The sequence below is a fragment of the Blennius ocellaris genome (assembly GCF_963422515.1).
Source record: "Blennius ocellaris genome assembly, contig: SCAFFOLD_25, whole genome shotgun sequence".
NCBI lineage: Eukaryota > Metazoa > Chordata > Actinopteri > Blenniiformes > Blenniidae > Blennius > Blennius ocellaris.
Genome location: NW_027661976.1, coordinates 779891 through 844243, shown reverse-complemented (window position 1 = coordinate 844243; position 64353 = coordinate 779891).

Sequence of the window (64353 nt, the reverse complement as noted above, 5' to 3'; positions counted from 1 at the left end):
AAGGCTCAAGAAGTTGAGGAGCTGAAGGCTCAAGAAGCTGAGGAGCTGAAGGCTCAAGAAGGTGAGGAGCTGAAGGCTCAAGAAGGTGAGGAGCTGAAGGCTAAAAAGGTGAGGAGATGAAGGCTCGAGAAGGTGAGGAGCTGAAGGCTCAAGAAGGTGAGGAGCTGAAGGCTAAAAAGGTGAGGAGCTGAAGGCTCAAGAAGGTGAGGAGCTGAAGGCTCAAGAAGGTGAGGAACTGAAGGCTGAAAAGGTGAGGAGCTGAAAGCTCAAGAAGGTGAGGAGTTGAAGGCTCAAGAAGGTGAGGAGCTGAAGGCTCAAGAAGGTGAGGAGCTGATGGGTCAAGAAGGTGATGAGCTGAAGGCTCAAGAAGGTGAGGAGCTGAAGGCTCAAGAAGGTGAGGAGCTGAAGGCTAACAAGGTGAGGAGCTGAAGGCTATCAAGGTGAGGAGCTGAAGGCTAAAAAGGTGAGGAGCTGAAGGCTCAAGAAGGTGAGGAGCTGAAGGCTCAAGAAGGTGAGGAGCTGAAGGCTCAAGAAGGTGAGGAACTGAAGGCTCAAGAAGGTGAGGAGCTGAAGGGTCAAGAAGGTGAGGAGCTGAAGTGTAAAAAGGTGAGGAGCTGAAGGGTCAAGAAGGTGAGGAGCTGAAGGGTCAAGAAGGTGAGGAGCTGAAGGCTCAAGAAGGTGAGGAGCTGAAGGCTCAAGAAGGTGAGGAGCTGAAGGGTCAAGAAGGTGAGGAGCTGATGGTTGAAGAAGGTGAGGAGCTGAAGGATAAAAAGGTGAGGAGCTGAAGGGTCAAGAAAGTGAGGAGTTGAAGGCTCAAGAAGGTGAGGAGCTGAAGGGTCAAGATGGTGAGGAGCTGAAGGGTCAAGAAGGTGAGGAGCTGAAGGCTAAAAAGGTGAGGAGCTGAAGGGTCAAGAAGGTGACGAGCTGAAGAGTCAAGAAGGCTAGGAGCTGAAGGGTCAAGAAGGTGAGGAGCTGAAGGCTCAAGAAGGTGAGGAGCTGAAGGCTAAAAAGGTGAGGAGCTAAAGTCTCAGAAGGTGAGGAATTGAAGGCTCAAGAAGGTGAGGAGCTGAAGGCTAAAAAGGTGAGGAGCTAAAGTCTCAGAAGGTGAGGAATTGAAGGCTAAAAAGGTGAGGAGCTGAAGGCTCAAGAAGGTGGGGAGCTGAAGGTGCAAGAAGGTGAGGAGCTGAAGGCTCAAGAAGGTGAGGAGCTGAAGGCTCAAAAAGGTAAGGAGCTGAAGGCTCAAGAAGGTGAGGAACTGAAGGCTAAAAAGGTGAGGAGCTGAAGGCTCAAGAAGGTGAGGAGCTGAAGGCTCAAGAAGGTGAGGAGCTGAAGGCTCAAAAAGGTAAGGAGCTGAAGGCTCAAGAAGGTGAGGAACTGAAAGCTAAAAAGGTGAGGAGCTGAAGGCTCAAGAAGGTGGGGAGCTTGAAGGCGCAAGAAGGTGAGGAGCTGAAGGCTCAAGAAGGTGAGGAGCTGAAAGCTCAAGAAGGTGAGGAACTGAAGGCTAAAAAGGTGAGGAGCTGAAGGCTCAAGAAGGTGAGGAGCTGAAGGCTAAAAAGGTGAGGAGCTGAAGGCTCAAGAAGGTGAGGAGCTAAAGGCTCAAGAAGGTGAGGAGCTGAAGGCTCAAGAAGGTGAGGAGCTGAAGGCTAAAAAGGTGAGGAGCTGAAGGCTCAAGAAGGTGGGGAGCTGAAGGCTCAAGAAGGTGAGAAGCTGAAGGGTCAAGAAGGTGAGGAGTAGAAGGCTAAAAAGGTGAGGAGCTGAAGGCTAAAAAGGTGAGGAGCTAAAGGCTCAAGAAGGTGAGGAGCTGAAGGCTCAAGAAGGTGAGGAGTAGAAGGCTAAAAAGGTGAGGAGCTGAAGGCTAAAAAGGTGAGGAGCTAAAGGCTCAAGAAGGTGAGGAGCTGAAGGGTCAAGAAGGTGAGGAGCTGAAGGCTCAAGAAGGTAAGGAGCTGAAGGCTCAAGAAGGTGAGGAACTGAAGGCTAAAAAGGTGAGGAGCTGAAGGCTCAAGAAGGTGAGGAGCTAAAGGCTCAAGAAGGTGAGGAGCTGAAGGCTCAAGAAGGTGAGGAACTGAAGGGTCAAGAAGGTGAGGAGCTGAAGGCTCAAGAAGGTGAGGAGCTGAAGGCTCAAGAAGGTGAGGAGCTGAAGGCTAAAAAGGTGAGGAGCTGAAGGCTAAAAAGGTGAGGAGCTGAAGGCTCAAGAAGGTGAGAAGCTGAAGGGTCAAGAAGGTGAGGAGCTGAAGGCTCAAGAAGGTGAGGAGCTGAAGGCTCCAGAAGGTGAGGAGCTGAAGGCTAAAATGGTGAGGAGCTGAAGGCGCAAGAAGGTGAGGAGCTGAAGGCTAAAAAGGTGAGGAGCTGAAGGCTAAAATGGTGAGGAGCTGAAGGTGCAAGAAGGTGGGGAGCTGATGGCTCAAGAAGGTGAGGAGCTGAAGGCTAAAATGGTGAGGAGCTGAAGGCGCAAGAAGGTGAGGAGCTGAAGGCTCAAGAAGGTGAGGAGCTGAAGGCTAAAGAAGGATAGGAGCTGAAGGCTAAAAAGGTGAGGAGCTGAAGGTTCAAGAAGGTGAGGAGCTGAAGGCTAAAAAGGTGAGGAGCTGAAGGCGCAAGAAGGTGAGGAACTGAAGGCTAAAAATGTGAGGAGCTGAAGGCTCAAGAAGGTGAGGAGCTGAAGGCTCAAGAAGGTGAGGAGCTGAAGGCTCAAGAAGGTGAGGAGCTGAAGGCTCAAGAAGGTGAGGAGCTGTAGGGTCAAGAAGGTGAGGAGCTGAAGGTGAGGAGCTGAAGGCTCAAGAAGGTGAGGAGCTGAAGGCTCAAGAAGGTGAGGAGCTGAAGGCTAAAAAAGGTGAGGAGCTGAAGGCGCAAGAAGGTGAGGAGCTGAAGGCTAAAAAGGTGAGGAGCTGAAGGCTCAAGAAGTTGAGGAGCTGAAGGCTAAAAAGGTGAGGAGCTGAAGGCTCAAGAAGGTGAGGAGCTGAAGGCTAAAAAGGTGAGGAGCTGAAGGCGCAAGAAGGTGAGGAACTGAAGGCTAAAAATGTGAGGAGCTGAAGGCTCAAGAAGGTGAGGAGCTGAAGGCTCAAGAAGGTGAGGAGCTGAAGGTGAGGAGCTGAAGGTGAGGAGCTGAAGGCTCAAGAAGGTGAGGAGCTGAAGGCTCAAGAAGGTGAGGAGCTGATGGGTCAAGAAGGTGAGGAGCTGAAGGCTCAAGAAGGTGAGGAGCTGAAGGGTCAAGAAGGTGAGGAGCTGAAGGCTAAAAAGGTGAGGAGCTGAAGGCTAAAATGGTGAGGAGCTGAAGGTGCAAGAAGGTGGGGAGCTGAAGGCTCAAGAAGGTGAGGAGCTGAAGGGTCAAGAAGGTGAGGAGCTGAAGGGTCAAGAAGGTGAGGAGCTGAAGGGTCAAGAAGGTGAGGAGCTGAAGGCTAAAGAAGGTGAGGAGCTGATGGGTCAAGAAGGTGAGGAGCTGAAGGCTCAAGAAGGTGAGGAGCTGTAGGGTCAAGAAGGTGAGGAGCTGAAGGCTCAAGAAGGTGAGGAGCTGTAGGGTCAAGAAGGTGAGGAGCTGAAGGTGAGGAGCTGAAGGCTCAAAAAGGTGAGGAGCTGAAGGCTAAAAAGGTGAGGAGCTGAAGGCTCAAGAAGGTGAGGAGCTGAAGGCTCAAGAAGGTGAGGAGCTGAAGGTTAGGAGCTGAAGGCTCAAGAAGGTGAGGAGCTGAAGACTCAAGAAGGTGAGGAGCTGAAGGCTCAAGAAGGTGAGGAACTGAAGGCTAAAAACGTGAGGAGCTGAAGGCTCAAGAAGGTAAGGAGCTGAAGGCTCAAGAAGGTGAGGAGCTGAAGGCTCAAGAAGGTGAGGAGCTGATGGGTCAAGAAGGTGAGGAGCTGAAGGCTCAAGAAGGTGAGGAGCTGAAGGCTCAAGAAGGTGAGGAGCTGAAGGTGAGGAGTAGAACGCTAAAAAGGTGAGGAGCTGAAGGCTAAAAAGGTGAGGAGCTAAAGGCTCAAGAAGGTGAGGAGCTGAAGGCTAAAAAGGTGAGGAGCTGAAGGCTCAAGAAGGTGAGGAGCTGAAGGCTAAAAAGGTGAGGAGCTGAAGGCTAAAAAGGTGAGGAGCTGAAGGCTCAAGAAGGTGAGGAGCTGAAGGCTAAAAAGGTGAGGAGCTGAAGGCTCAAGAAGTTGAGGAGCTGAAGGCTAAAAAGGTGAGGAGCTGAAGGCTCAAGAAGGTGAGGAGCTGAAGGCTAAAAAGGTGAGGAGCTGAAGGCGCAAGAAGGTGAGGAACTGAAGGCTAAAAATGTGAGGAGCTGAAGGCTCAAGAAGGTGAGGAGCTGAAGGCTCAAGAAGGTGAGGAGCTGAAGGTGAGGAGCTGAAGGTGAGGAGCTGAAGGCTCAAGAAGGTGAGGAGCTGAAGGCTCAAGAAGGTGAGGAGCTGATGGGTCAAGAAGGTGAGGAGCTGAAGGCTCAAGAAGGTGAGGAGCTGAAGGGTCAAGAAGGTGAGGAGCTGAAGGCTAAAAAGGTGAGGAGCTGAAGGCTAAAATGGTGAGGAGCTGAAGGTGCAAGAAGGTGGGGAGCTGAAGGCTCAAGAAGGTGAGGAGCTGAAGGGTCAAGAAGGTGAGGAGCTGAAGGGTCAAGAAGGTGAGGAGCTGAAGGGTCAAGAAGGTGAGGAGCTGAAGGCTAAAGAAGGTGAGGAGCTGATGGGTCAAGAAGGTGAGGAGCTGAAGGCTCAAGAAGGTGAGGAGCTGTAGGGTCAAGAAGGTGAGGAGCTGAAGGCTCAAGAAGGTGAGGAGCTGTAGGGTCAAGAAGGTGAGGAGCTGAAGGTGAGGAGCTGAAGGCTCAAAAAGGTGAGGAGCTGAAGGCTAAAAAGGTGAGGAGCTGAAGGCTCAAGAAGGTGAGGAGCTGAAGGCTCAAGAAGGTGAGGAGCTGAAGACTCAAGAAGGTGAGGAGCTGAAGGCTCAAGAAGGTGAGGAACTGAAGGCTAAAAAGGTGAGGAGCTGAAGGCTAAAAAGGTGAGGAGCTGAAGGCTCAAGAAGGTGAGGAGCTGAAGACTCAAGAAGGTGAGGAGCTGAAGGCTCAAGAAGGTGAGGAACTGAAGGCTAAAAACGTGAGGAGCTGAAGGCTCAAGAAGGTAAGGAGCTGAAGGCTCAAGAAGGTGAGGAGCTGAAGGCTCAAGAAGGTGAGGAGCTGATGGGTCAAGAAGGTGAGGAGCTGAAGGCTCAAGAAGGTGAGGAGCTGAAGGCTCAAGAAGGTGAGGAGCTGAAGGTGAGGAGTAGAACGCTAAAAAGGTGAGGAGCTGAAGGCTAAAAAGGTGAGGAGCTAAAGGCTCAAGAAGGTGAGGAACTGAAGGCTAAAAAGGTGAGGAGCTGAAGGCTCAAGAAGGTGAGGAGCTAAAGGCTCAAGAAGGTGAGGAGCTGAAGGCTCAAGAAGGTGAGGAGCTGAAGGCTAAAAAGGTGAGGAGCTGAAGGCTCAAGAAGGTGAGGAGCTGAAGGCTAAAAAGGTGAGGAGCTGAAGGCGCAAGAAGGTGAGGAACTGAAGGCTAAAAATGTGAGGAGCTGAAGGCTCAAGAAGGTGAGGAGCTGAAGGCTCAAGAAGGTGAGGAGCTGAAGGTGAGGAGCTGAAGGTGAGGAGCTGAAGGCTCAAGAAGGTGAGGAGCTGAAGGCTCAAGAAGGTGAGGAGCTGATGGGTCAAGAAGGTGAGGAGCTGAAGGCTCAAGAAGGTGAGGAGCTGAAGGGTCAAGAAGGTGAGGAGCTGAAGGCTAAAAAGGTGAGGAGCTGAAGGCTAAAATGGTGAGGAGCTGAAGGTGCAAGAAGGTGGGGAGCTGAAGGCTCAAGAAGGTGAGGAGCTGAAGGGTCAAGAAGGTGAGGAGCTGAAGGGTCAAGAAGGTGAGGAGCTGAAGGGTCAAGAAGGTGAGGAGTTGAAGGGTCAAGAAGGTGAGGAGCTGAAGGCTAAAGAAGGTGAGGAGCTGATGGGTCAAGAAGGTGAGGAGCTGAAGGCTCAAGAAGGTGAGGAGCTGTAGGGTCAAGAAGGTGAGGAGCTGAAGGCTCAAGAAGGTGAGGAGCTGTAGGGTCAAGAAGGTGAGGAGCTGAAGGTGAGGAGCTGAAGGCTCAAAAAGGTGAGGAGCTGAAGGCTAAAAAGGTGAGGAGCTGAAGGCTCAAGAAGGTGAGGAGCTGAAGGCTCAAGAAGGTGAGGAGCTGAAGGTTAGGAGCTGAAGGCTCAAGAAGGTGAGGAGCTGATGGGTCAAGAAGGTGAGGAGCTGAAGGGTCAAGAAGTTGAGGAGCTGAAGACTCAAGAAGGTGAGGAGCTGAAGGCTCAAGAAGGTGAGGAACTGAAGGCTAAAAACGTGAGGAGCTGAAGGCTCAAGAAGGTAAGGAGCTGAAGGCTCAAGAAGGTGAGGAGCTGAAGGCTCAAGAAGGTGAGGAGCTGATGGGTCAAGAAGGTGAGGAGCTGAAGGCTCAAGAAGGTGAGGAGCTGAAGGCTCAAGAAGGTGAGGAGCTGAAGGTGAGGAGTAGAACGCTAAAAAGGTGAGGAGCTGAAGGCTAAAAAGGTGAGGAGCTAAAGGCTCAAGAAGGTGAGGAGCTGAAGGCTAAAAAGGTGAGGAGCTGAAGGCTCAAGAAGGTGAGGAGCTGAAGGCTAAAAAGGTGAGGAGCTGAAGGCTAAAAAGGTGAGGAGCTGAAGGCTCAAGAAGGTGGGGAGCTGAAGGCTAAAAAGGTGAGGAGCTGAAGGCTCAAGAAGGTGAGGAGCTGAAGGCTAAAAAGGTGAGGAGCTGAAGGCTAAAAAGGTGAGGAGCTGAAGGCTCAAGAAGGTGGGGAGCTGAAGGTGCAAGAAGGTGAGGAGCTGAAGGCTCAAGAAGGTGAGGAGCTGAAGGCTCAAAAAGGTAAGGAGCTGAAGGCTCAAGAAGGTGAGGAACTGAAGGCTAAAAAGGTGAGGAGCTGAAGGCTCAAGAAGGTGAGGAGCTAAAGGCTCAAGAAGGTGAGGAGCTGAAGGCTCAAGAAGGTGAGGAACTGAAGGGTCAAGAAGGTGAGGAGCTGAAGGCTCAAGAAGGTGAGGAGCTGAAGGCTCAAGAAGGTGAGGAGCTGAAGGCTCAAGAAGGTGAGGAGCTGAAGGCTAAAAAGGTGAGGAGCTGAAGGCTAAAAAGATGAGGAGCTGAAGGCTCAAGAAGGTGAGAAGCTGAAGGGTCAAGAAGGTGAGGAGCTGAAGGCTCAAGAAGGTGAGGAACTGAAGGCTAAAAAGGTGAGGAGCTGAAGGCTCAAGAAGGTGAGGAGCTGAAGGCTCAAGAAGGTGAGGAGCTGAAGGCTCAAGAAGGTGAGGAGCTGAAGGCTCAAGAAGGTGGGGAGCTGAAGGCTAAAATGGTGAGGAGCTGAAGGCGCAAGAAGGTGAGGAGCTGTAGACTAAAAAGGTGAGGAGCTGAAGGCTAAAATGGTGAGGAGCTGAAGGCTCAAGAAGTTGAGGAGCTGAAGGCTCAAGAAGCTGAGGAGCTGAAGGCTCAAGAAGGTGAGGAGCTGAAGGCTCAAGAAGGTGAGGAGCTGAAGGCTAAAAAGGTGAGGAGCTGAAGGCTCAAGAAGGTGAGGAGCTGAAGGCTCAAGAAGGTGAGGAGCTGAAGGCTAAAAAGGTGAGGAGCTGAAGGCTCAAGAAGGTGAGGAGCTGAAGGCTCAAGAAGGTGAGGAGCTGATGGGTCAAGAAGGTGAGGAGCTGAAGGCTCAAGAAGGTGAGGAGCTGAAGGCTCAAGAAGGTGAGGAGCTGAAGGTGAGGAGTAGAACGCTAAAAAGGTGAGGAGCTGAAGGCTAAAAAGGTGAGGAGCTAAAGGCTCAAGAAGGTGAGGAGCTGAAGGCTAAAAAGGTGAGGAGCTGAAGGCTCAAGAAGGTGAGGAGCTGAAGGCTAAAAAGGTGAGGAGCTGAAGGCTAAAAAGGTGAGGAGCTGAAGGCTCAAGAAGGTGGGGAGCTGAAGGTGCAAGAAGGTGAGGAGCTGAAGGCTCAAGAAGGTGAGGAGCTGAAGGCTCAAAAAGGTAAGGAGCTGAAGGCTCAAGAAGGTGAGGAACTGAAGGCTAAAAAGGTGAGGAGCTGAAGGCTCAAGAAGGTGAGGAGCTAAAGGCTCAAGAAGGTGAGGAGCTGAAGGCTCAAGAAGGTGAGGAACTGAAGGGTCAAGAAGGTGAGGAGCTGAAGGCTCAAGAAGGTGAGGAGCTGAAGGCTCAAGAAGGTGAGGAGCTGAAGGCTCAAGAAGGTGAGGAGCTGAAGGCTAAAAAGGTGAGGAGCTGAAGGCTAAAAAGATGAGGAGCTGAAGGCTCAAGAAGGTGAGAAGCTGAAGGGTCAAGAAGGTGAGGAGCTGAAGGCTCAAGAAGGTGAGGAACTGAAGGCTAAAAAGGTGAGGAGCTGAAGGCTCAAGAAGGTGAGGAGCTGAAGGCTCAAGAAGGTGAGGAGCTGAAGGCTCAAGAAGGTGGGGAGCTGAAGGCTAAAATGGTGAGGAGCTGAAGGCGCAAGAAGGTGAGGAGCTGTAGACTAAAAAGGTGAGGAGCTGAAGGCTAAAATGGTGAGGAGCTGAAGGCTCAAGAAGTTGAGGAGCTGAAGGCTCAAGAAGCTGAGGAGCTGAAGGCTCAAGAAGGTGAGGAGCTGAAGGCTCAAGAAGGTGAGGAGCTGAAGGCTAAAAAGGTGAGGAGCTGAAGGCTCAAGAAGGTGAGGAGCTGAAGGCTCAAGAAGGTGAGGAGCTGAAGGCTAAAAAGGTGAGGAGCTGAAGGCTCAAGAAGGTGAGGAGCTGAAGGCTCAAGAAGGTGAGGAACTGAAGGCTGAAAAGGTGAGGAGCTGAAAGCTCAAGAAGGTGAGGAGTTGAAGGCTCAAGAAGGTGAGGAGCTGAAGGCTCAAGAAGGTGAGGAGCTTATGGGTCAAGAAGGTGAGGAGCTGAAGGCTCAAGAAGGTGAGGAGCTGAAGGCTCAAGAAGGTGAGGAGCTGAAGGCTAACAAGGTGAGGAGCTGAAGGCTAACAAGGTGAGGAGCTGAAGGCTATCAAGGTGAGGAGCTGAAGGCTAAAAAGGTGAGGAGCTGAAGGCTCAAGAAGGTGAGGAGCTGAAGGCTCAAGAAGGTGAGGAGCTGAAGGCTCAAGAAGGTGAGGAACTGAAGGCTCAAGAAGGTGAGGAGCTGAAGGGTCAAGAAGGTGAGGAGCTGAAGTGTAAAAAGGTGAGGAGCTGAAGGGTCAAGAAGGTGAGGAGCTGAAGGGTCAAGAAGGTGAGGAGCTGAAGGCTCAAGAAGGTGAGGAGCTGAAGGCTCAAGAAGGTGAGGAGCTGAAGGGTCAAGAAGGTGAGGAGCTGATGGCTGAAGAAGGTGAGGAGCTGAAGGATAAAAAGGTGAGGAGCTGAAGGGTCAAGAAAGTGAGGAGTTGAAGGCTCAAGAAGGTGAGGAGCTGAAGGGTCAAGATGGTGAGGAGCTGAAGGGTCAAGAAGGTGAGGAGCTGAAGGCTAAAAAGGTGAGGAGCTGAAGGGTCAAGAAGGTGACGAGCTGAAGAGTCAAGAAGGCTAGGAGCTGAAGGGTCAAGAAGGTGAGGAGCTGAAGGCTCAAGAAGGTGAGGAGCTGAAGGCTAAAAAGGTGAGGAGCTAAAGTCTCAGAAGGTGAGGAATTGAAGGCTCAAGAAGGTGAGGAGCTGAAGGCTAAAAAGGTGAGGAGCTGAAGGCTAAAAAGGTGAGGAGCTGAAGGCTAAAAAGGTGAGTAGCTGAAGGCTCAAGAAGGTGAGGAGCTGAAGGCTCAAGAAGGTGAGGAGCTGAAGGCTCAAGAAGGTGAGGAGCTGAAGGCTAAAAAGGTGAGGAGCTGAAGGGTCAAGAAAGTGAGGAGTTGAAGGCTCAAGAAGGTGAGGAGCTGAAGGCTCAAGAAGGTGAGGAGCAGAAGGCTAAAAAGGTGAGGAGCTGAAGGGTCAAGAAGGTGAGGTGCTGAAGGGTCAAGAAGGTGAGGAGCTGAAGGCTAAAAAGGTGAGGAGCTGAAGGCTAAAAAGATGAGGAGCTGAAGGCTCAAGAAGGTGAGAAGCTGAAGGGTCAAGAAGGTGAGGAGCTGAAGGCTCAAGAAGGTGAGGAACTGAAGGCTAAAAAGGTGAGGAGCTGAAGGCTCAAGAAGGTGAGGAGCTGAAGGCTCAAGAAGGTGAGGAGCTGAAGGCTCAAGAAGGTGAGGAGCTGAAGGCTCAAGAAGGTGGGGAGCTGAAGGCTAAAATGGTGAGGAGCTGAAGGCGCAAGAAGGTGAGGAGCTGTAGACTAAAAAGGTGAGGAGCTGAAGGCTAAAATGGTGAGGAGCTGAAGGCTCAAGAAGTTGAGGAGCTGAAGGCTCAAGAAGCTGAGGAGCTGAAGGCTCAAGAAGGTGAGGAGCTGAAGGCTCAAGAAGGTGAGGAGCTGAAGGCTAAAAAGGTGAGGAGCTGAAGGCTCAAGAAGGTGAGGAGCTGAAGGCTCAAGAAGGTGAGGAGCTGAAGGCTAAAAAGGTGAGGAGCTGAAGGCTCAAGAAGGTGAGGAGCTGAAGGCTCAAGAAGGTGAGGAGCTGATGGGTCAAGAAGGTGAGGAGCTGAAGGCTCAAGAAGGTGAGGAGCTGAAGGCTCAAGAAGGTGAGGAGCTGAAGGTGAGGAGTAGAACGCTAAAAAGGTGAGGAGCTGAAGGCTAAAAAGGTGAGGAGCTAAAGGCTCAAGAAGGTGAGGAGCTGAAGGCTAAAAAGGTGAGGAGCTGAAGGCTCAAGAAGGTGAGGAGCTGAAGGCTAAAAAGGTGAGGAGCTGAAGGCTAAAAAGGTGAGGAGCTGAAGGCTCAAGAAGGTGGGGAGCTGAAGGTGCAAGAAGGTGAGGAGCTGAAGGCTCAAGAAGGTGAGGAGCTGAAGGCTCAAAAAGGTAAGGAGCTGAAGGCTCAAGAAGGTGAGGAACTGAAGGCTAAAAAGGTGAGGAGCTGAAGGCTCAAGAAGGTGAGGAGCTAAAGGCTCAAGAAGGTGAGGAGCTGAAGGCTCAAGAAGGTGAGGAACTGAAGGGTCAAGAAGGTGAGGAGCTGAAGGCTCAAGAAGGTGAGGAGCTGAAGGCTCAAGAAGGTGAGGAGCTGAAGGCTCAAGAAGGTGAGGAGCTGAAGGCTAAAAAGGTGAGGAGCTGAAGGCTAAAAAGATGAGGAGCTGAAGGCTCAAGAAGGTGAGAAGCTGAAGGCTCAAGAAGGTGAGGAGCTGAAGGCTCAAGAAGGTGAGGAGTTGAAGGCTCAAGAAGGTGAGGAGCTGAAGGCTCAAGAAGGTGAGGAGCTTATGGGTCAAGAAGGTGAGGAGCTGAAGGCTCAAGAAGGTGAGGAGCTGAAGGCTCAAGAAGGTGAGGAGCTGAAGGCTAACAAGGTGAGGAGCTGAAGGCTAACAAGGTGAGGAGCTGAAGGCTATCAAGGTGAGGAGCTGAAGGCTAAAAAGGTGAGGAGCTGAAGGCTCAAGAAGGTGAGGAGCTGAAGGCTCAAGAAGGTGAGGAGCTGAAGGCTCAAGAAGCTGAGGAGCTGAAGGCTCAAGAAGGTGAGGAGCTGAAGGGTCAAGAAGGTGAGGAGCTGAAGTGTAAAAAGGTGAGGAGCTGAAGGGTCAAGAAGGTGAGGAGCTGAAGGGTCAAGAAGGTGAGGAGCTGAAGGCTCAAGAAGGTGAGGAGCTGAAGGCTCAAGAAGGTGAGGAGCTGAAGGGTCAAGAAGGTGAGGAGCTGATGGCTGAAGAAGGTGAGGAGCTGAAGGATAAAAAGGTGAGGAGCTGAAGGGTCAAGAAAGTGAGGAGTTGAAGGCTCAAGAAGGTGAGGAGCTGAAGGGTCAAGATGGTGAGGAGCTGAAGGGTCAAGAAGGTGAGGAGCTGAAGGCTAAAAAGGTGAGGAGCTGAAGGGTCAAGAAGGTGACGAGCTGAAGAGTCAAGAAGGCTAGGAGCTGAAGGGTCAAGAAGGTGAGGAGCTGAAGGCTCAAGAAGGTGAGGAGCTGAAGGCTAAAAAGGTGAGGAGCTAAAGTCTCAGAAGGTGAGGAATTGAAGGCTCAAGAAGGTGAGGAGCTGAAGGCTAAAAAGGTGAGGAGCTGAAGGCTAAAAAGGTGAGGAGCTGAAGGCTAAAAAGGTGAGTAGCTGAAGGCTCAAGAAGGTGAGGAGCTGAAGGCTCAAGAAGGTGAGGAGCTGAAGGCTCAAGAAGGTGAGGAGCTGAAGGCTAAAAAGGTGAGGAGCTGAAGGGTCAAGAAAGTGAGGAGTTGAAGGCTCAAGAAGGTGAGGAGCTGAAGGCTCAAGAAGGTGAGGAGCAGAAGGCTAAAAAGGTGAGGAGCTGAAGGGTCAAGAAGGTGAGGTGCTGAAGGGTCAAGAAGGTGAGGAGCTGAAGGCTAAAAAGGTGAGGAGCTGAAGGCTAAAAAGATGAGGAGCTGAAGGCTCAAGAAGGTGAGAAGCTGAAGGGTCAAGAAGGTGAGGAGCTGAAGGCTCAAGAAGGTGAGGAACTGAAGGCTAAAAAGGTGAGGAGCTGAAGGCTCAAGAAGGTGAGGAGCTGAAGGCTCAAGAAGGTGAGGAGCTGAAGGCTCAAGAAGGTGAGGAGCTGAAGGCTCAAGAAGGTGGGGAGCTGAAGGCTAAAATGGTGAGGAGCTGAAGGCGCAAGAAGGTGAGGAGCTGTAGACTAAAAAGGTGAGGAGCTGAAGGCTAAAATGGTGAGGAGCTGAAGGCTCAAGAAGTTGAGGAGCTGAAGGCTCAAGAAGCTGAGGAGCTGAAGGCTCAAGAAGGTGAGGAGCTGAAGGCTCAAGAAGGTGAGGAGCTGAAGGCTAAAAAGGTGAGGAGCTGAAGGCTCAAGAAGGTGAGGAGCTGAAGGCTCAAGAAGGTGAGGAGCTGAAGGCTAAAAAGGTGAGGAGCTGAAGGCTCAAGAAGGTGAGGAGCTGAAGGCTCAAGAAGGTGAGGAGCTGATGGGTCAAGAAGGTGAGGAGCTGAAGGCTCAAGAAGGTGAGGAGCTGAAGGCTCAAGAAGGTGAGGAGCTGAAGGTGAGGAGTAGAACGCTAAAAAGGTGAGGAGCTGAAGGCTAAAAAGGTGAGGAGCTAAAGGCTCAAGAAGGTGAGGAGCTGAAGGCTAAAAAGGTGAGGAGCTGAAGGCTCAAGAAGGTGAGGAGCTGAAGGCTAAAAAGGTGAGGAGCTGAAGGCTAAAAAGGTGAGGAGCTGAAGGCTCAAGAAGGTGGGGAGCTGAAGGTGCAAGAAGGTGAGGAGCTGAAGGCTCAAGAAGGTGAGGAGCTGAAGGCTCAAAAAGGTAAGGAGCTGAAGGCTCAAGAAGGTGAGGAACTGAAGGCTAAAAAGGTGAGGAGCTGAAGGCTCAAGAAGGTGAGGAGCTAAAGGCTCAAGAAGGTGAGGAGCTGAAGGCTCAAGAAGGTGAGGAACTGAAGGGTCAAGAAGGTGAGGAGCTGAAGGCTCAAGAAGGTGAGGAGCTGAAGGCTCAAGAAGGTGAGGAGCTGAAGGCTCAAGAAGGTGAGGAGCTGAAGGCTAAAAAGGTGAGGAGCTGAAGGCTAAAAAGATGAGGAGCTGAAGGCTCAAGAAGGTGAGAAGCTGAAGGGTCAAGAAGGTGAGGAGCTGAAGGCTCAAGAAGGTGAGGAACTGAAGGCTAAAAAGGTGAGGAGCTGAAGGCTCAAGAAGGTGAGGAGCTGAAGGCTCAAGAAGGTGAGGAGCTGAAGGCTCAAGAAGGTGGGGAGCTGAAGGCTAAAATGGTGAGGAGCTGAAGGCGCAAGAAGGTGAGGAGCTGTAGACTAAAAAGGTGAGGAGCTGAAGGCTAAAATGGTGAGGAGCTGAAGGCTCAAGAAGTTGAGGAGCTGAAGGCTCAAGAAGCTGAGGAGCTGAAGGCTCAAGAAGGTGAGGAGCTGAAGGCTCAAGAAGGTGAGGAGCTGAAGGCTAAAAAGGTGAGGAGCTGAAGGCTCAAGAAGGTGAGGAGCTGAAGGCTCAAGAAGGTGAGGAGCTGAAGGCTAAAAAGGTGAGGAGCTGAAGGCTCAAGAAGGTGAGGAGCTGAAGGCTCAAGAAGGTGAGGAACTGAAGGCTGAAAAGGTGAGGAGCTGAAAGCTCAAGAAGGTGAGGAGTTGAAGGCTCAAGAAGGTGAGGAGCTGAAGGCTCAAGAAGGTGAGGAGCTTATGGGTCAAGAAGGTGAGGAGCTGAAGGCTCAAGAAGGTGAGGAGCTGAAGGCTCAAGAAGGTGAGGAGCTGAAGGCTAACAAGGTGAGGAGCTGAAGGCTAACAAGGTGAGGAGCTGAAGGCTATCAAGGTGAGGAGCTGAAGGCTAAAAAGGTGAGGAGCTGAAGGCTCAAGAAGGTGAGGAGCTGAAGGCTCAAGAAGGTGAGGAGCTGAAGGCTCAAGAAGGTGAGGAACTGAAGGCTCAAGAAGGTGAGGAGCTGAAGGGTCAAGAAGGTGAGGAGCTGAAGTGTAAAAAGGTGAGGAGCTGAAGGGTCAAGAAGGTGAGGAGCTGAAGGGTCAAGAAGGTGAGGAGCTGAAGGCTCAAGAAGGTGAGGAGCTGAAGGCTCAAGAAGGTGAGGAGCTGAAGGGTCAAGAAGGTGAGGAGCTGATGGCTGAAGAAGGTGAGGAGCTGAAGGATAAAAAGGTGAGGAGCTGAAGGGTCAAGAAAGTGAGGAGTTGAAGGCTCAAGAAGGTGAGGAGCTGAAGGGTCAAGATGGTGAGGAGCTGAAGGGTCAAGAAGGTGAGGAGCTGAAGGCTAAAAAGGTGAGGAGCTGAAGGGTCAAGAAGGTGACGAGCTGAAGAGTCAAGAAGGCTAGGAGCTGAAGGGTCAAGAAGGTGAGGAGCTGAAGGCTCAAGAAGGTGAGGAGCTGAAGGCTAAAAAGGTGAGGAGCTAAAGTCTCAGAAGGTGAGGAATTGAAGGCTCAAGAAGGTGAGGAGCTGAAGGCTAAAAAGGTGAGGAGCTGAAGGCTAAAAAGGTGAGGAGCTGAAGGCTAAAAAGGTGAGTAGCTGAAGGCTCAAGAAGGTGAGGAGCTGAAGGCTCAAGAAGGTGAGGAGCTGAAGGCTCAAGAAGGTGAGGAGCTGAAGGCTAAAAAGGTGAGGAGCTGAAGGGTCAAGAAAGTGAGGAGTTGAAGGCTCAAGAAGGTGAGGAGCTGAAGGCTCAAGAAGGTGAGGAGCAGAAGGCTAAAAAGGTGAGGAGCTGAAGGGTCAAGAAGGTGAGGTGCTGAAGGGTCAAGAAGGTGAGGAGCTGAAGGGTAAAAAGGTGAGGAGCTTTAGTCTAAAGAAGGTGAGGAGCTGAAGGCTAAAAAGGTGAGGAGCTGAAGGCGCAAGAAGGTGAGGAGCTGAAGGCGCAAGAAGGTGAGAAGCTGAAGGCTCAAGAAGGTGGGGAGCTGAAGGGTCAAGAAGGTGAGGAGCTGAAGGCTCAAGAAGGTGAGGAGCTGAAGGCTCAAGAAGGTGAGGAGCTGAAGGGTCAAGAAGGTGAGGAGCTGAAGGGTCAAGAAGGTGAGGAGCTGAAGGCTCAAGAAGGTGAGGAGCTGAAGGCTAAAATGGTGAGGAGCTGAAGGCGCAAGAAGGTGAGGAGCTGAAGGCTCAAGAAGGTGAGGAGCTGAAGGCTAAAATGGTGAGGAGCTGAAGGCGCAAGAAGGTGAGGAGCTGATGGGTCAAGAAGGTGAGGAGCTGAAGGGTCAAGAAGGTGAGGAGCTGAAGGCTAAAATGGTGAGGAGCTGAAGGCTCAAGAAGGTGAGGAGCTGATGGGTCAAGAAGGTGAGGAACTGAAGGCGCAATAAGGTGAGGAGCTGAAGGCTCAAGAAGGTGATGAGCTGAAGGCTAAAGAAGGTGAGGAGCTGAAGGCTCAAGAAGGTGAGGAGCTGATGGGTCAAGAAGGTGAGGAACTGAAGGCGCAAGAAGGTGAGGAGCTGAAGGCTCAAGAAGGTGAGGAGCTGAAGGCTCAAGAAGGTGAGGAGCTGAAGGCTCAAGAAGGTGAGGAGCTGAAGGCTCAAGAAGGTGAGGAGCTGATGGGTCAAGAAGGTGAGGAACTGAAGGCGCAAAAAGGTGAGGAGCTGAAGGTGCAAGAAGGTGAGGAGGTGAGGAGCTGAAGGCTAAAGAAGGTGAGGAGCTGAAGGCTCAAGAAGGTGAGGAGCTGAAGGCTCAAAAAGGTGAGGAGCTGAAGGCTCAAGAAGGTGAGGAGCTGAAGGCTCAAGAAGGTGAGGAGCTGATGGGTCAAGAAGGTGAGGAACTGAAGGCGCAAAAAGGTGAGGAGCTGAAGGTGCAAGAAGGTGAGGAGGTGAGGAGCTGAAGGCTAAAGAAGGTGAGGAGCTGAAGGCTCAAGAAGGTGAGGAGCTGAAGGCTCAAGAAGGTGAGGAACTGAAGGCTAAAAGGGTGAGGAGCTGAAGGTGCAAGAAGGTGAGGAGCTGAAGGCTAAAAAGGTGAGGAGCTGAAGGTGCAAGAAGGTGAGGAGCTGAAGGCTAAAAAGGTAAGGAGCTGAAGGCTCAAGAAGGTGAGGAGCTGAAGGGTCAAGAAGGTGAGGAGCTGAAGGCTCAAGAAGGTGAGGAGCTGATGGGTCAAGAAGGTGAGGCGCTGATGGGTCAAGAAGGTGAGGAGCTGATGGGTAAAGAAGGTGAGGAATTGAAGGCTCAAGAAGGTGAGGAGCTGAAGGCTCAAGAAGGTGAGGAGCAGAAGGCTAAAAAGGTGAGGAGCTGAAGGGTCAAGAAGGTGAGGTGCTGAAGGGTCAAGAAGGTGAGGAGCTGAAGGGTAAAAAGGTGAGGAGCTTTAGTCTAAAGAAGGTGAGGAGCTGAAGGCTAAAAAGGTGAGGAGCTGAAGGCTAAAAAGGTGAGGAGCTGAAGGATAAAAAGGTGAGGAGCTGAAGGGTCAAGAAGGTGAGGAGTTGAAGGCTAAAAAGGTGAGGAGCTGAAGGATCAAGAAGTTGAGGAGCTGAAGGCTAAAAAGGTGAGGAGCTGAAGGCTCAAGAAGGTGAGGAGCTGAAGGGTCAAGAAGGTGAGGAGCTGAAGGCTCAAGAAGGTGAGGAGCTGAAGGGTCAAGAAGGTGAGGAGCTGAAGGCTCAAGAAGGTGAGGAGCTGAAGGCTAAAATGGTGAGGAGCTGAAGGCGCAAGAAGGTGAGGAGCTGAAGGCTCAAGAAGGTGAGGAACTGAAGGCTCAAGAAGGTGAGGAGCTGAAGGCTCAAGAAGGTGAGGAGCTGAAGGCTCAAGAAGGTTAGGAGCTGAAGGCTAAAAAGGTGAGGAGCTGAAGGCTAAAATGGTGAGGAGCTGAAGGTGCAAGAAGGTGAGGAGCTGAAGGCTAAAAAGGTGAGGAGCTGAAGGTGCAAGAAGGTGAGGAGCTGAAGGCTAAAAAGGTAAGGAGCTGAAGGCTCAAGAAGGTGAGGAGCTGAAGGGTCAAGAAGGTGAGGAGCTGAAGGCTCAAGAAGGTGAGGAGCTGATGGGTCAAGAAGGTGAGGCGCTGATGGGTCAAGAAGGTGAGGAGCTGATGGGTAAAGAAGGTGAGGAGCTGAAGGCTCAAGAAGGTGAGGAGCTAAAGTCTCAGAAGGTGAGGAATTGAAGGCTCAAGAAGGTGAGGAGCTGAAGGCTAAAAAGGTGAGGAGCTGAAGGCTCAAGAAGGTGAGGAGCTGAAGGCTCAAGAAGTTGAGGAGCTGAAGGCTATAAAGGTGAGGAGCTGAAGGGTCAAGAAGGTGAGGAGTTGAAGAGTCAAGAAGGTGAGGAGCTGAAGGCTCAAGAAGGTGAGGAGCTGAAGGCTCAAGAAGGTGAGGAGCTGAAGGCTCAAGAAGGTGAGGAGCTGAAGGCTCAAGAAGGTGAGGAGCTGAAGGCTATAAAGGTGAGGAGCTGAAGGGTCAAGAAGGTGAGGAGTTGAAGAGTCAAGAAGGTGAGGAGCTGAAGGGTCAAGAAGGTGAGGAGCTGAAGGCTAAAAAGGTGAGGAGCTGAAGGGTCAAGAAAGTGAGGAGTTGAAGGCTCAAGAAGGTGAGGAGCTGAAGGCTCAAGAAGGTGAGGAGCTGAAGGCTCAAGAAGGTGAGGAGCAGAAGGCTAAAAAGGTGAGGAGCTGAAGGGTCAAGAAGGTGAGGTGCTGAAGGGTCAAGAAGGTGAGGAGCTGAAGGGTAAAAAGGTGAGGAGCTTTAGTCTAAAGAAGGTGAGGAGCTGAAGGCTAAAAAGGTGAGGAGCTGAAGGCTAAAAAGGTGAGGAGCTGAAGGATAAAAAGGTGAGGAGCTGAAGGGTCAAGAAGGTGAGGAGTTGAAGGCTAAAAAGGTGAGGAGCTGAAGGATCAAGAAGTTGAGGAGCTGAAGGCTAAAAAGGTGAGGAGCTGAAGGCTCAAGAAGGTGAGAAGCTGAAGGCTCAAGAAGGTGAGGAGCTGAAGGGTCAAGAAGGTGAGGAGCTGAAGGCTCAAGAAGGTGAGGAGCTGAAGGGTCAAGAAGGTGAGGAACTGAAGGGTCAAGAAGGTGAGGAGCTGAAGGCTCAAGAAGGTGAGGAGCTGAAGGCTAAAATGGTGAGGAGCTGAAGGCGCAAGAAGGTGAGGAGCTGATGGGTCAAGAAGGTGAGGAGCTGAAGGGTCAAGAAGGTGAGGAGCTGAAGGCTAAAATGGTGAGGAGCTGAAGGCTCAAGAAGGTGAGGAGCTGATGGGTCAAGAAGGTGAGGAACTGAAGGCGCAATAAGGTGAGGAGCTGAAAGCTCAAGAAGGTGAGGAGCTGAAGGCTAAAGAAGGTGAGGAGCTGAAGGCTCAAGAAGGTGAGGAGCTGATGGGTCAAGAAGGTGAGGAACTGAAGGCGCAAAAAGGTGAGGAGCTGAAGGTGCAAGAAGGTGAGGAGGTGAGGAGCTGAAGGCTAAAGAAGGTGAGGAGCTGAAGGCTCAAGAAGGTGAGGAGCTGAAGGCTCAAGAAGGTGAGGAACTGAAGGCTAAAAGGGTGAGGAGGTGAAGGCTCAAGAAGGTGAGGAGCTGAAGGCTCAAGAAGGTGAGGAGCTGAAGGCTCAAGAAGGTGAGGAGCTGAAGGCTCAAGAAGGTGAGGAGCTGATGGGTCAAGAAGGTGAGGAACTGAAGGCGCAAAAAGGTGAGGAGCTGAAGGTGCAAGAAGGTGAGGAGGTGAGGAGCTGAAGGCTAAAGAAGGTGAGGAGCTGAAGGCTCAAGAAGGTGAGGAGCTGAAGGCTCAAGAAGGTGAGGAACTGAAGGCTAAAAGGGTGAGGAGGTGAAGGCTCAAGAAGGTGAGGAGCTGAAGGCTCAAGAAGGTGAGGAGCTGAAGGCTCAAGAAGGTGAGGAGCTGAAGGCTCAAGAAGGTGAGGAGCTGAAGGCTAAAAAGGTAAGGAGCTGAAGGCTCAAGAAGGTGAGGAGCTGAAGGCTCAAGAAGGTGAGGAGCTGAAGGCTCAAAAAGGTGAGGAGCTGAAGGGTCAAGAAGGTGAGGAGCTGAAGGCTCAAGAAGGTGAGGAGCTGATGGCTCAAGAAGGTGAGGAGCTGAAGGCTAAAATGGTGAGGAGCTGAAGGCGCAAGAAGGTGAGGAGCTGAAGGCTCAAGAAGGTGAGGAGCTGATGGGTCAAGAAGGTGAGGCGCTGAAGGCTCAAGAAGGTGAGGAGCTGATGGGTAAAGAAGGTGAGGAGGTGAAGGCTCAAGAAGGTGAGGAGCTGAAGGCTAAAATGGTGAGGAGCTGAAGGCGCAAGAAGGTGAGGAGCTGAAGGCTCAAGAAGGTGGGGAGCTGAAGGCTCAAGAAGGTGAGGAGCTGAAGGGTCAAGAAGGTGAGGAGCTGAAGGGTCAAGAAGGTGAGGAGCTGAAGGCTCAAGAAGGTGAGGAGCTGAAGGCTCAAGAAGGTGGGGAGCTGAAGGCTCAAGGAGGTGAGGAGCTGAAGGGTCAAGAAGTTGAGGAGCTGAAGGGTCAAGAAGGTGAGGAGCTGAAGGCTAAAGAAGGTGAGGAGCTGATGGGTCAAGAAGGTGAGGAGCTGAAGGCTCAAGAAGGTGAGGAGCTGTAGGGTCAAGAAGGTGAGGAGCTGAAGGTGAGGAGCTGAAGGCTCAAAAAGGTGAGGAGCTGAAGGCTCAAAAAGGTGAGGAGCTGAAGGCACAAGAAGGTGAGGAGCTGAAGGCTAAAAAGGTGAGGAGCTGAAGGATCAAGAAGTTGAGGAGCTGAAGGCTAAAAAGGTGAGGAGCTTAAGGCGCAAGAAGGTGTGGAGCTGAAGGCTCAAGAAGGTGAGGAGCTGAAGGCTCAAGAAGGTGAGGAACTAAAGGCCAAAATGGTGAGGAGCTGAAGGCGCAAGAAGGTGAGGAGCTGAAGGCTAAAAAGGTGAGGAGCTGAAGGCTCAAGAAGGTGAGGAGCTGAAGGCTCAAGAAGGTGAGGAGCTGAAGGGTCAAGAAGGTGAGGAGCTGAAGGCTAAAAAGGTAAGGAGCTGATGGGTCAAGAAGGTGAGGAGCTGAAGGCTCAAGAAGGTGAGGAGCTGAAGGCTCAAGAAGGTGAGGAGCTGAAGGCTAAAGAAGGTGAGGAGCTGATGGCTCAAGAAGGTGAGGAGCTGAAGGGTCAAGAAGGTGGAGAGCTGATGGGTCAAGAAGGTGAGGAGCTGATGGGTCAAGAAGTTGAGGAGCTGAAGGCTCAAGATGGTGAGGAGCTGTAGGGTCAAGAAGGTGAGGAGCTGAAGGTGAGGAGCTGAAGGCTCAAGAAGGTGAGGAGCTGATGGGTCAAGAAGGTGAGGAGCTGAAGGCTAAAATGGTGAGGAGCTGAAGGCGCAAGAAGGTGAGGAGCTGAAGGCTCAAGAAGGTGAGGAGCTGAAGGCTCAAGAAGGTGAGGAGCTGAAGGCTCAAGAAGGTGAGGAGCTGATGGGTCAAGAAGGTGAGGAGCTGAAGGCTCAAGAAGGTGAGGAGCTGTAGGGTCAAGAAGGTGAGGAGCTGAAGGTGAGGAGCTGAAGGCTCAAGAAGGTGAGGAGTAGAAGGCTAAAAAGGTGAGGAGCTGAAGGCTAAAAAGGTGAGGAGCTGAAGGCTAAAAAGGTGAGGAGCTAAAGGCTCAAGAAGGTGAGGAGCTGAAGGCTAAAAAGGTGAGGAGCTGAAGGCTCAAGAAGGTGAGGAGCTGAAGGCTAAAAAGGTGAGGAGCTGAAGGCTAAAAAGGTGAGGAGCTAAAGGCTCAAGAAGGTGAGGAGCTGAAGGCTAAAAAGGTGAGGAGCTGAAGGCTCAAGAAGGTGGGGAGCTGAAGGCGCAAGAAGGTGAGGAGCTGAAGGCTCAAAAAGGTAAGGAGCTGAAGGCTCAAGAAGGTGAGGAACTGAAGGCTAAAAAGGTGAGGAGCTGAAGGCTCAAGAAGGTGAGGAGCTAAAGGCTCAAAAAGGTAAGGAGCTGAAGGCTCAAGAAGGTGAGGAACTGAAGGCTAAAAAGGTGAGGAGCTGAAGGCTCAAGAAGGTGAGGAGCTAAAGGCTCAAGAAGGTGAGGAGCTGAATGCTAAAAAGGTGAGGAGCATAAGGCTCAAGAAGGTGGGGAGCTGAAGGCTCAAGAAGGTGAGAAGCTGAAGGGTCAAGAAGGTGAGGAGCTGAAGGCTCAAGAAGGTGAGGAGTAGAAGGCTAAAAAGGTGAGGAGCTGAAGGCTAAAAAGATGAGGAGCTAAAGGCTCAAGAAGGTGAGGAGCTGAAGGCTAAAAAGGTGAGGAGCTGAAGGCTCAAGAAGGTGAGGAGCTGAAGGCTAAAAAGGTGAGGAGCTGAAGGCTAAAAAGGTGAGGAGCTAAAGGCTCAAGAAGGTGAGGAGCTGAAGGCTAAAAAGGTGAGGAGCTGAAGGCTCAAGAAGGTGGGGAGCTGAAGGTGCAAGAAGGTGAGGAGCTGAAGGCTCAAGAAGGTGAGGAGCTGAAGGCTCAAAAAGGTGAGGAGCTGAAGGCTCAAAAAGGTAAGGAGCTGAAGGCTCAAGAAGGTGAGGAACTGAAGGCTAAAAAGGTGAGGAGCTGAAGGCTCAAGAAGGTGAGGAGCTAAATGCTCAAGAAGGTGAGGAGCTGAAGGCTAAAAAGGTGAGGAGCTGAAGGCTCAAGAAGGTGAGAAGCTGAAGGGTGAAGAAGGTGAGGAGCTGAAGGCTCAAGAAGGTGAGGAGCTGAAGGCTCAAGAAGGTGAGGAGCTGAAGGCTAAAATGGTGAGGAGCTGAAGGCGCAAGAAGGTGAGGAGCTGAAGGCTAAAAAGGTGAGGAGCTGAAGGCTAAAATGGTGAGGAGCTGAAGGCTCAAGAAGGTGAGGAGCTGAAGGGTCAAGAAGGTGAGGAGCTGAAGGCTAAAAAGGTGAGGAGCTGAAGGCTCAAGAAGGTGAGGAGCTGAAGGCTAAAGAAGGTGAGGAGCTGAATGCTAAAATGGTGAGGAGCTGAAGGCGCAAGAAGGTGAGGAGCTGAAGGCTCAAGAAGGTGAGGAGCTGAAGGCTAAAGAAGGTGAGGAGCTGAATGCTCAAGAAGGTGAGGAGCTGATGGGTCAAGAAGGTGAGGAGCTGAAGGCTCAAGAAGGTGAGGAGCTGAAGGCTCAAGAAGGTGAGGAGCTGAAGGCTCAAGAAGGTGAGGAGCTGTAGGGTCAAGAAGGTGAGGAGCTGAAGGTGAGGAGCTGAAGGCTCAAGAAGGTGAGGAGCTGAAGGCTCAAGAAGGTGAGGAGCTGAAGGCTAAAAAAGTGAGGAGCTGAAGGCTCAAGAAGTTGAGGAGCTGAAGGCTAAAAAGGTGAGGAGCTGAAGGCTCAAGAAGGTGAGGAGCTGAAGGCTCAAGAAGGTGAGGAGCTGAAGGTGAGGAGCTGAAGGTGAGGAGCTGAAGGTTAGGAGCTGAAGGCTCAAGAAGGTGAGGAGCTGAAGGCTCAAGAAGGTGAGGAGCTGATGGGTCAAGAAGGTGAGGAGCTGAAGGCTCAAGAAGGTGAGGAGCTGAAGGGTCAAGAAGGTGAGGAGCTGAAGGCTAAAAAGGTGAGGAGCTGAAGGCTAAAATGGTGAGGAGCTGAAGGTGCAAGAAGGTGAGGAGCTGAAGGCTAAATAGGTGAGGAGCTGAAGGCTCAAGAAGGTGGGGAGCTGAAGGCTCAAGAAGGTGAGGAGCTGAAGGGTCAAGAAGGTGAGGAGCTGAAGGGTCAAGAAGGTGAGGAGCTGAAGGCTAAAGAAGGTGAGGAGCTGATGGGTCAAGAAGGTGAGGAGCTGAAGGCTCAAGAAGGTGAGGAGCTGTAGGGTCAAGAAGGTGAGGAGCTGAAGGTGAGGAGCTGAAGGCTCAAAAAGGTGAGGAGCTGAAGGCTAAAAAGGTGAGGAGCTGAAGGCGCAAGAAGGTGTGGAGCTGAAGGCTCAAGAAGGTGAGGAGCTGAAGGCTCAAAAAGGTAAGGAGCTGAAGGCTCAAGAAGGTGAGGAGCTGAAGGCTCAAGAAGGTGAGGAGCTGAAGGCTCAAGAAGGTGGGGAGCTGAAGGGTCAAGAAGGTGAGGAGCTGAAGGGTCAAGAAGGTGAGGAGCTGAAGGCTCAAGAAGGTGAGGAGCTGAAGGCTCAAGAAGGTGAGGAGCTGAAGGTGAGGAGCTGAAGGCGCAAGAAGGTGTGGAGCTGAAGGCTCAAGAAGGTGAGGAGCTGAAGGCTCAAAAAGGTAAGGAGCTGAAGGCTCAAGAAGGTGAGGAGCTGAAGGCTCAAGAAGGTGAGGAGCTGAAGGCTCAAGAAGGTGAGGAGCTAATGGGTCAAGAAGGTGAGGAGCTGAAGGCTCAAGAAGGTGAGGAGCTGAAGGCTAAAAAGGTGAGGAGCTGAAGGCTCAAGAAGGTGAGGAGCTGAAGGCTCAAGAAGGTGAGGAGCTGAAGGTGAGGAGCTGAAGGTGAGGAGCTGAAGGCTCAAGAAGGTGAGGAGCTGAAGGCTCAAGAAGGTGAGGAGCTAATGGGTCAAGAAGGTGAGGAGCTGAAGGCTCAAGAAGGTGAGGAGCTGAAGGCTAAAAAGGTGAGGAGCTGAAGGCTCAAGAAGGTGAGGAGCTGAAGGCTCAAGAAGGTGAGGAGCTGAAGGTGAGGAGCTGAAGGTGAGGAGCTGAAGGCTCAAGAAGTTGAGGAGCTGAAGGCTCAAGAAGGTGAGGAACTGAAGGCTAAAAAGGTGAGGAGCTGAAGGCTCAATAAGGTGAGGAGCTGAAGGCTCAAGAAGGTGAGGAGCTGAAGGCTCAAGAAGGTGAGGAGCTGATGGGTCAAGAAGGTGAGGAGCTGAAGGCTAAAAAGGTGAGGAGCTGAAGGCTCAAGAAGGTGAGGAGCTGAAGGCTAAAAAGGTGAGGAGCTGAAGGCTCAAGAAGGTGAGGAGCTGAAGGCTCAAGAAGGTGAGGAGCTGAAGGCTCAAGAAGGTGAGGTGCTGAAGGTGAGGAGCTGAAGGTGAGGAGCTGAAGGTGAGGAGCTGAAGGTGAGGAGCTGAAGGCTCAAGAAGGTGAGGAGCTGAAGGCTCAAGAAGGTGGGGAGCTGAAGGCTCAAGAAGGTGAGGAGCTGAAGGGTCAAGAAGGTGAGGAGCTGAAGGCTCAAGAAGGTGAGGAGCTGAAGGCTCAAGAAGGTGAGGAGCTGAAGGCTCAAGAAGGTGGGGAGCTGAAGGCTAAAATGGTGAGGAGCTGAAGGCGCAAGAAGGTGAGGAGCTGAAGACTAAAAAGGTGAGGAGCTGAAGGCTAAAATGGTGAGGAGCTGAAGGCTCAAGAAGTTGAGGAGCTGAAGGCTCAAGAAGCTGAAGGCTCAAGAAGGTGAGGAGCTGAAGGCTCAAGAAGGTGAGGAGCTGAAGGCTAAAAAGGTGAGGAGCTGAAGGCTCAAGAAGGTGAGGAGCTGAAGGCTCAAGAAGGTGAGGAGCTGAAGGTGAGGAGCATAAGGCTCAAGAAGGTGAGGAGCTGAAGGCTCAAGAAGGTGAGGAGCTGAAGGCTCAAGAAGGTGAGGAACTGAAGGCTGAAAAGGTGAGGAGCTGAAAGCTCAAGAAGGTGAGGAGTTGAAGGCTCAAGAAGGTGAGGAGCTGAAGGCTCAAGAAGGTGAGGAGCTGATGGGTCAAGAAGGTGAGGAGCTGAAGGCTCAAGAAGGTGAGGAGCTGAAGGCTCAAGAAGGTGAGGAGCTGAAGGCTAAAAAGGTGAGGAGCTGAAGGCTAAAAAGGTGAGGAGCTGAAGGCTATCAAGGTGAGGAGCTGAAGGCTAAAAAGGTGAGGAGCTGAAGGCTCAAGAAGGTGAGGAGCTGAAGGCGCAAGAAGGTGAGGAGCTGAAGGCTCAAGAAGGTGAGGAGCTGAAGGCTAAAAAGGTGAGGAGCTGAAGGCTCAAGAAGGTGGGGAGCTGAAGGCTCAAGAAGGTGAGAAGCTGAAGGCTAAAAAGGTGAGGAGCTGAAGGCTCAAGAAGGTGAGGAGCTGAAGGCTCAAGAAGGTGAGGAGCTGAAGGTGAGGAGCTGAAGGTGAGGAGCTGAAGGCTCAAGAAGGTGAGGAGCTGAAGGCTCAAGAAGGTGAGGAGCTGAAGGCTCAAGAAGGTGAGGAACTGAAGGCTAAAAAGGTGAGGAGCTGAAGGCTCAAGAAGGTAAATAGCTGAAGGCTCAAGAAGGTGAGGATCTGAAGGCTCAAGAAGGTGAGGAGCTGATGGGTCAAGAAGGTGAGGAGCTGAAGGCTCAACAAGGTGAGGAGCTGAAGGCTAAAAAGGTGAGGAGCTGATGGGTCAAGAAGGTGAGGAGCTGAAGGCTCAACAAGGTGAGGAGCTGAAGGCTAAAAAGGTGAGGAGCTGAAGGCTAAAAAGGTGAGGAGCTGAAGGCTAAAAAGGTGAGGAGCTGAAGGCTAAAAAGGTGGGGAGCTGAAGGCTCAAGAAGGTGAGGAGCTGAAGGCTCAAGAAGGTGAGGAGCTGAAGGCTCAAGAAGGTGAGGAGCTGAAGGGTCAAGAAGGTGAGGAGCTGAAGTGTAAAAAGGTGAGGAGCTGAAGGGTCAAGAAGGTGAGGAGCTGAAGGCTCAAGAAGGTGAGGAGCTGAAGGCTCAAGAAGGTGAGGAGCTGAAGGGTCAAGAAGGTGAGGCGCTGAAGGGTCAAGAAGGTGAGGAGCTGAAGTATAAAAAGGTGAGGAGCTGAAGGGTCAAGAAGGTGAGGAGCTGAAGGCTCAAGAAGGTGAGGAGCTGAAGGGTCAAGAAGGTGAGGAGCTGAAGGCTCAAGAAGGTGAGGAGCTTAAGGCTGAAGAAGGTGACGAGCTGAAGGCTCAAGAAGGTGACGAGCTGAAGGCAAAAATGGTGAGGAGCTGAAGGCACAAGAAGGTGAGGAGCTGAAGGCTAAAAAAGTGAGGAGCTGAAGGTGCAAGAAGGTGAGGAGCTGAAGGCTAAAAAGGTGAGGAGCTGAAGGCTCAAGAAGGTGAGGAGCTGAAGGCTCAAGAAGGTGAGGAGCTGAAGGCTCAAGAAGGTGAGGAGCTGAAGGCTCAAGAAGGTGAGGAGCTGAAGGCTAAAAAGGTGAGGAGCTGAAGGCTCAAGAAGGTGAGGAGCTGAAGGCTCAAGAAGGTGAGGAACTGAAGGCTAAAAAGGTGAGGAGCTGAAGGCTCAAGAAGGTGAGGAGCTGAAGGCTAAAATGGTGAGGAGCTGAAGGCTAAAAAGGTGAGGAGCTTAAGGCTCAAGAAGTTGAGGAGCTGAAGGCTAAAAAGGTGAGGAGCTGAAGGCTCAAGAAGGTGAGGAGCTGAAGGCTCAAGAAGGTGAGGAGCTGAAGGCTCAAGAAGGTGAGGAGCTGAAGGCTCAAGAAGGTGAGGAGCGGAAGGCTCAAGAAGGTGAGGAGCTGAAGGCTCAAGAAGGTGAGGAGCTGAAGGCTCAAGAAGGTGAGGAGCTGAAGGATCAAGAAGGTGAGGAGCTGAAGGATCAAGAAGGTGAGGAGCTGAAGGTGAGTAGCTGAAGGTGAGGAGCTGAAGGCTCAAGAAGGTGAGGAGCTGAAGGCTAAAAAGGTGAGGAGCTGAAGGCTCAAGAAGGTGAGGAGCATAAGGCTCAAGAAGTTGAGGAGCTGAAGGCTAAAAAGGTGAGGAGCTGAAGGCTCAAGAAGGTGAGGAGCGGAAGGCTCAAGAAGGTGAGGAGCTGAAGGCTCAAGAAGGTGAGGAGCTGAAGGCTCAAGAAGGTGAGGAGCTGAAGGCTAAAAAGGTGAGGAGCTGAAGGCTCAAGAAGGTGAGGAGCTGAAGGGTCAAGAAGGTGAGGAGCTGAAGGCTAAAAAGGTGAAGAGCTGAAGGCTCAAGAAGGTGAGGAGCTGAAGGTGAGGAGCTGAAGGTGAGGAGCTGAAGGCTCAAGAAGGTGAGGAGTTGAAGGCTCAAGAAGGTGAGGAGCTGAAGGCTCAAGAAGGTGAGGAGCTGAAGGATCAAGAAGGTGAGGAGCTGAAGGTGAGGAGCTGAAGGTGAGGAGCTGAAGGCTCAAGAAGGTGAGGAGCTGAAGGCTAAAAAGGTGAGGAGCTGAAGGCTCAAGAAGGTGAGGAGCTGAAGGCTCAAGAAGGTGAGGAGCTGAAGGCTCAAGAAGGTGAGGAGCGGAAGGCTCAAGAAGGTGAGGAGCTGAAGGCTCAAGAAGGTGAGGAGCTGAAGGCTCAAGAAGGTGAGGAGCTGAAGGCTAAAAAGGTGAGGAGCTGAAGGCTCAAGAAGGTGAGGAGCTGAAGGCTCAAGAAGGTGAGGAGCTGAAGGCTCAAGAAGGTGAGGAGCTAATGGGTCAAGAAGGTGAGGAGCTGAAGGCTCAAGAAGGTGAGGAGCTGAAGGCTAAAAAGGTGAGGAGCTGAAGGCTCAAGAAGGTGAGGAGCTGAAGGCTCAAGAAGGTGAGGAGCTGAAGGTGAGGAGCTGAAGGTGAGGAGCTGAAGGCTCAAGAAGGTGAGGAGCTGAAGGCTCAAGAAGGTGAGGAACTGAAGGCTAAAAAGGTGAGGAGCTGAAGGCTCAAGAAGGTGAGGAGCTGAAGGCTCAAGAAGGTGAGGAGCTGAAGGCTCAAGAAGGTGAGGAGCTGATGGGTCAAGAAGGTGAGGAGCTGAAGGCTAAAAAGGTGAGGAGCTGAAGGCTCAAGAAGGTGAGGAGCTGAAGGCTAAAAAGGTGAGGAGCTGAAGGCTCAAGAAGGTGAGGAGCTGAAGGCTCAAGAAGGTGAGGAGCTGAAGACTCAAGAAGGTGAGGTGCTGAAGGTGAGGAGCTGAAGGTGAGGAGCTGAAGGTGAGGAGCTGAAGGTGAGGAGCTGAAGGCTCAAGAAGGTGAGGAGCTGAAGGCTCAAGAAGGTGGGGAGCTGAAGGCTCAAGAAGGTGAGGAGCTGAAGGGTCAAGAAGGTGAGGAGCTGAAGGCTCAAGAAGGTGAGGAGCTGAAGGCTCAAGAAGGTGAGGAGCTGAAGGCTCAAGAAGGTGAGGAGCTGAAGGCTAAAATGGTGAGGAGCTGAAGGCGCAAGAAGGTGAGGAGCTGAAGACTAAAAAGGTGAGGAGCTGAAGGCTAAAATGGTGAGGAGCTGAAGGCTCAAGAAGTTGAGGAGCTGAAGGCTCAAGAAGCTGAGGAGCTGAAGGCTCAAGAAGGTGAGGAGCTGAAGGCTCAAGAAGGTGAGGAGCTGAAGGCTAAAAAGGTGAGGAGCTGAAGGCTCAAGAAGGTGAGGAGCTGAAGGCTCAAGAAGGTGAGGAGCTGAAGGCTAAAAAGGTGAGGAGCTGAAGGCTCAAGAAGGTGAGGAGCTGAAGGCTCAAGAAGGTGAGGAGCTGAAGGTGAGGAGCATAAGGCTCAAGAAGGTGAGGAGCTGAAGGCTCAAGAAGGTGAGGAGCTGAAGGCTCAAGAAGGTGAGGAACTGAAGGCTGAAAAGGTGAGGAGCTGAAAGCTCAAGAAGGTGAGGAGTTGAAGGCTCAAGAAGGTGAGGAGCTGAAGGCTCAAGAAGGTGAGGAGCTGATGGGTCAAGAAGGTGAGGAGCTGAAGGCTCAAGAAGGTGAGGAGCTGAAGGCTCAAGAAGGTGAGGAGCTGAAGGCTAAAAAGGTGAGGAGCTGAAGGCTAAAAAGGTGAGGAGCTGAAGGCTATCAAGGTGAGGAGCTGAAGGCTAAAAAGGTGAGGAGCTGAAGGCTCAAGAAGGTGAGGAGCTGAAGGCGCAAGAAGGTGAGGAGCTGAAGGCTCAAGAAGGTGAGGAGCTGAAGGCTAAAAAGGTGAGGAGCTAAAGGCTCAAGAAGGTGAGGAGCTGAAGGCTAAAAAGGTGAGGAGCTGAAGGCTCAAGAAGGTGAGAAGCTGAAGGCTAAAAAGGTGAGGAGCTGAAGGCTCAAGAAGGTGAGGAGCTGAAGGCTCAAGAAGGTGAGGAGCTGAAGGTGAGGAGCTGAAGGTGAGGAGCTGAAGGCTCAAGAAGGTGAGGAGCTGAAGGCTCAAGAAGGTGAGGAGCTGAAGGCTCAAGAAGGTGAGGAACTGTAGGCTAAAAAGGTGAGGAGCTGAAGGCTCAAGAAGGTAAATAGCTGAAGGCTCAAGAAGGTGAGGAGCTGAAGGCTCAAGAAGGTGAGGAGCTGATGGGTCAAGAAGGTGAGGAGCTGAAGGCTCAACAAGGTGAGGAGCTGAAGGCTAAAAAGGTGAGGAGCTGAAGGCTAAAAAGGTGAGGAGCTGAAGGCTAAAAAGGTGAGGAGCTGAAGGCTAAAAAGGTGGGGAGCTGAAGGCTCAAGAAGGTGAGGAGCTGAAGGCTCAAGAAGGTGAGGAGCTGAAGGCTCAAGAAGGTGAGGAGCTGAAGGGTCAAGAAGGTGAGGAGCTGAAGTGTAAAAAGGTGAGGAGCTGAAGGGTCAAGAAGGTGAGGAGCTGAAGGGTCAAGAAGGTGAGGAGCTGAAGGCTCAAGAAGGTGAGGAGCTGAAGGCTCAAGAAGGTGAGGAGCTGAAGGGTCAAGAAGGTGAGGCGCTGAAGGGTCAAGAAGGTGAGGAGCTGAAGTATAAAAAGGTGAGGAGCTGAAGGGTCAAGAAGGTGAGGAGCTGAAGGCTCAAGAAGGTGAGGAGCTGAAGGGTCAAGAAGGTGAGGCGCTGAAGGGTCAAGAAGGTGAGGAGCTGAAGTATAAAAAGGTGAGGAGCTGAAGGCTCAAGAAGGTGAGGAGCTGAAGGGTCAAGAAGGTGAGGAGCTGAAGGCTCAAGAAGGTGAGGAGCTTAAGGCTCAAGAAGGTGACGAGCTGAAGGCAAAAATGGTGAGGAGCTGAAGGCACAAGAAGGTGAGGAGCTGAAGGCTAAAAAGGTGAGGAGCTGAAGGTGCAAGAAGGTGAGGAGCTGAAGGCTAAAAAGGTGAGGAGCTGAAGGCTCAAGAAGGTGAGGAGCTGAAGGCTAAAAAAGTGAGGAGCTGAAGGTGCAAGAAGGTGAGGAGCTGAAGGCTAAAAAGGTGAGGAGCTGAAGGCTCAAGAAGGTGAGGAGCTGAAGGCTCAAGAAGGTGAGGAGCTGAAGGCTCAAGAAGGTGAGGAGCTGAAGGCTCAAGAAGGTGAGGAGCTGAAGGCTCAAGAAGGTGAGGAGCTGAAGGCTCAAGAAGGTGAGGAGCTGAAGGCTCAAGAAGGTGAGGAGCTGAAGGCTCAAGAAGGTGAGGAGCTGAAGGCTCAAGAAGGTGAGGAACTGAAGGCTAAAAAGGTGAGGAGCTGAAGGCTCAAGAAGGTGAGGAGCTGAAGGCTAAAAAGGTGAGGAGCTGAAGGCTAAAATGGTGAGGAGCTGAAGGCTAAAAAGGTGAGGAGCTTAAGGCTCAAGAAGTTGAGGAGCTGAAGGCTAAAAAGGTGAGGAGCTGAAGGCTCAAGAAGGTGAGGAGCTGAAGGCTCAAGAAGGTGAGGAGCGGAAGGCTCAAGAAGGTGAGGAGCTGAAGGCTCAAGAAGGTGAGGAGCTGAAGGCTCAAGAAGGTGAGGAGCTGAAGGCTCAAGAAGGTGAGGAGCTGAAGGTGAGGAGCTGAAGGCTCAAGAAGGTGAGGAGCTGAAGGCTCAAGAAGGTGAGGAGCTGAAGGCTCAAGAAGGTGAGGAGCTGAAGGCTCAAGAAGGTGAGGAACTGAAGGCTGAAAAGGTGAGGAGCTGAAGGCTCAAGAAGGTGAGGAGCTGAAGGCTCAAGAAGGTGAGGAGCTGATGGGTCAAGAAGGTGAGGAGCTGAAGGCTCAAGAAGGTGAGGAGCTGAAGGCTCAAGAAGGTGAGGAGCTGAAGGCTAAAAAGGTGAGGAGCTGAAGGCTAAAAAGGTGAGGAGCTGAAGGCTAAAAAGGTGAGGAGCTGAAGGGTCAAGAAGGTGAGGAGCTGAAGGCTCAAGAAGGTGAGGAGCTGAAGGCTCAAGAAGGTGAGGAGCTGAAGGCTCAAGAAGGTGAGGAGCTGAAGGCTCAAGAAGTTGAGGAGCTGAAGGCTAAAAAGGTGAGGGGCTGAAGGGTCAAGAAGGTGAGGAGCTGAAGGCTCAAGAAGGTGAGGAGCTGAAGGCTCAAGAAGGTGAGGAGCTGAAGGCTAAAAAGGTGAGGAGCTGAAGGCTCAAGAAGGTGAGGGGCTGAAGGCTCAAGAAGGTGAGGAGCTGAAGGGTCAAGAAGGTGAGGAGCTGAAGGCTAAAAAGGTGAGGAGCTGAAGGCTCAAGAAGGTGAGGAGCTCAAGGCTCAATAAGGTGAGGAGCTGAAGGTGAGGAGCTGAAGGTGAGGAGCTGAAGGCTCAAGAAGGTGAGGAGCTGAAGGCTCAAGAAGGTGAGGAGCTGAAGGGTCAAGAAGGTGAGGAGCTGAAGTGTAAAAAGGTGAGGAGCTGAAGGGTCAAGAAGGTGAGGAGCTGAAGGGTCAAGAAGGTGAGGAGCTGAAGGCTCAAGAAGGTGAGGAGCTGAAGGCTCAAGAAGGTGAGGAGCTGAAGGGTCAAGAAGGTGAGGAGCTGAAGTATAAAAAGGTGAGGAGCTGAAGGGTCAAGAAGGTGAGGAGCTGAAGGCTCAAGAAGGTGAGGAGCTGAAGGGTCAAGAAGGTGAGGCGCTGAAGGGTCAAGAAGGTGAGGAGCTGAAGTATAAAAAGGTGAGGAGCTGAAGGCTCAAGAAGGTGAGGAGCTGAAGGGTCAAGAAGGTGAGGAGCTGAAGGCTCAAGAAGGTGAGGAGCTTAAGGCTCAAGAAGGTGACGAGCTGAAGGCAAAAATGGTGAGGAGCTGAAGGCACAAGAAGGTGAGGAGCTGAAGGCTAAAAAGGTGAGGAGCTGAAGGTGCAAGAAGGTGAGGAGCTGAAGGCTAAAAAGGTGAGGAGCTGAAGGCTCAAGAAGGTGAGGAGCTGAAGGCTAAAAAAGTGAGGAGCTGAAGGTGCAAGAAGGTGAGGAGCTGAAGGCTAAAAAGGTGAGGAGCTGAAGGCTCAAGAAGGTGAGGAGCTGAAGGCTCAAGAAGGTGAGGAGCTGAAGGCTCAAGAAGGTGAGGAGCTGAAGGCTCAAGAAGGTGAGGAGCTGAAGGCTCAAGAAGGTGAGGAGCTGAAGGCTCAAGAAGGTGAGGAGCTGAAGGCTAAAAAGGTGAGGAGCTGAAGGCTCAAGAAGGTGAGGAGCTGAAGGCTCAAGAAGGTGAGGAACTGAAGGCTAAAAAGGTGAGGAGCTGAAGGCTCAAGAAGGTGAGGAGCTGAAGGCTAAAAAGGTGAGGAGCTGAAGGCTAAAATGGTGAGGAGCTGAAGGCTAAAAAGGTGAGGAGCTTAAGGCTCAAGAAGTTGAGGAGCTGAAGGCTAAAAAGGTGAGGAGCTGAAGGCTCAAGAAGGTGAGGAGCTGAAGGCTCAAGAAGGTGAGGAGCTGAAGGCTCAAGAAGGTGAGGAGCTGAAGGCTCAAGAAGGTGAGGAGCGGAAGGCTCAAGAAGGTGAGGAGCTGAAGGCTCAAGAAGGTGAGGAGCTGAAGGATCAAGAAGGTGAGGAGCTGAAGGATCAAGAAGGTGAGGAGCTGAAGGTGAGTAGCTGAAGGTGAGGAGCTGAAGGCTCAAGAAGGTGAGGAGCTGAAGGCTAAAAAGGTGAGGAGCTGAAGGCTCAAGAAGGTGAGGAGCTGAAGGCTCAAGAAGGTGAGGAGCTGAAGGCTAAAAAGGTGAGGAGCTGAAGGCTCAAGAAGGTGAGGAGCGGAAGGCTCAAGAAGGTGAGGAGCTGAAGGCTCAAGAAGGTGAGGAGCTGAAGGCTCAAGAAGGTGAGGAGCTGAAGGCTAAAAAGGTGAGGAGCTGAAGGCTCAAGAAGGTGAGGAGCTGAAGGGTCAAGAAGGTGAGGAGCTGAAGGCTAAAAAGGTGAGGAGCTGAAGGCTCAAGAAGGTGAGGAGCTGAAGGCTCAAGAAGGTGAGGAGCTGAAGGCTCAAGAAGTTGAGGAGCTGAAGGCTAAAAAGGTGAGGGGCTGAAGGGTCAAGAAGGTGAGGAGCTGAAGGCTCAAGAAGGTGAGGAGCTGAAGGCTCAAGAAGGTGAGGAGCTGAAGGCTAAAAAGGTGAGGAGCTGAAGGCTCAAGAAGGTGAGGGGCTGAAGGCTCAAGAAGGTGAGGAGCTGAAGGGTCAAGAAGGTGAGGAGCTGAAGGCTAAAAAGGTGAGGAGCTGAAGGCTCAAGAAGGTGAGGAGCTGAAGGCTCAATAAGGTGAGGAGCTGAAGGTGAGGAGCTGAAGGTGAGGAGCTCAAGGCTCAATAAGGTGAGGAGCTGAAGGTGAGGAGCTGAAGGTGAGGAGCTGAAGGCTCAAGAAGGTGAGGAGCTGAAGGCTCAAGAAGGTGAGGAGCTGAAGGGTCAAGAAGGTGAGGAGCTGAAGTGTAAAAAGGTGAGGAGCTGAAGGGTCAAGAAGGTGAGGAGCTGAAGGGTCAAGAAGGTGAGGAGCTGAAGGCTCAAGAAGGTGAGGAGCTGAAGGCTCAAGAAGGTGAGGAGCTGAAGGGTCAAGAAGGTGAGGCGCTGAAGGGTCAAGAAGGTGAGGAGCTGAAGTATAAAAAGGTGAGGAGCTGAAGGGTCAAGAAGGTGAGGAGCTGAAGGCTCAAGAAGGTGAGGAGCTGAAGGGTCAAGAAGGTGAGGCGCTGAAGGGTCAAGAAGGTGAGGAGCTGAAGTATAAAAAGGTGAGGAGCTGAAGGCTCAAGAAGGTGAGGAGCTGAAGGGTCAAGAAGGTGAGGAGCTTAAGGCTCAAGAAGGTGAGGAGCTTAAGGCTCAAGAAGGTGACGAGCTGAAGGCAAAAATGGTGAGGAGCTGAAGGCACAAGAAGGTGAGGAGCTGAAGGCTAAAAAGGTGAGGAGCTGAAGGCTCAAGAAGGTGAGGAGCTGAAGGCTCAAGAAGGTGAGGAGCTGAAGGCTCAAGAAGGTGAGGAGCTGAAGGCTCAAGAAGGTGAGGAGCTGAAGGCTCAAGAAGGTGAGGAGCTGAAGGCTCAAGAAGGTGAGGAGCTGAAGGCTAAAAAGGTGAGGAGCTGAAGGCTCAAGAAGGTGAGGAGCTGAAGGCTCAAGAAGGTGAGGAACTGAAGGCTAAAAAGGTGAGGAGCTGAAGGCTCAAGAAGGTGAGGAGCTGAAGGCTAAAAAGGTGAGGAGCTGAAGGCTAAAATGGTGAGGAGCTGAAGGCTAAAAAGGTGAGGAGCTTAAGGCTCAAGAAGTTGAGGAGCTGAAGGCTAAAAAGGTGAGGAGCTGAAGGCTCAAGAAGGTGAGGAGCTGAAGGCTCAAGAAGGTGAGGAGCTGAAGGCTCAAGAAGGTGAGGAGCTGAAGGCTCAAGAAGGTGAGGAGCGGAAGGCTCAAGAAGGTGAGGAGCTGAAGGCTCAAGAAGGTGAGGAGCTGAAGGCTCAAGAAGGTGAGGAGCTGAAGGATCAAGAAGGTGAGGAGCTGAAGGATCAAGAAGGTGAGGAGCTGAAGGTGAGTAGCTGAAGGTGAGGAGCTGAAGGCTCAAGAAGGTGAGGAGCTGAAGGCTAAAAAGGTGAGGAGCTGAAGGCTCAAGAAGGTGAGGAGCTGAAGGCTCAAGAAGGTGAGGAGCTGAAGGCTAAAAAGGTGAGGAGCTGAAGGCTCAAGAAGGTGAGGAGCTGAAGGCTCAAGAAGGTGAGGAGCTGAAGGCTCAAGAAGGTGAGGAGCTGAAGGCTCAAGAAGGTGAGGAGCTGAAGGCTAAAAAGGTGAGGAGCTGAAGGCTCAAGAAGGTGAGGAGCTGAAGGGTCAAGAAGGTGAGGAGCTGAAGGCTAAAAAGGTGAAGAGCTGAAGGCTCAAGAAGGTGAGGAGCTGAAGGCTCAAGAAGGTGAGGAGCTGAAGGTGAGGAGCTGAAGGTGAGGAGCTGAAGGCTCAAGAAGGTGAGGAGTTGAAGGCTCAAGAAGGTGAGGAGCTGAAGGCTCAAGAAGGTGAGGAGCTGAAGGATCAAGAAGGTGAGGAGCTGAAGGTGAGGAGCTGAAGGTGAGGAGCTGAAGGCTCAAGAAGGTGAGGAGCTGAAGGCTAAAAAGGTGAGGAGCTGAAGGCTCAAGAAGGTGAGGAGCTGAAGGCTCAAGAAGGTGAGGAGCTGAAGGCTCAAGAAGGTGAGGAGCGGAAGGCTCAAGAAGGTGAGGAGCTGAAGGCTCAAGAAGGTGAGGAGCTGAAGGCTCAAGAAGGTGAGGAGCTGAAGGCTCAAGAAGGTGAGGAGCTGAAGGCTAAAAAGGTGAGGAGCTGAAGGCTCAAGAAGGTGAGGAGCTGAAGGCTAAAAAGGTGAAGAGCTGAAGGCTCAAGAAGGTGAGGAGCTGAAGGTGAGGAGCTGAAGGTGAGGAGCTGAAGGCTCAAGAAGGTGAGGAGCTGAAGGCTCAAGAAGGTGAGGAGCTGAAGGCTCAAGAAGGTGAGGAGCTGAAGGCTCAAGAAGGTGAGGAACTGAAGGCTGAAAAGGTGAGGAGCTGAAGGCTCAAGAAGGTGAGGAGCTGAAGGCTCAAGAAGGTGAGGAGCTGAAGGCTCAAGAAGGTGAGGAGCTGAAGGCTAAAAAGGTGAGGAGCTGAAGGCTCAAGAAGGTGGGGAGCTGAAGGCTCAAGAAGGTGAGGAGCTGAAGGGTCAAGAAGGTGAGGAGCTGAATGCTAAAAAGGTGAGGAGCTGAAGGCTCAAGAAGGTGAGGAGCTGAAGGCTCAAGAAGGTGAGGAGCTAAAGGCTCAAGAAGGTGAGGAGCTGAAGGCTAAAAAGGTGAGGAGCTGAAGGCTTAAGAAGATTGGGAGCTGAAGGCTCAAGAAGGTGAGGAGCTGAAGGCTCAAGAAGGTGAGAAGCTGAAGGCTCAAGAAGGTGAGGAGCTGAAGGGTAAAAAGGTGAGGAGCTGAAGGCTCAAGAAGGTGAGGAGCTGAAGGCTCAAGAAGGTGAGGAGCTGAAGGCTCAAGAAGGTGAGGAGCTGAAGGCTCAAGAAGGTGAGGAGCTGAAGGGTCAAGAAGGTGAGTAGCTGAAGGCTCAAGAAGGTGAGGAGCTGAAGGCTCAAGAAGGTGAGGAGCTGAAGGGTAAAGAAGGTGAGGAGCTGAAGGCTAAAATGGTGAGGAGCTGAAGGGTCAAGAAGGTGAGGAGCTGAAGTGTAAACAGGTGAGGAGCTGAAGGGTAAAAAGGTGAGGAGCTGAAGGGTCAAGAAGGTGAGGAGCTGAAGGCTCAAGAAGGTGAGGAGCTGAAGGCTAAAAAGGTGAGGAGCTGAAGGGTAAAAAGGTGAGGAGCTGAAGGGTCAAGAAGGTGAGGAGCTGAAGGCTCAAGAAGTTGAGGAGCTGAAGGGTCAAGAAGGTGAGGAGCTGAAGGGTCAAGAAGGTGAGGAGCTGAAGGCTAAAAAGGTGAGGAGCTGAAGGGTCAAGAAGGTGAGGAGCTAAAGGCACAAGAAGGTGAGGAGCTGAAGGCTCAAGAAGGTGAGGAGCTGAAGGCTAAAAAGGTGAGGAGCTGAAGGCTAAAAAGGTGAGGAGCTGAAGGCTAAAAAGGTGAGGAGCTGAAGGCTAAAAAGGTGAGGAGCTGAAGGGTCAAGAAGGTGAGGAGCTGAAGGCTCAAGAAGGTGAGGAGCTGAAGGCTCAAGAAGGTGAGGAGCTGAAGGCTCAAGAAGGTGAGGAGCTGAAGGCTCAAGAAGTTGAGGAGCTGAAGGCTAAAAAGGTGAGGGGCTGAAGGGTCAAGAAGGTGAGGAGCTGAAGGCTCAAGAAGGTGAGGAGCTGAAGGCTCAAGAAGGTGAGGAGCTGAAGGCTAAAAAGGTGAGGAGCTGAAGGCTCAAGAAGGTGAGGGGCTGAAGGCTCAAGAAGGTGAGGAGCTGAAGGGTCAAGAAGGTGAGGAGCTGAAGGCTAAAAAGGTGAGGAGCTGAAGGCTCAAGAAGGTGAGGAGCTGAAGGCTCAATAAGGTGAGGAGCTGAAGGTGAGGAGCTGAAGGTGAGGAGCTGAAGGTGAGGAGCTCAAGGCTCAATAAGGTGAGGAGCTGAAGGTGAGGAGCTGAAGGTGAGGAGCTGAAGGCTCAAGAAGGTGAGGAGCTGAAGGCTCAAGAAGGTGAGGAGCTGAAGGCTCAAGAAGGTGAGGAGCTGAAGGCTCAAGAAGGTGAGGAGCTGAAGTGTAAAAAGGTGAGGAGCTGAAGGGTCAAGAAGGTGAGGAGCTGAAGGGTCAAGAAGGTGAGGAGCTGAAGGCTCAAGAAGGTGAGGAGCTGAAGGCTCAAGAAGGTGAGGAGCTGAAGGGTCAAGAAGGTGAGGCGCTGAAGGGTCAAGAAGGTGAGGAGCTGAAGTATAAAAAGGTGAGGAGCTGAAGGGTCAAGAAGGTGAGGAGCTGAAGGCTCAAGAAGGTGAGGAGCTGAAGGGTCAAGAAGGTGAGGAGCTGAAGGCTCAAGAAGGTGAGGAGCTGAAGGTGAGGAGCATAAGGCTCAAGAAGGTGAGGAGCTGAAGGCTCAAGAAGGTGAGGAGCTGAAGGCTCAAGAAGGTGAGGAACTGAAGGCTGAAAAGGTGAGGAGCTGAAAGCTCAAGAAGGTGAGGAGTTGAAGGCTCAAGAAGGTGAGGAGCTGAAGGCTCAAGAAGGTGAGGAGCTGATGGGTCAAGAAGGTGAGGAGCTGAAGGCTCAAGAAGGTGAGGAGCTGAAGGCTCAAGAAGGTGAGGAGCTGAAGGCTAAAAAGGTGAGGAGCTGAAGGCTATCAAGGTGAGGAGCTGAAGGCTAAAAAGGTGAGGAGCTGAAGGCTCAAGAAGGTGAGGAGCTGAAGGCGCAAGAAGGTGAGGAGCTGAAGGCTCAAGAAGGTGAGGAGCTGAAGGCTAAAAAGGTGAGGAGCTAAAGGCTCAAGAAGGTGAGGAGCTGAAGGCTAAAAAGGTGAGGAGCTGAAGGCTCAAGAAGGTGGGGAGCTGAAGGCTCAAGAAGGTGAGAAGCTGAAGGCTAAAAAGGTGAGGAGCTGAAGGCTCAAGAAGGTGAGGAGCTGAAGGCTCAAGAAGGTGAGGAGCTGAAGGTGAGGAGCTGAAGGTGAGGAGCTGAAGGCTCAAGAAGGTGAGGAGCTGAAGGCTCAAGAAGATGAGGAGCTGAAGGCTCAAGAAGGTGAGGAGCTGAAGGCTCAAGAAGGTGAGGAACTGAAGGCTAAAAAGGTGAGGAGCTGAAGGCTCAAGAAGGTAAATAGCTGAAGGCTCAAGAAGGTGAGGAGCTGAAGGCTCAAGAAGGTGAGGAGCTGATGGGTCAAGAAGGTGAGGAGCTGAAGGCTCAACAAGGTGAGGAGCTGAAGGCTAAAAAGGTGAGGAGCTGAAGGCTAAAAAGGTGAGGAGCTGAAGGCTAAAAAGGTGAGGAGCTGAAGGCTCAAGAAGGTGAGGAGCTGAAGGCTCAAGAAGGTGAGGAGCTGAAGGCTCAAGAAGGTGAGGAGCTGAAGGGTCAAGAAGGTGAGGAGCTGAAGGGTCAAGAAGGTGAGGAGCTGAAGGGTCAAGAAGGTGAGGCGCTGAAGGGTCAAGAAGGTGAGGAGCTGAAGTATAAAAAGGTGAGGAGCTGAAGGGTCAAGAAGGTGAGGAGCTGAAGGGTCAAGAAGGTGAGGAGCTGAAGGCTCAAGAAGGTGAGGAGCTGAAGGGTCAAGAAGGTGAGGAGCTGAAGGGTCAAGAAGGTGAGGAGCTGAAGGCTCAAGAAGGTGAGGAGCTTAAGGCTCAAGAAGGTGAGGAGCTTAAGGCTCAAGAAGGTGAGGAGCTTAAGGCTCAAGAAGGTGAGGAGCTGAAGGCTAAAAAAGTGAGGAGCTGAAGGTGCAAGAAGGTGAGGAGCTGAAGGCTAAAAAGGTGAGGAGCTGAAGGCTCAAGAAGGTGAGGAGCTGAAGGCTCAAGAAGGTGAGGAGCTGAAGGCTCAAGAAGGTGAGGAGCTGAAGGCTCAAGAAGGTGAGGAGCTGAAGGCTAAAAAGGTGAGGAGCTGAAGGCTCAAGAAGGTGAGGAGCTGAAGGCTCAAGAAGGTGAGGAACTGAAGGCTAAAAAGGTGAGGAGCTGAAGGCTCAAGAAGGTGAGGAGCTGAAGGCTAAAAAGGTGAGGAGCTGAAGGCTAAAATGGTGAGGAGCTGAAGGCTAAAAAGGTGAGGAGCTTAAGGCTCAAGAAGTTGAGGAGCTGAAGGCTAAAAAGGTGAGGAGCTGAAGGCTCAAGAAGGTGAGGAGCTGAAGGCTCAAGAAGGTGAGGAGCTGAAGGCTCAAGAAGGTGAGGAGCGGAAGGCTCAAGAAGGTGAGGAGCTGAAGGCTCAAGAAGGTGAGGAGCTGAAGGATCAAGAAGGTGAGGAGCTGAAGGATCAAGAAGGTGAGGAGCTGAAGGTGAGTAGCTGAAGGTGAGGAGCTGAAGGCTCAAGAAGGTGAGGAGCTGAAGGCTAAAAAGGTGAGGAGCTGAAGGCTCAAGAAGGTGAGGAGCTGAAGGCTCAAGAAGGTGAGGAGCATAAGGCTCAAGAAGTTGAGGAGCTGAAGGCTAAAAAGGTGAGGAGCTGAAGGCTCAAGAAGGTGAGGAGCGGAAGGCTCAAGAAGGTGAGGAGCTGAAGGCTCAAGAAGGTGAGGAGCTGAAGGCTCAAGAAGGTGAGGAGCTGAAGGCTAAAAAGGTGAGGAGCTGAAGGCTCAAGAAGGTGAGGAGCTGAAGGGTCAAGAAGGTGAGGAGCTGAAAGCTAAAAAGGTGAAGAGCTGAAGGCTCAAGAAGGTGAGGAGCTGAAGGTGAGGAGCTGAAGGTGAGGAGCTGAAGGCTCAAGAAGGTGAGGAGTTGAAGGCTCAAGAAGGTGAGGAGCTGAAGGCTCAAGAAGGTGAGGAGCTGAAGGATCAAGAAGGTGAGGAGCTGAAGGTGAGGAGCTGAAGGTGAGGAGCTGAAGGCTCAAGAAGGTGAGGAGCTGAAGGCTAAAAAGGTGAGGAGCTGAAGGCTCAAGAAGGTGAGGAGCTGAAGGCTCAAGAAGGTGAGGAGCTGAAGGCTCAAGAAGGTGAGGAGCGGAAGGCTCAAGAAGGTGAGGAGCTGAAGGCTCAAGAAGGTGAGGAGCTGAAGGCTCAAGAAGGTGAGGAGCTGAAGGCTAAAAAGGTGAGGAGCTGAAGGCTCAAGAAGGTGAGGAGCTGAAGGCTAAAAAGGTGAAGAGCTGAAGGCTCAAGAAGGTGAGGAGCTGAAGGTGAGGAGCTGAAGGTGAGGAGCTGAAGGCTCAAGAAGGTGAGGAGCTGAAGGCTAAAAAGGTGAGGAGCTGAAGGCTCAAGAAGGTGAGGAGCTGAAGGCTCAAGAAGGTGAGGAGCTGAAGGCTCAAGAAGGTGAGGAGCTGAAGGCTCAAGAAGGTGAGGAGCTGAAGGCTCAAGAAGGTGAGGAGCTGAAGGCTCAAGAAGGTGAGGAGCTGAAGGCTCAAGAAGGTGAGGAGCTGAAGGCTCAAGAAGGTGAGGAGCGGAAGGCTCAAGAAGGTGAGGAGCTGAAGGCTCAAGAAGGTGAGGAGCTGAAGGCTCAAGAAGGTGAGGAGCTGAAGGCTCAAGAAGGTGAGGAGCTGAAGGCTCAAGAAGGTGAGGAGCTGAAGGCTCAAGAAGGTGAGGAGCTGAAGGCTAAAAAGGTGAGGAGCTGAAGGCTCAAGAAGGTGAGGAGCTGAAGGCTCAAGAAGGTGAGGAACTGAAGGCTAAAAAGGTGAGGAGCTGAAGGCTCAAGAAGGTGAGGAGCTGAAGGCTAAAAAGGTGAGGAGCTGAAGGCTAAAATGGTGAGGAGCTGAAGGCTCAAGAAGGTGAGGAGCTGAAGGCTCAAGAAGGTGAGGAGCTGAAGGATCAAGAAGGTGAGGAGCTGAAGGATCAAGAAGGTGAGGAGCTGAAGGTGAGGAGCTGAAGGTGAGGAGCTGAAGGCTCAAGAAGGTGAGGAGCTGAAGGCTAAAAAGGTGAGGAGCTGAAGGCTCAAGAAGGTGAGGAGCTGAAGGCTCAAGAAGGTGAGGAGCTGAAGGCTCAAGAAGTTGAGGAGCTGAAGGCTAAAAAGGTGAGGAGCTGAAGGCTCAAGAAGGTGAGGAGCGGAAGGCTCAAGAAGGTGAGGAGCTGAAGGCTCAAGAAGGTGAGGAGCTGAAGGCTCAAGAAGGTGAGGAGCTGAAGGCTAAAAAGGTGAGGAGCTGAAGGCTCAAGAAGGTGAGGAGCTGAAGGGTCAAGAAGGTGAGGAGCTGAAGGCTAAAAAGGTGAAGAGCTGAAGGCTCAAGAAGGTGAGGAGCTGAAGGTGAGGAGCTGAAGGTGAGGAGTTGAAGGCTCAAGAAGGTGAGGAGTTGAAGGCTCAAGAAGGTGAGGAGCTGAAGGCTCAAGAAGGTGAGGAGCTGAAGGATCAAGAAGGTGAGGAGCTGAAGGTGAGGAGCTGAAGGCTCAAGAAGGTGAGGAGCTGAAGGCTCAAGAAGGTGAGGAGCTGAAGGCTAAAAAGGTGAGGAGCTGAAGGCTCAAGAAGGTGAGGAGCTGAAGGCTCAAGAAGGTGAGGAGCTGAAGGCTCAAGAAGGTGAGGAGCGGAAGGCTCAAGAAGGTGAGGAGCTGAAGGCTCAAGAAGGTGAGGAGCTGAAGGCTCAAGAAGGTGAGGAGCTGAAGGCTAAAAAGGTGAGGAGCTGAAGGCTCAAGAAGGTGAGGAGCTGAAGGCTAAAAAGGTGAAGAGCTGAAGGCTCAAGAAGGTGAGGAGCTGAAGGTGAGGAGCTGAAGGTGAGGAGCTGAAGGCTCAAGAAGGTGAGGAGCTGAAGGCTCAAGAAGGTGAGGAGCTGAAGGCTCAAGAAGGTGAGGAGCTGAAGGCTCAAGAAGGTGAGGAACTGAAGGCTGAAAAGGTGAGGAGCTGAAGGCTCAAGAAGGTGAGGAGCTGAAGGCTCAAGAAGGTGAGGAGCTGATGGGTCAAGAAGGTGAGGAGCTGAAGGCTCAAGAAGGTGAGGAGCTGAAGGCTCAAGAAGGTGAGGAGCTGAAGGCTAAAAAGGTGAGGAGCTGAAGGCTAAAAAGGTGAGGAGCTGAAGGCTAAAAAGGTGAGGAGCTGAAGGGTCAAGAAGGTGAGGAGCTGAAGGCTCAAGAAGGTGAGGAGCTGAAGGCTCAAGAAGGTGAGGAGCTGAAGGCTCAAGAAGGTGAGGAGCTGAAGGCTCAAGAAGGTGAGCAGCTGAAGGCTCAAGAAGGTGAGGAGCTGAAGGCTAAAAAGGTGAGGAGCTGAAGGCTCAAGAAGGTGAGGGGCTGAAGGCTCAAGAAGGTGAGGAGCTGAAGGGTCAAGAAGGTGAGGAGCTGAAGGCTAAAAAGGTGAGGAGCTGAAGGCTAAAAAGGTGAGGAGCTGAAGGTGAGGAGCTGAAGGTGAGGAGCTGAAGGCTCAATAAGGTGAGGAGCTGAAGGTGAGGAGCTGAAGGCTCAAGAAGGTGAGGAGCTGAAGGCTCAAGAAGGTGAGGAGCTGATGGGTCAAGAAGGTGAGGAGCTGAAGGCTCAAGAAGGTGAGGAGCTGAAGGCTCAAGAAGGTGAGGAGCTGAAGGCTAAAAAGGTGAGGAGCTGAAGGCTAAAAAGGTGAGGAGCTGAAGGCTAAAAAGGTGAGGAGCTGAAGGGTCAAGAAGGTGAGGAGCTGAAGGCTCAAGAAGGTGAGGAGCTGAAGGCTCAAGAAGGTGAGGAGCTGAAGGCTCAAGAAGTTGAGGAGCTGAAGGCTAAAAAGGTGAGGGGCTGAAGGGTCAAGAAGGTGAGGAGCTGAAGGCTCAAGAAGGTGAGGAGCTGAAGGCTCAAGAAGGTGAGGAGCTGAAGGCTAAAAAGGTGAGGAGCTGAAGGCTCAAGAAGGTGAGGGGCTGAAGGCTCAAGAAGGTGAGGAGCTGAAGGGTCAAGAAGGTGAGGAGCTGAAGGCTAAAAAGGTGAGGAGCTGAAGGCTCAAGAAGGTGAGGAGCTGAAGGCTCAATAAGGTGAGGAGCTGAAGGTGAGGAGCTGAAGGTGAGGAGCTGAAGGCTCAATAAGGTGAGGAGCTGAAGGTGAGGAGCTGAAGGTGAGGAGCTGGAGGCTCAAGAAGGTGAGGAGCTGAAGGCTCAAGAAGGTGAGGAGCTGAAGGCTCAAGAAGGTGAGGAGCTGAAGGCTCAAGAAGGTGAGGAGCTGAAGGCTCAAGAAGTTGAGGAGCTGAAGGCTAAAAAGGTGAGGAGCTGAAGGCTCAAGAAGGTGAGGAGCGGAAGGCTCAAGAAGGTGAGGAGCTGAAGGCTCAAGAAGGTGAGGAGCTGAAGGCTCAAGAAGGTGAGGAGCTGAAGGCTAAAAAGGTGAAGAGCTGAAGGCTCAAGAAGGTGAGGAGCTGAAGGTGAGGAGCTGAAGGCTCAAGAAGGTGAGGAGCTGAAGGCTCAAGAAGGTGAGGAGCTGAAGGCTAAAAAGGTGAGGAGCTGAAGGGTCAAGAAGGTGAGGAGCTGAAGGCTCAAGAAGGTGAGGAGCTGAAGGCTCAAGAAGGTGAGGAGCTGAAGGCTAAAAAGGTGAGGAGCTGAAGGCTCAAGAAGTTGAGGAGCTGAAGGCTCAAGAAGTTGAGGAGCTGAAGGGTCAAGAAGGTGAGGAGCTGAAGGCTAAAAAGGTGAGGAGCTGAAGGCTCAAGAAGGTGAGGAGCTGAAGGCTCAAGAAGGTGAGGAGCTGAAGGGTCAAGAAGGTGAGGAGCTGAAGGCTCAAGAAGGTGAGGAGCTGAAGGCTAAAAAGGTGAGGAGCTGAAGGCTCAATAAGGTGAGGAGCTGAAGGTGAGGAGCTGAAGGCTCAAGAAGGTGAGGAGCTGAAGGCTCAAGAAGGTGAGGAGATGAAGGCTCAAGAAGGTGAGGAGCTGAAGGCTCAAGAAGGTGAGGAACTGAAGGCTGAAAAGGTGAGGAGCTGATGGGTCAAGAAGGTGAGGAGCTGAAGGCTCAAGAAGGTGAGGAGCTGAAGGCTCAAGAAGGTGAGGAGCTGAAGGCTAAAAAGGTGAGGAGCTGAAGGCTAAAAAGGTGAGGAGCTGAAGGCTAAAAAGGTGAGGAGCTGAAGGCTAAAAAGGTGAGGAGCTGAAGGGTCAAGAAGGTGAGGAGCTGAAGGCTCAAGAAGGTGAGGAGCTGAAGGCTCAAGAAGGTGAGGAGCTGAAGGCTCAAGAAGGTGAGGAGCTGAAGGCTAAAAAGGTGAGGAGCTGAAGGCTCAAGAAGTTGAGGAGCTGAAGGCTCAAGAAGTTGAGGAGCTGAAGGCTAAAAAGGTGAGGGGCTGAAGGGTCAAGAAGGTGAGGAGCTGAAGGCTCAAGAAGGTGAGGAGCTGAAGGCTCAAGAAGGTGAGGAGCTGAAGGCTAAAAAGGTGAGGAGCTGAAGGCTCAAGAAGGTGAGGAGCTGAAGGCTCAAGAAGGTGAGGAGCTGAAGGGTCAAGAAGGTGAGGAGCTGAAGGCTCAAGAAGGTGAGGAGCTGAAGGCTAAAAAGGTGAGGAGCTGAAGGCTCAAGAAGGTGAGGAGCTGAAGGCTCAAGAAGGTGAGGAGCTGAAGGCTCAAGCAGGTGAGGAGCTGAAGGGTCAAGAAGGTGAGGAGCTGAAGGCTAAAAAGGTGAGGAGCTGAAGGCTCAAGAAGGTGAGGAGCTGAAGGCTCAAGAAGGTGAGGAGCTGAAGGCTCAAGAAGGTGAGGAGCTGAAGGCTCAAGAAGGTGAGGAGCTGAAGGTGAGGAGCTGAAGGTGAGGAGCTGAAGGCTCAAGAAGGTGAGGAGCTGAAGGCTCAAGAAGGTGAGGAGCTGAAGGCTCAAGAAGGTGAGGAACTGAAGGCTGAAAAGGTGAGGAGCTGAAGGCTCAAGAAGGTGAGGAGCTGAAGGTGAGGAGCTGAAGGTGAGGAGCTGAAGGCTCAAGAAGGTGAGGAGCTGAAGGCTCAAGAAGGTGAGGAGCCGAAGGTGAGGAGCCGAAGGCTCAAGAAGGTGAGGAGCTGAAGGCTAAAAAGGTGAGGAGCTGAAGGCTCAAGAAGGTGAGGAGCTGAAGGCTCAAGAAGGTTAGGAGCTGAAGGTTCAAGAAGGTGAGGAGCTGAAGGCTAAAAAGATGAGGAGCTGAAGGCTCAAGAAGGTGAGGCGCTGAAGGCTAAAAAGGTGAGGAGCTGAAGGCTCAAGAAGGTGAGGAGCTGAAGGTGAGGAGCTGAAGGTGAGGAGCTGAAGGCTCAAGAAGGTGAGTAGCTGAAGGCTCAAGAAGGTGAGGAGCTGAAGGCTAAAATGGTGAGGAGCTGAAGGCTCAAGAAGGTGAGGAGCTGAAGGCTCAAGAAGGTGAGGAGCTGAAGGGTCAAGAAGGTGAGGCGCTGAAGGCTCAAGAAGGTGAGGAACTGAAGGCTAAAAAGGTGAGGAGCTGAAGGCTCAAGAAGGTGAGGAGCTGAAGGCTCAAGAAGGTGAGGAGCGGAAGGCTAAAAAGGTGAGGAGCTGAAGGCTCAGAAGGTGAGGAGCTGAAGGCTAAAATGGTGAGGAGCTGATGGGTCAAGAAGGTGAGGAGCTGAAGGGTCAAGAAGGTGAGGAGCTGAAGGGTCAAGAAGGTGAGGAGCTGAAGTGTAAAAAGGTGAGGAGCTGAAGGCTAAAATGGTGAGGAGCTGATGGGTCAAGAAGGTGAGGAGCTGAAGGGTCAAGAAGGTGAGGAGCTGAAGGTTCAAGAAGGTGAGGAGCTGAAGGCTAAAAAGGTGAGGAGCTGAAGGCTCAAGAAGGTGGGGAGCTGAAGGCTCAAGAAGGTGAGGAGCTGAAGGCTAAAATGGTGAGGTGCTGAAGTCGCAAGAAGGTGAGGAGCTGAAGGCTCAAGAAGGTGAGGAGCTGAAGGCTCAAGAAGGTGAGGAGCTGAAGGCTCAAGAAGGTGAGGAGCTGAAGGCTCAAGAAGGTGAGGAGCTGACGGCTAAAAAGGTGAGGAGCTGAAGGGCCAAGAAGGTGAGGAGCTGAAGGCTAAAAAGGTGAGGAGCTGAAGGGTCAAGAAGGTGAGGAGCTGAAGGGTCAAGAAGGTGAGGAGCTGAAGGGTCAAGAAGGTGAGGAGCTGAAGGCTCAAGAAGGTGAGGAGCTGAAGGCTAAAATGGTGAGGAGCTGAAGGCTCAAGAAGGTGAGGAGCTGAAGGCTCAAGAAGGTGAGGAGCTGAAGGCTCAAGAAGGTGAGGAGCTGAAGGCTAAAAAGGTGAGGAGCTGAAGGCTCAAGAAGGTGAGGAACTGAAGGCTAAAAAGGTGAGGAACTGAAGGGTCAAGAAGGTGAGGAGCTGAAGGCTCAAGAAGGTGAGGAGCTGAAGGCTAAAAAGGTGAGGAGCTGAAGGATCAAGAAGGTGGGGAGCTGAAGGCTCAAGAAGGTGAGGAGCTGAAGGGTCAAGAAGGTGAGGAGCTGAAGGCTCAAGAAGGTGAGGAGCTGAAGGCTCAAGAAGGTGAGGAGCTGAAGGCTAAAAAGGTGAGGAGCTGAAGGCTCAAGAAGGTGAGGAGCTGAAGGCTCAAGAAGGTGAGGAGCTGAAGGCTCAAGAAGGTGAGGAGCTGAAGGTTCAAGAAGGTGAGGAGCGGAAGGCTAAAAAGATGAGGAGCTGAAGGCTCAAGAAGGTGAGGCGCTGAAGGCTAAAAAGGTGAGGAGCTGAAGGCTCAAGAAGGTGAGGAGCTGAAGGTGAGGAGCTGAAGGTGAGGAGCTGAAGGCTCAAGAAGGTGAGGAGCTGAAGGCTCAAGAAGGTAAGGAGCTGAAGGCTCAAGAAGGTGAGGAGCTGAAGGCTCAAGAAGGTGAGGAACTGAAGGCTGAAAAGGTGAGGAGCTGAAGGCTCAAGAAGGTGAGGAACTGAAGTCTGAAAAGGTGGGGAGCTGAAGGCTCAAGAAGGTGAGGAGCTGAAGGCTGAAAAGGTGAGGAACTGAAGGCTAAAAAGGTGAGGAGCTGAAGGCTCAAGAAGGTGAGGAGCTGAAGGCTCAAGAAGGTGAGGAGCTGAAGGCTCAAGAAGGTGAGGAGCTGAAGGCTGAAAAGGTGAGGAGCTGAAGGGTCAAGAAGGTGAGGAGCTGAAGGCTCAAGAAGGTGAGGAGCTGAAGGCTAAAATGGTGAGGAGCTGAAGGCTCAAGAAGGTGAGGAGCTGAAGGCTCAAGAAGGTGAGGAGCTGAAGGCTTCACGAAGGTGAGGAGCTGAAGTCTAAAAAGGTGAGGAGCTGAAGGCTAAAAAGGTGAGGAGCTGAAGGATCAAGAAGGTGAGGAGCTGAAGGCTAAAATGGTGAGGAGCTGAAGGCTCAAGAAGGTGAGGAGCTGAAGGCTCAAGAAGGTGAGGAGCTGAAGGCTAAAAAGGTGAGGAGCTGAAGGGTCAAGAAGGTGAGGAGCTGAAGGCTCAAGAAGGTGAGGAACTGAAGGCTAAAAAGGTGAGGAGCTGAAGGCTAAAATGGTGAGGAGCTGATGGGTCAAGAAGGTGAGGAATGAAGGGTCAAGAAGGTGAGGAGCTGAAGGGTCAAGAAGGTGAGGAGCTGAACTGTAAAAAGGTGAGGAGCTGAAGTGTAAAAAGGTGAGGAGCTGAAGATTCAAGAAGGTGAGGAGCTGAAGGCTAAAAAGGTGAGGAGCTGAAGGCTCAAGAAGGTGGGGAGCTGAAGGCTCAAGAAGGTGAGGAGCTGAAGGCTCAAGAAGGTGAGGAGCTGAAGGCTCAAGAAGATGAGGAACTGAAGGGTCAAGAAGGTGAGGAGCTGAAGGGTCAAGAAGGTGAGGAGCTGAAGTGTAAAAAGGTGAGGAGCTGAAGATTCAAGAAGGTGAGGAGCTGAAGGCTAAAAAGGTGAGGAGCTGAAGGCTAAAAAGGTGAGGAGCTGAAGGCTCAAGAAGTTGAGGAGCTGAAGGCTCAAGAAGTTGAGGAGCTGAAGGCTAAAAAGGTGAGGGGCTGAAGGGTCAAGAAGGTGAGGAGCTGAAGGCTCAAGAAGGTGAGGAGCTGAAGGCTCAAGAAGGTGAGGAGCTGAAGGCTAAAAAGGTGAGGAGCTGAAGGCTCAAGAAGGTGAGGAGCTGAAGGCTCAAGAAGGTGAGGAGCTGAAGCCTCAAGAAGGTGAGGCGCTGAAGGCTCAAGAAGGTGAGGAACTGAAGGCTAAAAAGGTGAGGAGCTGAAGGCTCAAGAAGGTGAGGAGCTGAAGGCTCAAGAAGGTGAGGAGCGGAAGGCTAAAAAGGTGAGGAGCTGAAGGCTCAGAAGGTGAGGAGCTGAAGGCTAAAATGGTGAGGAGCTGATGGGTCAAGAAGGTGAGGAGCTGAAGGGTCAAGAAGGTGAGGAGCTGAAGGGTCAAGAAGGTGAGGAGCTGAAGTGTAAAAAGGTGAGGAGCTGAAGGCTAAAATGGTGAGGAGCTGATGGGTCAAGAAGGTGAGGAGCTGAAGGGTCAAGAAGGTGAGGAGCTGAAGGTTCAAGAAGGTGAGGAGCTGAAGGCTAAAAAGGTGAGGAGCTGAAGGCTCAAGAAGGTGGGGAGCTGAAGGCTCAAGAAGGTGAGGAGCTGAAGGCTAAAATGGTGAGGTGCTGAAGTCGCAAGAAGGTGAGGAGCTGAAGGCTCAAGAAGGTGAGGAGCTGAAGGCTCAAGAAGGTGAGGAGCTGAAGGCTCAAGAAGGTGAGGAGCTGAAGGCTCAAGAAGGTGAGGAGCTGAAGGCTAAAAAGGTGAGGAGCTGAAGGGCCAAGAAGGTGAGGAGCTGAAGGCTAAAAAGGTGAGGAGCTGAAGGGTCAAGAAGGTGAGGAGCTGAAGGGTCAAGAAGGTGAGGAGCTGAAGGGTCAAGAAGGTGAGGAGCTGAAGGCTCAAGAAGGTGAGGAGCTGAAGGCTAAAATGGTGAGGAGCTGAAGGCTCAAGAAGGTGAGGAGCTGAAGGCTCAAGAAGGTGAGGAGCTGAAGGCTCAAGAAGGTGAGGAGCTGAAGGCTAAAAAGGTGAGGAGCTGAAGGCTCAAGAAGGTGAGGAACTGAAGGCTAAAAAGGTGAGGAACTGAAGGGTCAAGAAGGTGAGGAGCTGAAGGCTCAAGAAGGTGAGGAGCTGAAGGCTAAAAAGGTGAGGAGCTGAAGGATCAAGAAGGTGGGGAGCTGAAGGCTCAAGAAGGTGAGGAGCTGAAGGGTCAAGAAGGTGAGGAGCTGAAGGCTCAAGAAGGTGAGGAGCTGAAGGCTCAAGAAGGTGAGGAGCTGAAGGCTAAAAAGGTGAGGAGCTGAAGGCTCAAGAAGGTGAGGAGCTGAAGGCTCAAGAAGGTGAGGAGCTGAAGGCTCAAGAAGGTGAGGAGCTGAAGGTTCAAGAAGGTGAGGAGCGGAAGGCTAAAAAGATGAGGAGCTGAAGGCTCAAGAAGGTGAGGCGCTGAAGGCTAAAAAGGTGAGGAGCTGAAGGCTCAAGAAGGTGAGGAGCTGAAGGTGAGGAGCTGAAGGTGAGGAGCTGAAGGCTCAAGAAGGTGAGGAGCTGAAGGCTCAAGAAGGTAAGGAGCTGAAGGCTCAAGAAGGTGAGGAGCTGAAGGCTCAAGAAGGTGAGGAACTGAAGGCTGAAAAGGTGAGGAGCTGAAGGCTCAAGAAGGTGAGGAACTGAAGTCTGAAAAGGTGGGGAGCTGAAGGCTCAAGAAGGTGAGGAGCTGAAGGCTGAAAAGGTGAGGAACTGAAGGCTAAAAAGGTGAGGAGCTGAAGGCTCAAGAAGGTGAGGAGCTGAAGGCTCAAGAAGGTGAGGAGCTGAAGGCTCAAGAAGGTGAGGAGCTGAAGGCTGAAAAGGTGAGGAGCTGAAGGGTCAAGAAGGTGAGGAGCTGAAGGCTCAAGAAGGTGAGGAGCTGAAGGCTAAAATGGTGAGGAGCTGAAGGCTCAAGAAGGTGAGGAGCTGAAGGCTCAAGAAGGTGAGGAGCTGAAGGCTTCACGAAGGTGAGGAGCTGAAGTCTAAAAAGGTGAGGAGCTGAAGGCTAAAAAGGTGAGGAGCTGAAGGATCAAGAAGGTGAGGAGCTGAAGGCTAAAATGGTGAGGAGCTGAAGGCTCAAGAAGGTGAGGAGCTGAAGGCTCAAGAAGGTGAGGAGCTGAAGGCTAAAAAGGTGAGGAGCTGAAGGGTCAAGAAGGTGAGGAGCTGAAGGCTCAAGAAGGTGAGGAACTGAAGGCTAAAAAGGTGAGGAGCTGAAGGCTAAAATGGTGAGGAGCTGATGGGTCAAGAAGGTGAGGAATGAAGGGTCAAGAAGGTGAGGAGCTGAAGGGTCAAGAAGGTGAGGAGCTGAACTGTAAAAAGGTGAGGAGCTGAAGTGTAAAAAGGTGAGGAGCTGAAGATTCAAGAAGGTGAGGAGCTGAAGGCTAAAAAGGTGAGGAGCTGAAGGCTCAAGAAGGTGGGGAGCTGAAGGCTCAAGAAGGTGAGGAGCTGAAGGCTCAAGAAGGTGAGGAGCTGAAGGCTCAAGAAGGTGAGGAGCTGAAGGCTCAAGAAGGTGAGGAACTGAAGGGTCAAGAAGGTGAGGAGCTGAAGGCTCAAGAAGATGAGGAACTGAAGGGTCAAGAAGGTGAGGAGCTGAAGGGTCAAGAAGGTGAGGAGCTGAAGGCTCAAGAAGGTGAGGAGCTGAAGGCTAAAAAGGTGAGGAGCTGAAGGCTCAAGAAGGTGAGGAGCTGAAGGCTCAAGAAGGTGAGGAGCTGAAGCCTCAAGAAGGTGAGGAGCTGAAGGTTCAAGAAGGTGAGGAGCGGAAGGCAAAAAAGATGAGGAGCTGAAGGCTCAAGAAGGTGAGGCGCTGAAGGCTAAAAAGGTGAGGAGCTGAAGGCTCAAGAAGGTGAGGAGCTGAAGGTGAGGAGCTGAAGGTGAGGAGCTGAAGGCTCAAGAAGGTGAGGAGCTGAAGGCTCAAGAAGGTAAGGAGCTGAAGGCTCAAGAAGGTGAGGAGCTGAAGGCTCAAGATGGTGAGGAACTGAAGGCTGAAAAGGTGAGGAGCTGAAGGCTCAAGAAGGTGAGGAACTGAAGGCTGAAAAGGTGGGGAGCTGAAGGCTCAAGAAGGTGAGGAGCTGAAGGCTGAAAAGGTGAGGAACTGAAGGCTAAAAAGGTGAGGAGCTGAAGGCTCAAGAAGGTGAGGAGCTGAAGGCTCAAGAAGGTGAGGAGCTGAAGGCTCAAGAAGGTGAGGAGCTGAAGGCTGAAAAGGTGAGGAGCTGAAGGGTCAAGAAGGTGAGGAGCTGAAGGCTCAAGAAGGTGAGGAGCTGAAGGCTAAAATGGTGAGGAGCTGAAGGCTCAAGAAGGTGAGGAGCTGAAGGCTCAAGAAGGTGAGGAGCTGAAGGCTTCACGAAGGTGAGGAGCTGAAGTCTAAAAAGGTGAGGAGCTGAAGGCTAAAAAGGTGAGGAGCTGAAGGATCAAGAAGGTGAGGAGCTGAAGGCTAAAATGGTGAGGAGCTGAAGGCTCAAGAAGGTGAGGAGCTGAAGGCTCAAGAAGGTGAGGAGCTGAAGGCTCAAGAAGGCGAGGAGCTGAAGTCTAAAAAGGTGAGGAACTAAAGGCTAAAAAGGTGAGGAGCTGAAGGATCAAGAAGGTGGGGAGCTGAAGGCTCAAGAAGGTGAGGAGCTGAAGGGTCAAGAAGGTGAGGAGCTGAAGGCTCAAGAAGGTGAGGAGCTGAAGGCTAAAAAGGTGAGGAGCTGAAGGGTCAAGAAGGTGAGGAGCTGAAGGCTCAAGAAGGTGAGGAACTGAAGGCTAAAAAGGTGAGGAGCTGAAGGCTAAAATGGTGAGGAGCTGATGGGTCAAGAAGGTGAGGAATGAAGGGTCAAGAAGGTGAGGAGCTGAAGGGTCAAGAAGGTGAGGAGCTGAACTGTAAAAAGGTGAGGAGCTGAAGTGTAAAAAGGTGAGGAGCTGAAGATTCAAGAAGGTGAGGAGCTGAAGGCTAAAAAGGTGAGGAGCTGAAGGCTCAAGAAGGTGAGGAGCTGAAGGCTCAAGAAGGTGAGGAGCTGAAGGCTCAAGAAGGTGAGGAACTGAAGGGTCAAGAAGGTGAGGAGCTGAAGGGTCAAGAAGGTGAGGAGCTGAAGTGTAAAAAGGTGAGGAGCTGAAGATTCAAGAAGGTGAGGAGCTGAAGGCTAAAAAGGTGAGGAGCTGAAGGCTAAAAAGGTGAGGAGCTGAAGGCTCAAGAAGTTGAGGAGCTGAAGGCTCAAGAAGTTGAGGAGCTGAAGGCTAAAAAGGTGAGGGGCTGAAGGGTCAAGAAGGTGAGGAGCTGAAGGCTCAAGAAGGTGAGGAGCTGAAGGCTCAATAAGGTGAGGAGCTGAAGGCTAAAAAGGTGAGGAGCTGAAGGCTCAAGAAGGTGAGGAGCTGAAGGCTCAAGAAGGTGAGGAGCTGAAGGCTCAAGAAGGTGAGGAGCTGAAGGCTCAAGAAGGTGAGGAGCTGAAGGCTCAAGCAGGTGAGGAGCTGAAGGGTCAAGAAGGTGAGGAGCTGAAGGCTAAAAAGGTGAGGAGCTGAAGGCTCAAGAAGGTGAGGAGCTGAAGGCTCAAGAAGGTGAGGAGCTGAAGGCTCAAGAAGGTGAGGAGCTGAAGGTGAGGAGCTGAAGGTGAGGAGCTGAAGGCTCAAGAAGGTGAGGAGCTGAAGGCTCAAGAAGGTGAGGAGCTGAAGGCTCAAGAAGGTGAGGAACTGAAGGCTGAAAAGGTGAGGAGCTGAAGGCTCAAGAAGGTGAGGAGCTGAAGGTGAGGAGCTGAAGGTGAGGAGCTGAAGGCTCAAGAAGGTGAGGAGCTGAAGGCTCAAGAAGGTGAGGAGCCGAAGGCTCAAGAAGGTGAGGAGCTGAAGGCTAAAAAGGTGAGGAGCTGAAGGCTCAAGAAGGTGAGGAGCTGAAGGCTCAAGAAGGTTAGGAGCTGAAGGTTCAAGAAGGTGAGGAGCTGAAGGCTAAAAAGATGAGGAGCTGAAGGCTCAAGAAGGTGAGGCGCTGAAGGCTAAAAAGGTGAGGAGCTGAAGGCTCAAGAAGGTGAGGAGCTGAAGGTGAGGAGCTGAAGGTGAGGAGCTGAAGGCTCAAGAAGGTGAGTAGCTGAAGGCTCAAGAAGGTGAGGAGCTGAAGGCTCAAGAAGGTGAGGAACTGAAGGCTGAAAAGGTGAGGAGCTGAAGGCTCAAGAAGGTGAGGAACTGAAGGCTGAAAAGGTGGGGAGCTGAAGGCTCAAGAAGGTGAGGAGCTGATGGGTCAAGAAGGTGAGGAGCTGAAGGCTCAAGAAGGTGAGGAGCTGAAGGCTCAAGAAGGTGAGGAGCTGAAGGCTAAAAAGGTGAGGAGCTGAAGGCTAAAAAGGTGAGGAGCTGAAGGGTCAAGAAGGTGAGGCGCTGAAGGCTCAAGAAGGTGAGGAACTGAAGGCTAAAAAGGTGAGGAGCTGAAGGCTCAAGAAGGTGAGGAGCTGAAGGCTCAAGAAGGTGAGGAGCTGAAGGGTCAAGAAGGTGAGGAGCTGAAGTGTAAAAAGGTGAGGAGCTGAAGTGTAAAAAGGTGAGGAGCTGAAGATTCAAGAAGGTGAGGAGCTGAAGGCTAAAAAGGTGAGGAGCTGAAGGCTCAAGAAGGTGGGGAGCTGAAGGCTCAAGAAGGTGAGGAGCTGAAGGCTAAAATGGTGAGGTGCTGAAGTCGCAAGAAGGTGAGGAGCTGAAGGCTCAAGAAGGTGAGGAGCTGAAGGCTCAAGAAGGTGAGGAGCTGAAGGCTCAAGAAGGTGAGGAGCTGAAGGCTCAAGAAGGTGAGGAGCTGAAGGCTAAAAAGGTGAGGAGCTGAAGGGCCAAGAAGGTGAGGAGCTGAAGGCTAAAAAGGTGAGGAGCTGAAGGGTCAAGAAGGTGAGGAGCTGAAGGGTCAAGAAGGTGAGGAGCTGAAGGGTCAAGAAGGTGAGGAGCTGAAGGCTCAAGAAGGTGAGGAGCTGAAGGCTAAAATGGTGAGGAGCTGAAGGCTCAAGAAGGTGAGGAGCTGAAGGCTCAAGAAGGTGAGGAGCTGAAGGCTTCACGAAGGTGAGGAGCTGAAGTCTAAAAAGGTGAGGAGCTGAAGGCTAAAAAGGTGAGGAGCTGAAGGATCAAGAAGGTGAGGAGCTGAAGGCTAAAATGGTGAGGAGCTGAAGGCTCAAGAAGGTGAGGAGCTGAAGGCTCAAGAAGGTGAGGAGCTGAAGGTGAGGAGCATAAGGCTCAAGAAGGTGAGGAGCTGAAGGCTCAAGAAGGTGAGGAGCTGAAGGCTCAAGAAGGTGAGGAGCTGAAGGCTCAAGAAGGTGAGGAGCTGAAGTCTAAAAAGGTGAGGAACTGAAGGCTAAAAAGGTGAGGAGCTGAAGGATCAAGAAGGTGGGGAGCTGAAGGCTCAAGAAGGTGAGGAGCTGAAGGGTCAAGAAGGTGAGGAGCTGAAGGCTCAAGAAGGTGAGGAGCTGAAGGCTAAAAAGGTGAGGAGCTGAAGGGTCAAGAAGGTGAGGAGCTGAAGGCTCAAGAAGGTGAGGAACTGAAGGCTAAAAAGGTGAGGAGCTGAAGGCTAAAATGGTGAGGAGCTGATGGGTCAAGAAGGTGAGGAATGAAGGGTCAAGAAGGTGAGGAGCTGAAGGGTCAAGAAGGTGAGGAGCTGAACTGTAAAAAGGTGAGGAGCTGAAGTGTAAAAAGGTGAGGAGCTGAAGATTCAAGAAGGTGAGGAGCTGAAGGCTAAAAAGGTGAGGAGCTGAAGGCTCAAGAAGGTGGGGAGCTGAAGGCTCAAGAAGGTCAGGAGCTGAAGGCTCAAGAAGGTGAGGAGCTGAAGGCTCAAGAAGATGAGGAACTGAAGGCTGAAAAGGTGAGGAGCTGAAGGCTCAAGAAGGTGAGGAGCTGAAGGCTCAAGAAGGTGAGGAGCTGAAGGCTCAAGAAGGTGAGGAGCTGAAGGCTCAAGAAGGTGAGGAGCTGAAGGCTAAAAAGGTGAGGAGCTGAAGGCTCAAGAAGTTGAGGAGCTGAAGGCTCAAGAAGTTGAGGAGCTGAAGGCTAAAAAGGTGAGGGGCTGAAGGGTCAAGAAGGTGAGGAGCTGAAGGCTCAAGAAGGTGAGGAGCTGAAGGCTCAAGAAGATGAGGAACTGAAGGCTGAAAAGGTGAGGAGCTGAAGGCTCAAGAAGGTGAGGAGCTGAAGGCTCAAGAAGGTGAGGAGCTGAAGGCTAAAAAGGTGAGGAGCTGAAGGCTCAAGAAGGTGAGGAGCTGAAGGCTCAAGAAGGTGAGGAGCTGAAGGGTCAAGAAGGTGAGGAGCTGAAGGCTCAAGAAGGTGAGGAGCTGAAGGCTAAAAAGGTGAGGAGCTGAAGGCTCAATAAGGTGAGGAGCTGAAGGTGAGGAGCTGAAGGCTCAAGAAGGTGAGGAGCTGAAGGCTCAAGAAGGTGAGGAGATGAAGGCTCAAGAAGGTGAGGAGCTGAAGGCTCAAGAAGGTGAGGAACTGAAGGCTGAAAAGGTGAGGAGCTGAAGGCTCAAGAAGGTGAGGAGCTGATGGGTCAAGAAGGTGAGGAGCTGAAGGCTCAAGAAGGTGAGGAGCTGAAGGCTCAAGAAGGTGAGGAGCTGAAGGCTCAAGAAGGTGAGGAGCTGAAGGCTAAAAAGGTGAGGAGCTGAAGGCTAAAAAGGTGAGGAGCTGAAGGCTAAAAAGGTGAGGAGCTGAAGGGTCAAGAAGGTGAGGAGCTGAAGGCTCAAGAAGGTGAGGAGCTGAAGGCTCAAGAAGGTGAGGAGCTGAAGGCTAAAAAGGTGAGGAGCTGAAGGCTCAAGAAGTTGAGGAGCTGAAGGCTCAAGAAGTTGAGGAGCTGAAGGCTAAAAAGGTGAGGGGCTGAAGGGTCAAGAAGGTGAGGAGCTGAAGGCTCAAGAAGGTGAGGAGCTGAAGGCTCAAGAAGGTGAGGAGCTGAAGGCTAAAAAGGTGAGGAGCTGAAGGCTCAAGAAGGTGAGGAGCTGAAGGCTCAAGAAGGTGAGGAGCTGAAGGGTCAAGAAGGTGAGGAGCTGAAGGCTCAAGAAGGTGAGGAGCTGAAGGCTAAAAAGGTGAGGAGCTGAAGGCTCAAGAAGGTGAGGAGCTGAAGGCTCAAGAAGGTGAGGAGCTGAAGGCTCAAGCAGGTGAGGAGCTGAAGGGTCAAGAAGGTGAGGAGCTGAAGGCTAAAAAGGTGAGGAGCTGAAGGCTCAAGAAGGTGAGGAGCTGAAGGCTCAAGAAGGTGAGGAGCTGAAGGCTCAAGAAGGTGAGGAGCTGAAGGTGAGGAGCTGAAGGTGAGGAGCTGAAGGCTCAAGAAGGTGAGGAGCTGAAGGCTCAAGAAGGTGAGGAGCTGAAGGCTCAAGAAGGTGAGGAACTGAAGGCTGAAAAGGTGAGGAGCTGAAGGCTCAAGAAGGTGAGGAGCTGAAGGTGAGGAGCTGAAGGTGAGGAGCTGAAGGCTCAAGAAGGTGAGGAGCTGAAGGCTCAAGAAGGTGAGGAGCCGAAGGCTCAAGAAGGTGAGGAGCTGAAGGCTAAAAAGGTGAGGAGCTGAAGGCTCAAGAAGGTGAGGAGCTGAAGGCTCAAGAAGGTGAGGAGCTGAAGGTTCAAGAAGGTGAGGAGCTGAAGGCTAAAAAGATGAGGAGCTGAAGGCTCAAGAAGGTGAGGCGCTGAAGGCTAAAAAGGTGAGGAGCTGAAGGCTCAAGAAGGTGAGGAGCTGAAGGTGAGGAGCTGAAGGTGAGGAGCTGAAGGCTCAAGAAGGTGAGTAGCTGAAGGCTCAAGAAGGTGAGGAGCTGAAGGCTCAAGAAGGTGAGGAACTGAAGGCTGAAAAGGTGAGGAGCTGAAGGCTCAAGAAGGTGAGGAACTGAAGGCTGAAAAGGTGGGGAGCTGAAGGCTCAAGAAGGTGAGGAGCTGATGGGTCAAGAAGGTGAGGAGCTGAAGGCTCAAGAAGGTGAGGAGCTGAAGGCTAAAAAGGTGAGGAGCTGAAGGCTAAAAAGGTGAGGAGCTGAAGGGTCAAGAAGGTGAGGCGCTGAAGGCTCAAGAAGGTGAGGAACTGAAGGCTAAAAAGGTGAGGAGCTGAAGGCTCAAGAAGGTGAGGAGCTGAAGGCTCAAGAAGGTGAGGAGCTGAAGGCTAAAAAGGTGAGGAGCTGAAGGCTCAGAAGGTGAGGAGCTGAAGGCTAAAATGGTGAGGAGCTGATGGGTCAAGAAGGTGAGGAGCTGAAGGCTCAAGAAGGTGAGGAGCTGAAGGCTAAAAAGGTGAGGAGCTGAAGGCTCAGAAGGTGAGGAGCTGAAGGCTAAAATGGTGAGGAGCTGATGGGTCAAGAAGGTGAGGAGCTGAAGTGTAAAAAGGTGAGGAGCTGAAGTGTAAAATGGTGAGGAGCTGAAGGCTCAAGAAGGTGGGGAGCTGAAGGCTCAAGAAGGTGAGGAGCTTAAGGCTCAAGAAGGTGAGGAGCTGAAGGCTAAAATGGTGAGGAGCTGATGGGTCAAGAAGGTGAGGAGCTGAAGGGTCAAGAAGGTGAGGAGCTGAAGGCTAAAATGGTGAGGAGCTGAAGTCGCAAGAAGGTGAGGAGCTGAAGGCTCAAGAAGGTGAGGAGCTGAAGGCTCAAGAAGGTGAGGAGCTGAAGGATCAAGAAGGTGAGGAGCTGAAGGCTCAAGAAGGTGAGGAGCTGAAGGATCAAGAAGGTGACGAGCTGAAGGCTCAAGAAGGTGAGGAGCTGAAGGCTCAAGAAGGTGAGGAGCTGAAGGCTCAAGAAGGTGAGGAACTGAAGGCTGAAAAGGTGAGGAGCTGAAGGCTCAAGAAGGTGAGGAGCTGAAAGCTCAAGAAGGTGAGGAGCTGAAGGCTCAAGAAGGTGAGGAGCTGAAGGCTCAAGAAGGTGAGGAGCTGAAGGCTAAAAAGGTGAGGAGCTGAAGGCTAAAAAGGTGAGGAGCTGAAGGCTAAAAAGGTGAGGAGCTGAAGGGTCAAGAAGGTGAGGAGCTGAAGGCTCAAGAAGGTGAGGAGCTGAAGGCTAAAATGGTGAGGAGCTGAAGTCGCAAGAAGGTGAGGAGCTGAAGGCTCAAGAAGGTGAGGAGCTGAAGGCTCAAGAAGGTGAGGAGCTGAAGGCTCAAGAAGGTGAGGAGCTGAAGGATCAAGAAGGTGAGGAGCTGAAGGCTAAAAAGGTGAAGAGCTGAAGGCTCAAGAAGGTGAGGAGCTGAAGGTGAGGAGCTGAAGGTGAGGAGCTGAAGGCTCAAGAAGGTGAGGAGCTGAAGGCTCAAGAAGGTGAGGAGCTGAAGGCTCAAGAAGGTGAGGAGCTGAAGGCTAAAAAGGTGAGGAGCTGAAGGCTAAAAAGGTGAGGAGCTGAAGGCTAAAAAGGTGAGGAGCTGAAGGGTCAAGAAGGTGAGGAGCTGAAGGCTCAAGAAGGTGAGGAGCTGAAGGCTAAAAAGGTGAGGAGCTGAAGGCTCAAGAAGGTGAGGAGCTGAAGGCTCAAGAAGGTGAGGAGCTGAAGGTTCAAGAAGGTGAGGAGCTGAAGGCTAAAAAGGTGAGGAGCTGAAGGCTCAAGAAGGTGAGGCGCTGAAGGCTAAAAAGGTGAGGAGCTGAAGGCTCAAGAAGGTGAGGAGCTGAAGGCTCAAGAAGGTGAGGAGCTGAAGGCTCAAGAAGGTGAGGAACTGAAGGCTGAAAAGGTGAGGAGCTGAAGGCTCAAGAAGGTGAGGAACTGAAGGCTGAAAAGGTGGGGAGCTGAAGGCTCAAGAAGGTGAGGAGCTGAAGGCTAAAAAGGTGAGGAGCTGAAGGCTAAAAAGGTGAGGAGCTGAAGGCTCAAGAAGGTGAGGAGCTGAAGGCTCAAGAAGGTGAGGAGCTGAAGGCTAAAAAGGTGAGGAGCTGAAGGCTCAGAAGGTGAGGAGCTGAAGGCTAAAATGGTGAGGAGCTGATGGGTCAAGAAGGTGAGGAGCTGAAGGGTCAAGAAGGTGAGGAGCTGAAGGGTCAAGAAGGTGAGGAGCTGAAGTGTAAAAAGGTGAGGAGCTGAAGATTCAAGAAGGTGAGGAGCTGAAGGCTAAAAAGGTGAGGAGCTGAAGGCTCAAGAAGGTGGGGAGCTGAAGGCTCAAGAAGGTGAGGAGCTTAAGGCTCAAGAAGGTGAGGAGCTGAAGGCTAAAATGGTGAGGAGCTGATGGGTCAAGAAGGTGAGGAGCTGAAGGGTCAAGAAGGTGAGGAGCTGAAGGGTCAAGAAGGTGAGGAGCTGAAGTGTAAAAAGGTGAGGAGCTGAAGTGTAAAATGGTGAGGAGCTGAAGGCTCAAGAAGGTGGGGAGCTGAAGGCTCAAGAAGGTGAGGAGCTTAAGGCTCAAGAAGGTGAGGAGCTGAAGGCTAAAATGGTGAGGAGCTGATGGGTCAAGAAGGTGAGGAGCTGAAGGGTCAAGAAGGTGAGGAGCTGAAGGCTAAAATGGTGAGGAGCTGAAGTCGCAAGAAGGTGAGGAGCTGAAGGCTCAAGAAGGTGAGGAGCTGAAGGTTAAAAAGGTGAAGAGCTGAAGGCTCAAGAAGGTGAGGAGCTGAAGGCTAAAAAGGTGAAGAGCTGAAGGCTCAAGAAGGTGAGGAGCTGAAGGTGAGGAGCTGAAGGTGAGGAGCTGAAGGCTCAAGAAGGTGAGGAGCTGAAGGCTCAAGAAGGTGAGGAGCTGAAGGCTCAAGAAGGTGAGGAACTGAAGGCTGAAAAGGTGAGGAGCTGAAGGCTCAAGAAGGTGAGGAGCTGAAAGCTCAAGAAGGTGAGGAGCTGAAGGCTCAAGAAGGTGAGGAGCTGAAGGCTCAAGAAGGTGAGGAGCTGAAGGCTAAAAAGGTGAGGAGCTGAAGGCTAAAAAGGTGAGGAGCTGAAGGCTAAAAAGGTGAGGAGCTGAAGGGTCAAGAAGGTGAGGAGCTGAAGGCTCAAGAAGGTGAGGAGCTGAAGGCTAAAAAGGTGAGGAGCTGAAGGCTCAAGAAGGTGAGGAGCTGAAGGCTCAAGAAGGTGAGGAGCTGAAGGTTCAAGAAGGTGAGGAGCTGAAGGCTAAAAAGGTGAGGAGCTGAAGGCTCAAGAAGGTGAGGCGCTGAAGGCTAAAAAGGTGAGGAGCTGAAGGCTCAAGAAGGTGAGGAGCTGAAGGCTCAAGAAGGTGAGGAGCTGAAGGCTCAAGAAGGTGAGGAACTGAAGGCTGAAAAGGTGAGGAGCTGAAGGCTCAAGAAGGTGAGGAACTGAAGGCTGAAAAGGTGGGGAGCTGAAGGCTCAAGAAGGTGAGGAGCTGAAGGCTAAAAAGGTGAGGAGCTGAAGGCTTAAAAGGTGAGGAGCTGAAGGGTCAAGAAGGTGAGGAGCTGAAGGCTCAAGAAGGTGAGGAGCTGAAGGCTCAAGAAGGTGAGGAACTGAAGGCTAAAAAGGTGAGGAGCTGAAGGCTCAAGAAGGTGAGGAGCTGAAGGCTCAAGAAGGTGAGGAGCTGAAGGCTAAAAAGGTGAGGAGCTGAAGGCTCAGAAGGTGAGGAGCTGAAGGCTAAAATGGTGAGGAGCTGATGGGTCAAGAAGGTGAGGAGCTGAAGGGTCAAGAAGGTGAGGAGCTGAAGTGTAAAAAGGTGAGGAGCTGAAGATTCAAGAAGGTGAGGAGCTGAAGGCTAAAAAGGTGAGGAGCTGAAGGCTCAAGAAGGTGGGGAGCTGAAGGCTCAAGAAGGTGAGGAGCTTAAGGCTCAAGAAGGTGAGGAGCTGAAGGCTAAAATGGTGAGGAGCTGATGGGTCAAGAAGGTGAGGAGCTGAAGGGTCAAGAAGGTGAGGAGCTGAAGGCTAAAAAGGTGAGGAACTGAAGGCTAAAATGGTGAGGAGCTGAAGTCGCAAGAAGGTGAGGAGCTGAAGGCTCAAGAAGGTGAGGAGCTGAAGGCTCAAGAAGGTGAAGAGCTGAAGGCTCAAGAAGGTGAGGAGCTGAAGGCTAAAAAGGTGAGGAGCTGAAGGCTCAAGAAGGTGAGGAGCTGAAGGCTCAAGAAGGTGAGGAGCTGAAGGCTAAAAGGGTGAGGAACTGAAGGCTAAAACGGTGAGGAGCTGAAGGCTCAAGAAGGTGAGGAGCTGAAGGCTCAAGAAGGTGAGGAGCTGAAGGCTCAAGATGATGAGGAACTGAAGGCTGAAAAGGTGAGGAGCTGAAGGCTCAAGAAGGTGAGGAGCTGAAGGCTCAAGAAGGTGAGGAGCTGAAGGCTCAAGAAGGTGAGGAGCTGAAGGCTCAAGAAGGTGAGGAGCTGAAGGCTCAAGAAGGTGAGGAGCTGAAGGCTCAAGAAGGTGAGGAGCTGAAGGTTCAAGAAGGTGAGGAGCTGAAGGCTAAAAAGGTGAGGAGCTGAAGGCTCAAGAAGGTGAGGCGCTGAAGGCTAAAAAGGTGAGGAGCTGAAGGCTCAAGAAGGTGAGGAGCTGAAGGTGAGGAGCTGAAGGTGAGGAGCTGAAGGCTCAAGAAGGTGAGGAGCTGAAGGCTCAAGAAGGTGAGGAGCTGAAGGCTCAAGAAGGTGAGGAGCTGAAGGCTCAAGAAGGTGAGGAACTGAAGGCTGAAAAGGTGAGGAGCTGAAGGCTCAAGAAGGTGAGGAGCTGAAGGCTAAAAAGGTGAGGAGCTGAAGGCTAAAAAGGTGAGGAGCTGAAGGGTCAAGAAGGTGAGGAGCTGAAGGCTCAAGAAGGTGAGGAGCTGAAGGCTCAAGAAGGTGAGGAACTGAAGGCTAAAAAGGTGAGGAGCTGAAGGCTCAAGAAGGTGAGGAGCTGAAGGCTCAAGAAGGTGAGGAGCTGAAGGCTAAAAAGGTGAGGAGCTGAAGGCTCAGAAGGTGAGGAGCTGAAGGCTAAAATGGTGAGGAGCTGATGGGTCAAGAAGGTGAGGAGCTGAAGGCTCAAGAAGGTGAGGAGCTGAAGGCTCAAGAAGGTGAGATGCTGAAGGCTAAAAAGGTGAGGAGCTGAAGGCTCAAGAAGGTGAGGAACTGAAGGCTAAAAAGGTGAGGAACTGAAGGGTCAAGGAGGTGAGGAGCTGAAGGGTCAAGAAGGTGAGGAGCTGAAGTGTAAAAAGGTGAGGAGCTGAAGGGTCAAGAAGGTGAGGAGCTGAAGGCTCAAGAAGGTGAGGAGCTGAAGGCTCAAGAAGGTGAGGAGCTGAAGGCTCAAGAAGGTGAGGAGCTGAAGGCTCAATAAGGTGAGGAGCTGAAGGCTCAAGAAGATGAGGAGCTGAAGGCTCAAGAAGGTGAGGAGCTGAAGGCTCAAGAAGGTGAGGAGCTGAAGGCTCAAGAAGGTGAGGAGCTGAAGGCTCAAGAAGGTGAGGAGCTGAAGGCTCAAGAAGGTGAGGAGCTGAAGGCTCAAGAAGGTGAGGAGCTGAAGGTTCAAGAAGGTGAGGAGCTGAAGGCTAAAAAGGTGAGGAGCTGAAGGCTCAAGAAGGTGAGGAGCTGAAGGTGAGGAGCTGAAGGTGAGGAGCTGAAGGCTCAAGAAGGTGAGGAGCTGAAGGCTCAAGAAGGTGAGGAGCTGAAGGCTCAAGAAGGTGAGGAGCTGAAGGCTCAAGAAGGTGAGGAGCTGAAGGCTCAAGAAGGTGAGGAACTGAAGGCTGAAAAGGTGAGGAGCTGAAGGCTCAAGAAGGTGAGGAGCTGAAGGCTAAAAAGGTGAGGAGCTGAAGGCTAAAAAGGTGAGGAGCTGAAGGGTCAAGAAGGTGAGGAGCTGAAGGCTCAAGAAGGTGAGGAGCTGAAGGCTCAAGAAGGTGAGGAACTGAAGGCTAAAAAGGTGAGGAGCTGAAGGCTCAAGAAGGTGAGGAGCTGAAGGCTCAAGAAGGTGAGGAGCTGAAGGCTAAAAAGGTGAGGAGCTGAAGGCTCAGAAGGTGAGGAGCTGAAGGCTAAAATGGTGAGGAGCTGATGGGTCAAGAAGGTGAGGAGCTGAAGGCTCAAGAAGGTGAGGAGCTGAAGGCTCAAGAAGGTGAGATGCTGAAGGCTAAAAAGGTGAGGAGCTGAAGGCTCAAGAAGGTGAGGAACTGAAGGCTAAAAAGGTGAGGAACTGAAGGGTCAAGGAGGTGAGGAGCTGAAGGGTCAAGAAGGTGAGGAGCTGAAGTGTAAAAAGGTGAGGAGCTGAAGGGTCAAGAAGGTGAGGAGCTGAAGGCTCAAGAAGGTGAGGAGCTGAAGGCTCAAGAAGATGAGGAGCTGAAGGCTCAAGAAGGTGAGGAGCTGAAGGCTAAAAAGGTGAGGAGCTGAAGGCTCAAGAAGGTGAGGAGCTGAAGGCTCAAGAAGGTGAGGAGCTGAAGGCTCAAGAAGGTGAGGCGCTGAAGGCTAAAAAGGTGAGGAGCTGAAGGCTCAAGAAGGTGAGGAGCTGAAGGTGAGGAGCTGAAGGTGAGGAGCTGAAGGCTCAAGAAGGTGAGGAGCTGAAGGCTCAAGAAGGTGAGGAGCTGAAGGCTCAAGAAGGTGAGGAGCTGAAGGCTCAAGAAGGTGAGGAACTGAAGGCTGAAAAGGTGAGGAGCAGAAGGCTCAAGAAGGTGAGGAACTGAAGGCTGAAAAGGTGGGGAGCTGAAGGCTCAAGAGGGTGAGGAGCTGATGGGTCAAGAAGGTGAGGAGCTGAAGGCTCAAGAAGGTGAGGAGCTGAAGGCTAAAAAGGTGAGGAGCTGAAGGCTAAAAAGGTGAGGAGCTGAAGGGTCAAGAAGGTGAGGAGCTGAAGGCTCAAGAAGGTGAGGAGCTGAAGGCTCAAGAAGGTGAGGAACTGAAGGCTGAAAAGGTGAGGAGCAGAAGGCTCAAGAAGGTGAGGAACTGAAGGCTGAAAAGGTGGGGAGCTGAAGGCTCAAGAGGGTGAGGAGCTGATGGGTCAAGAAGGTGAGGAGCTGAAGGCTCAAGAAGGTGAGGAGCTGAAGGCTAAAAAGGTGAGGAGCTGAAGGCTAAAAAGGTGAGGAGCTGAAGGGTCAAGAAGGTGAGGAGCTGAAGGCTCAAGAAGGTGAGGAGCTGAAGGCTCAAGAAGGTGAGGAGCTGAAGGCTCAAGAAGGTGAGGAACTGAAGGCTAAAAAGGTGAGGAGCTGAAGGCTCAAGAAGGTGAGGAGCTGAAGGCTCAAGAAGGTGAGGAGCTGAAGGCTAAAAAGGTGAGGAGCTGAAGGCTCAGAAGGTGAGGAGCTGAAGGCTAAAATGGTGAGGAGCTGATGGGTCAAGAAGGTGAGGAGCTGAAGGCTCAAGAAGGTGAGGAGCTGAAGGCTCAAGAAGGTGAGATGCTGAAGGCTAAAAAGGTGAGGAGCTGAAGGCTCAAGAAGGTGAGGAACTGAAGGCTAAAAAGGTGAGGAACTGAAGGGTCAAGGAGGTGAGGAGCTGAAGGGTCAAGAAGTTGAGGAGCTGAAGTGTAAAAAGGTGAGGAGCTGAAGGGTCAAGAAGGTGAGGAGCTGAAGGCTCAAGAAGGTGAGGAGCTGAAGGCTCAAGAAGGTGAGGAGCTGAAGGCTCAAGAAGATGAGGAACTGAAGGCTGAAAAGGTGAGGAGCTGAAGGCTCAAGAAGGTGAGGAGCTGAAGGCTCAAGAAGGTGAGGAGCTGAAGGCTCAAGAAGATGAGGAGCTGAAGGCTCAAGAAGGTGAGGAGCTGAAGGCTAAAAAGGTGAGGAGCTGAAGGCTCAAGAAGGTGAGGAGCTGAAGGCTCAAGAAGGTGAGGAGCTGAAGGCTCAAGAAGGTGAGGCGCTGAAGGCTAAAAAGGTGAGGAGCTGAAGGCTAAAAGGGTGAGGAACTGAAGGCTAAAACGGTGAGGAGCTGAAGGCTCAAGAAGGTGAGGAGCTGAAGGCTCAAGAAGGTGAGGAGCTGAAGGCTCAAGAAGATGAGGAACTGAAGGCTGAAAAGGTGAGGAGCTGAAGGCTCAAGAAGGTGAGGAGCTGAAGGCTCAAGAAGGTGAGGAGCTGAAGGCTCAAGAAGGTGAGGCGCTGAAGGCTAAAAAGGTGAGGAGCTGAAGGCT